This window comes from Silene latifolia, chromosome 2 (assembly GCF_048544455.1).
Source record: "Silene latifolia isolate original U9 population chromosome 2, ASM4854445v1, whole genome shotgun sequence".
Taxonomy (NCBI): domain Eukaryota; kingdom Viridiplantae; phylum Streptophyta; class Magnoliopsida; order Caryophyllales; family Caryophyllaceae; genus Silene; species Silene latifolia.
Genome location: NC_133527.1, coordinates 100,884,646 through 100,956,734, shown reverse-complemented (window position 1 = coordinate 100,956,734; position 72,089 = coordinate 100,884,646). Strand labels below are relative to the sequence as shown.

Genomic DNA, 72,089 nt, shown 5'->3' with positions numbered 1-72,089 from the left:
GACTGAAATATTATAGTTGTTACGTTGGGGTGTCGCTTGCTAACAATGGTTTATAATCTCAGCATCAACAAGTCTTATTTGAGGTGGCTTTCAAATAACGGCATATGTTATTAGAGTTAGAGGCAACGAATCCGTTGTTAGGGTCAATAAGTTAGGTCTTGTATTATACCTTGGTGACAGGACACCCGCTTATATTATACTTTGCGGACATAGTTGAGCCCCAATAGTTTAGTGAGGCCTTTTTGTAGTTGACGATATATGTGAGGTTGTTGGAACATGGATTGAGTTACTATGCATTATGTGCTGCCCACGGATTGGCTCTGGGGATTTGCAGGCGTTGCATTTGGGTGTATCTGAATGCTAATAGTTGATAGTATCCGCATTTATGCTAGATACTTCAGTTGTGTTTAGAGTACTGTATGTTAACGTGGTGAGCCAATCAATCTCCAAAAAAAATAACCCCCCTTACCTCCTAAATTGTTCTATGAAATCCGGCTTTCCTCTTGCCTAAGTGTTGCAATAGTTGAGCGATGCAGGTCAAATGCTTATTCACTGTGGTGTTTCTTGGTGTTCTTATTAAAAGTGACTTTGGCATGCCACGGTGTGTGTAATGGACAAAGGCAAGGGGTTGCCATTGGTGAGGGTGATAATCAGGTGGTCGTATAACGTGTGCCAATTTCCTTATCTCTGTTACTTTTTTGTACCTTTAAAAACATTTGCTTGCCTGTGTTATATTGGGTTTCTTGCGTTTCCAGGTATTTGCCCTTTCCAATATTTGGTGTTATTTGTGTGCGGCAGTACCGGTATTCTGTGTGTGTGGCCTGAAGACTGCCAGTTACTCGCAGGTTCAGGTAATTGCATTAATGGTATACCGTTAATTGTGACCTTTATGATGGGTGTGCATTGGCTTTTGGAGTGGTTAGATTTGTTTCATGCTCTTTGTGTGATTTTTTTTTATTCTTAATAACTGGGTTGTTACTATTTTAATGCTTTGTTTATATTTTGACATCAGTTCGGCGCTATAGCACGGTTCCTGATTTGAGCTGATAATCCAAATTTTCCTTGTTGGGTTGTGGTGAGTGCTCTGATTTATCCTTTCCTCCTTTTTTTCCCTTGTGACTATTCAAGTACCCTGTTGAATTTTGTTCTTTTGATGGTGGTCATTTCATGTTTTGTTTGTTCTTTAGCTTATTTTTATTGCGTTTTTTAGTGACTTTCGATTTATTTTGTTGAGCTGCGTTGTCCTGTGCAAATCATATTGTATACAGTTTTATAAAGTAGAGTATTGCTCTTGATTACCTTGTAGATGTTTGTTTACAATATCTATAAAAAACGGTTATCATTACATTTTTTTCCTTTGGGCACTTATTATCATGGGTCCGACTATTTTCCTGCAATGTGTACTGTGTTTATTGGGTATTACTGCTATTGTTATTGTTGCAAGATTATGGAAGCGTCATTATATGTGAGTTGTACTATTGGTTTCTCAGTCTTTTGTTCACTACACTATCGTCTTTTCATTGAGTTGGTGTATTTCTTTTAACTGAGTTAGTGTGCGTTTAGTTGACGGTACATGTGAGGCTGTTGGAACCTGGACTGAGTGACTATGAATTATGTGATGGTTATAGATTGGGTCTGGAAACTTTTGCGTGTTTATTGGTGATAACAGATTATATTACCAGCATCTACGGGGCTTATTAGAGGTGGTTGTCAAACATCGACGGGTGTTATTAGAGATAGAGGCAGTTGATCCGTCGTTGGGATTATTAAGGTCGGTCTCTAGATCATACAACCTAAACCTCTCGCCTATATTATACTCTGGTGACACAATTTAGCACTCGCGGCTTAGTGTGCCCTATGCTTAGCTGGCAGTACATGTAAGGTTACTGGAACGTGGATTGACTGACCATGAATTGTGTGATTGTTATGGATTGGGTTTGAAAGCTGTAGGTGTTGCGGTTGGGTATCTCTTGATGATAATGGTTTATAATATGAACATCAACGAGTCTTATTAGAGGTGGCTTTCAAATATCGGCGAGTGTTATTTAGAGCTACAGACAACTAACCCATTCTTAGGATAAATAAGGTAGGTCTTGAGATCATACAACCGAATCCTCTCGCTTATATTATACCTTGGTGGCAGGACTCTCACTTATATTATACTTTGGCCACATAATTTAGCCCCGATCGTTTAGTTAAGCCTTTGTTTAGTTGACGATAATACATGTGAGGTTTTTGGAACATGGATTGAATGACTATGAATTATGTGATGGCCATGGATTGGCTCTGGAAATTTGCAAGTGTTGCATTTGGGTGTATCTGAATGCTAATAATTTATAATCTCGGCATTTATGATAGGTATTGAAATTGTGTTTAGAGTATTGCACGTTTATGTGGTGTGCCAATCAATTTCCAAAAATTAACACCCCCCCCCCCCTTTTCCTCCCAAATTGTTCTATATAATTTGGCTTGTTAGTTACTTAATTTTTGACTCGAGTGCTAAATTAACCCCCATTTCCTACAATCAATTTCTAGAAAATTAACCCCCCTTGTTAGTTACGTACCTCGCAATCCTTTGTGCTTGTTTATGAATTGCATTCAGCGGGGTCCAGCTCACATTGTTTTTGACTTGTCAATCGTCATGCTCTTGGTAATTAATTACTTAATTTTTAAGGAGTGTTCACACCTCTTTTCCGAATGATGAACATGAAAAATGATGTGGATGCGAGTCTCAATCGAAGTTAGCCAATATGACCGTTTTCAGGTGGGTTCTTCAAAAAGAAATTGTAGCAAACACATGAGAATATAATATGGCTGACATCTCTCATTTTGTAAGTTTTGCAATTTACTGACCTCTCTGTGAGAGGTTGGTGGCTTATAGATTGCAAATGTTCATAAGCGAGAAATTTTCCCATTTACTCAGTTTTACACTCATTTTATTCCCTCATCTTGATGCGTAAATTTTGTACTAATTTGAGTTGCTTTCGCCTTGGGCACTGTGAAAATATCTTGTTGGTTAGTACTTTAGCAAATTTTGTGTTTCAGGTCAAACAAACTTGAGATAATTGCATGTCACTGTTTGGCCAGTATAGTGCTTAGAAATGCAGATGGTCTAACCAAAAAAGCTAAGTGCGCATGACCAAATATTAAACAGGTAATGCTAAGTCTTATTAATTACCATTATTAAATGTGTTTATTAAGCAATACTTACTTATTACTAAGTAATGAGCATACTTCACTTGTACAAAATTAGGCTATCTGTTTATTACCAAGATTCACGTCCTGGTCTAAAAGTTGTAGCAAATGTTGGTAAGCCTATTTTTAAACCAGTGTCTGAATCACAATAATATAGTTAAATTATTAAAATTTTCAATGGAAGATTGTATTTTTAGCTTCACCCGGGGTTGCGTAAAGCATGTTGTTTAAGGACCCCGAATTTTTTTTACAAATAGATTGGAATTACATTGTTTTAGATTAGAGAGAACTTGTCCTCTCATGCTCGCATAATTTTGATGGAACTTTATTTTATAGAAAAAGTATTAGCCCATAATTGGAGTTTGCTAGAGGTATTTTTCTTACAAAACACTATTTTATTGATTGATATAGGATTCTACTAGAATTTTCATGATTGGGAGACTTGAAAAAGGAATAATTAGAAATCACCTTGTATAGGTTGATAATATCTCATAGAAATCATACATATATTCCTATAGGTCATTTTCTCGTGAATTCTAGAACGAAAAAATTTCATTAGGGAGTAATTGGTTCTCAATGTTAGTCTTGATATTAGTAAAAGTCTTTTGTGAATTCTAAAACGAAAAAATTTTCCTAGGGATTAACGAGTGGTTATAGTTTTCCTTGTTTTGGCCTTATTGTTATATCATCAAATTTAGATACGCACTAGCTAATATGAATAGGCTTACAACTTTCCACTGCGTCATTCATGAATGGGTCGGAATGAGCAACGACCGGTAACTTTCTGGCTTCAAAGATGCAAACAAGTGTGGCGGTCCTTGCAAATGAAGGTTGGTGATTGCTATCCGGAAGTCGTTGCCTTTTTTTTTTGGTAGAAAGTAAGAATTTCATTAACATTGAAAGCCCACATACACTGTTTTGTCAACCATACAACATATTATCGAATTGGAGAATCCAATTCTGATCAACTACTTATGACTCATACAAAGATCACTAGACAGTAAGCCAACTTAAGGCTCTCCTCACCCTATCTTTATATTTGTAATTAACACGAACCATTACATCATTCTTTAATCGCCTAAAAATAAGTTCAGGAGACCAAACCATCTGAGTGACTCGACATTGGTTCCGAGCCCACCAAATGTGATATATCAGTGACAAAATAACTGCAGCCAAGACATCTTTGTGCTCAACCTGACTAAGCCCAATCCACCAGTCCATCAACTGATGAGCAGGAATGGAACTATGACACCACCCATTCACCAGCTGCAAATACCTCTGACTGTACTCACAACCAAAAAATAAATGGTCATGGCTCTCAGCAACAACACCACATAACTCGCATTGTGTGTCTGAACTAATACCCATGGAACACAGTCTGTCCTTAGTGAGCAAACAACCTTGAATCCAAAGCCATCCAATGAATTGATGTTTAGAGACATGAATGTTGTTCCAGATGCAGTTATACCATGCTACAGCAGGAGCTGCAATACCCAGCCATTGGTATCCTTTAGCTATGGTATACTCACCATCCTCTGTAATCCACCCCTGATTCACATACCCTGCAAGAAGTCTATCTTTTATCCTGCAAATACGTTTCCAGGCCCAGCTACTCCCCTGAGATGGTTTGTAGTCATGTCAAGCAACATCTTTTATATAAATACTGTGAACCCATTTAACCCACAGGTGGTCTTTCTTAGTATTAGATATATGATACGCTCAAGACCTCACAACCCACATGTACTACGTATCTTGTAACTTTCAACGATTTAAGCAAAGTGACTATTGAATCCTTCACTTGTGCTTCTTATATTATACTGTATTAAGTTTATCGGTTGTCGGTGTAAGGTCTTGTATTGTTGTTTAAGTAATACTAATTTCAACTGAAAAAATAGGGTTACGAGTGATTTGTATTCCGTGTTTATGAATAGTAAGCAAAAATGCAACCAATGTAAATGGTTCACTTTTCATTCTCCTCCTCAAAACAGCCTTGGGTTATAAGCTTCTTGACATTTTCTTGATCATTTAATATAAATGGAGCATATTTCACATGCACGAATAACTCAGCTCTTCAAGGTTTTCAATAATTGAGCTTGGATCCGTGATCCGGATCTTAAATGATTTAGAAGTTTTAAGCCCATTGTTACATAATTATTTTGCACCTAACATCGTGTTTTTAGGCATTTTCGCAAGTTAGGTGATCACTACATGTGGGGTCCACAATTTCTAAATACCTGAAGGACCACTTCCCTTTCTTTTTCCATACTTCCAACTTATTTTCTCTTAGCATTTCACCAATTTGGGACGTCGCACCCAGTCATTTTACTCAACTTAATAAGCATATCACGTTATAGTCCGACTTTTGCATTGTTACCTTGCCTTATATTTCCATTTGTACCACGTGCTTTTCTTTATAGAGAAACTTATTGGCCGCGGCATTTTGATTTATATTATACTCAAGCTGTACTTTAAGTATTTTACATAGATATCTTCTTTTGCGCTACTCCGTTCTACAAACGTTTTTTGCGGCATTTTGATTTATATTATACTCAAGTTGTACTTTAAGTATTTTACATAGATTTCTTCAATTACGCTACTCCGTTCTACAAACGTTTTTTGACCAGGTGAAAGGCAGTTTGCGTTTTTATTTCGATGTCTACTAATGAGGTTCACTAGACGATTAGCCAAATTGGGGCACCGCGCCCGGTAGGGCGCGGAGCAACAACTAGTTGGTTTAAGTGGGCATTTGTAGCTAGCCCTGAGTTATCTTTTCCGTTCCATTAGTTTGCATTTAGTTTACTCGAGGACGAGTAAAGGTTTGGTTTGGGGAGATTTGATACGTGCATTTTATATAATCCTTTTTAGCCTTTTTATGCACGTATTTCTATGCTATTATCGTAGTTTTATGCTACAAAATGCCCCGAATATGCTACTTTGGTTTGTTTTGTTCTATTTGCAGGAATGAACCAGAAAATAGTGAAATCGAGCCTGTTACCTTCCGTTTAGCATGCATTTGGAGGAAGAGTGAATTTGGAGCGGGAATGTAGCTATTTTGAGATGCGCAAAGAAGAAAGTTAGCTAGGCGAGCAAAGGAAGAACTTCAAATTGTTAGTGCCTACTTTGAAGAGCCATATCTTGCGTTCTACAACATATTTTCAGGTGATTCTAATTGGAGATGAAAGCTTGTCCTCTTAGCTTTCCAACGCCACTGGAATCGCCCTGTTTTCCCAAGTAACGAAGAAATGGCAGCCGTTTGAAGTTCAGTGCGCGAAGCAGGAATTGTGCGCTGGAAAGTACTCGATCGAGTACAATTATGCTCGATCGACTCCTTTTTCTACTCGATCGAGTAGTTGAATTTTAGGGTTTACTCGATCGAGTATTTATTTCACTCGTTCGAGTGGTTTGAGCTTAATTTTACTCGACCGAGTGGTTTAAAATCACTCGATCGAGTGGTTTGCTATTGGGCTTGGGCTTTTTATTCTATTTTCGTTATTAGGTCAAATAAAATTCCTATTTCTTATAAATAGGAAGGGGGGACGTCATTTGTAACTCTCTTCTGACTTCTTGGACTGCGTTCCTTGATACTTTTACTTTACTCTTTCTCTTCATTTCCCGGATTCACTGTAACTTTCTTTCCTTCCCTTTTCTCCTTTATTTATTTAATGTTTATTTTTTTTTTCTTTTGTTTTTGTTCTTCCCTTTATTATGTCTAGCTAATTCTCTCTGCTAGGATTAGGGGATTTGATGAATGTTTGTTAATTGCTAATTAGGTTTACAGATCGTTTATTGTGGTTATGTCTATGTTGTTAATCGCTACAATTAATTGTTTCTGTCTAATTGAGTCGACGCAATTAGTCATTTTTGTTGGGAAATGTGTCCTCAACAATAGTGCGATCACATGATTTAAATATCATTATTAAATCTCATTTTAAGAATACATGTGGGATGTAATATTTTACAGTCAACTGGTCCACACATATCGGTAATGATTGGTCGACTAGAGTTTGACATTCTTTGTCGTGCGGACGGTGGTGATCAGTTGATCCCCTTAGGTCATACCTATAGGGAAATACTCTTAATTGATTATTTAATTAATCGTATACCGATACGAGTTAATTAAATTGCTTAAAATTGACGGATGATTTTGTGAGTATAATTTACGTATCTTATTGTAAATATGATTAAATAAGACACGGTTTAAGTAATCGAATTATTTTATTACTTGGATGAAATTATTGTTTACAGAAACAATTGAAACGGATGGAATAAATTATTATAAATACAGAATGTTGTAGTTTATAATTTGGAAACATTTTGGTACGAGTAATTACGAATTACTAGTCAATTTTGTAAATGACATATTTTATGAGTATGTTGATTTTTAATATGATAAAAATACATTACATTGTAACATGTCATGCAACATGTTACATGTGACAAATTTGACAAATGACAAAAATAAAGTGGATTCTCCATTTTATACATAAAACCGAAAATATGGGTGGGTGTATAGTTTATATTGTGTTATTTATTTTTAAATAGAAACACAATCATAACACTTGGTAGTAGGCTTGCATGCCTAGTCTCTTGTGAAGAGCAAAAATAAAAGCTATTGGGCAACCTACCCAAAGCCATTATTCTCGGCCAAAATGAAAAGAAAAGGGTGAGTTTTCTTTTTTCCAATTAATTCATTCATACAACAATATAATTTTCTAGTGTGAGAAAATTAATATACTCTCTACATATTGTGAAATCTAGAGAAATAAAATCTTACAAAACTCCATCTCTTGACCGAAATTTTCAAGAGAACAAAAATTATTTTTGTGTCATATTTTAATGCAAAACTAATATTATTGCTAGATCTATATAATATTGGTTATTAAGATGTATTCCTTAGGTATATGCCTTTGGGAGGGATTCTACATTTGAGTCCTTGTTCTTCCATTTGGAGAGCTCAAGAACAAGAGAGAAAGGTGATCTCTCTTGTGCCCATTAAACCGAAATCATCAATGTAAGGATATGATTTCTCCTCTATTTTTATATTGTTTGCATGCATAAAATCCACATTTAATTTTATGACAAATTAATTTCGACATATATGAGTATGTTAGTATGTATATGAATCTACTTTTCTTTCAATCGGTATCAAGAGCCACGGTTGTTTGCATGCAAATCGGTTAAAAGTTTTTCCGAGTTATAAGAATAACAAATAAAACTTGTAAAATTTGTGTTATTATGAGATATCACGAAATTAATCCATGCATGTTAATATTTCTGGTCCTAAAATGTTTTAGGATATTTTGGTTATTTTTTTCGGATTTTTATTGTTCATAATTTACAATAATGGCATTTAAATGTGATTTTATGAGTAAAAATGTCATTTTTGGTCTAAAATTAGCTATACTTCGAATTTTCACTTGGTTTTTGGATATGTTGTCAAATATATTATTTTGAGATAACCTGTAAATTTTCATAATTTTTGGACTTGTTATGCTCGAAAAATGAATTTTTCATTATTAAATTCGGATTTAGGTGAAAAATAGGTTAATATGAGTTAAATTTTGAATCTGGTCATAGAAAATTAATATGTTGTCACATGCAATTTTACAAGATGTGTGTAAAATAATTGGCTATAAAGAAGTCTTTTTGCATGATTTATGGATTTTTGAAGAAAAATAGCATAAATAGTGACATTATTAGTGGAAAATTAATAAAACATAATCTATGACTTAGGAAAAACGTCTAATGTTGCATTTTATTATATTTTTCAGATCTAAAATTGAAAAGTTAATGAAAATAATTTTTCCGTGTTTTTATGATTATTTTATTAAAAATCGATAAACCGCAACATTGTTTTTCCGGGAAAATTTCGAAATTTTTAACCTAAGATTTTGAACATTATGAGTGTCATGGTAATTTTCCAGAATGTTCATGAGTTTAAATTTCAAATTTTGAATTTATTTGAAATTTTGTGATTTATTTGAAGTTTATAGCTTATTTTTGTAATTTTTGGTCCATTTATGAACAATTTTATAAAATATGGGTTAATTATGGTCAAATTATTAGTGAAGACTATATTTTGAGTCCTAAGAGGTTAGGGTAATTAACTTATGCATAAATATGAGTTTATGTATTTTTGTGATTGTAAAATGTTGAAATCACGCAAATCCGTAAAAACCGAGTAATATACGATATTGGCAATTTAAAGGCGATTTAGCATAAATTTGAGCATGTTCATACATATTATAATGCTGCATTTTATTTATGATTGTCATAATTTTAATTTATGTAATTTTGAATTATGTATTTTTACTTAGTATGGCCTTAGATTTTAATTGGTATTTCCCGAAATGTATGGGAATATCGATTCGGTTGTAATTTTTATTGTGATCTCGTATCACCGTTTTTTAATTTAATAGATTTATTTTATTTTAGTTACAAATGTATAATAGGAAATTATGTAATTTATTATGTAATTTTATTTATTCTCGGAGTTCCCAAAGACGGATTTCTTCAAGAATGGCGATACATAAAGACGGTGTTACCTCGAGATGCGTGTCACAACCGAAGTTCAAGGGACCAATGGAGTTGGTTTCCGAAATGTAATAGTTAAATAGTTTTTCTATTTTAGGAAGGCCATACTAGGATTTATTTATTTATTTTTATGCTTGCATTTTATTTTATGTCACATGCATCGCTAAATCGCCATAACTAAACATGCATTGTCTTATCGAGTTTATCGACCGTGTCAATTAGAATTATCGTAGTTCACCGCTTTAGTTCACTTAAAACGTGATAGATAATAAATTGACATGACCTCTCGCTAAAACAATCAATTGAGACATAGCCTTACCAAATAGTAGAAACCATGAAAACCTATTTCGTGAGGGAGTGCACTCGGCCACACCGGGGTACAAACCTTGTTACGTAGGGGAAGTGGGTGATGAATGTTAATCCACCGAATTCATGTTGATGAGGGATGTATCGGCCACACCGTGCCCAAGTTAATGTGGGTTTGGATCATGGACACATTTATTCGAAATTTGGATTGAACTCAACAAAAGTATTTGATAAGGGATGTATCGGCCCCACCGTGCCCTTGTCGATGTGTTTTGGGCTAAAGATAAATGTTAATGTAATTTTATCGACCAAGAGTTCTAAAAGTAGAATCGATTAAAGAGTTAATCCACCGAGTTATATTGATAAGGGATGTATCGGCCCCACCGTGCCCAAGTTAATATGAATTTGGATCTTGGAATCATTTATCAAAGTTGGGTAGAGGTCACTATGTAAATGCTATACTTGTTTACAAGTATTAATAAAACGATAAATGTTAAGTTTTCCTCTATTCCGTTGTTATATTGTTCTATTTCTTTACCACAATTCATATACGATATCATTTCGTTTTTTGATTCAAATCTCCATTAAAACATCGTAACTAAAGACAAAATTTGAATTTTCTTCTAAAACCTCAAATGAACCATTGCTAAGGATCTCTTGTAAAGAGTATAGATTAAAGTTATTCATTATCAAACAGGTTTTTGATTCTTGACTAACACATCTACTTACAATGGATTGTTTTTCCATATACTTAAATGAAATTAAGTACCTTGAAGCGATAAATTGTTTTGGTGATTAGATTTTCAGAATTCGTAATTGACCAAAATAACGCGACCACCTCAATGAAAGTTTTTAAGACTAAAACGAACAAATGAAGAGTGTTCTTCATAAATTCAAATTTGCTTCTCAAAGCAAAGACTCATTGAAATGAGTGGGAGCATTCTCTTAAACCGTTAAGATAAGGACGAGGTTCAAGAAGTAAAGATTATAATGGAATTGATACAAGGTAATGTTAAAAGTAAAGTTGTTGAGAATGACGATACTAAACCTATCAATCCCGATCGATAAAGTTTCCATTGTCCTAAATGTTGGACACAAGAAAGGAAACTACCCCAAATTATTGAAGAATCAACAAGTTAGTTGTGGGACATCTAATGGGACCTTCTTCGTTAAATGTTTATTTGATTAAACATAATTTTGCTAGTATTACTTCGTCAATATTAGAAACCGGTGGTGGTTTTCATCATTATGTTTGACACATAGGATGATTAGAATATGACGACTAGCAACAATAATGTCGAGAGATAGAGTAATTGTGTACTCAATCTAGTTTTGGGATTTGGAGTTGTACTTAATTGTGACTATTAAGTACATAAACTCTAAATAAGAATACATACTTGTAAAGATACAAAAGAAGTTCATTTTTATGACCCTTTACACCATGATTTGATGTATGGCTAGCCCATTATCAAGGTGATTATATTCTAAACCAAACTAGAATGATATATCATGTAGATGATGTAAAGATTCAAATTGGTAACCCAAGATTAAACCTTAAATTTTGGAATGATAAACGCAAGGAGTTATCGAGTACTCTTGAAACCATTAGATTGTTAATGGTATATGCGTATCTTGTATTCAAAGCAAGATGTCTCGTGCCTTTTGGTTGAAAAGGAGATCGAGGTTGTATATCATCGATCCAAGATAGGTTGATCATTTTCTTTTACCAACGATATAAGTTGACGCTAATATGTTCATTTAATAAGGTAAAAGGAGAAATCTTTGAAGAATTTCAAAGAGTTCAAGGAATCACGATTTAGTCGTGATGGGATTATCAAAGTGAAGACTTTGATATAAGCCAAAGGAAATGTGATATAGTATCACAAGTTAATCTCTCTTAACACGCATTATGGAATAATGTGTGATTGGATAAGAAATCAAACGCTATTTGATATGGTTTGGATTTCAATCAAGTTACTTTGAGTTACTTGATCCTTTTGGGGATTTTTATCATTTTTGTCTAAATTATTTTTCCACTAAATCGAATCATATGAGATATGAAATGGTAAGGGTACCATGTTTGTAAGTTTTCACAAGAAACAAATACTCAATTTTTCCCTTTCAATTATCACGAGTACGACGGGTTTGTGGCTCGTGAAGCTGTCTTTCTAAAATACAAGTTTATTTTTGAAGACAGAGTGGGTGAAATTATTCAAGAGCCACAAAGAATGTTATGTAGCAAGAAACTGGTCTTTCTTGGCTACATGAGACGTTTTGTGTAAGACGTTGTTTCTTCAAAACCTAGGAGGTTAAATTCGTCACTTGTTAAAAATGATGAATTCATGCTACTTTTAAGAAAGTAAAGAGCTTATAACTTACAAAAGAAATTGTTTGAATCAAGTTGATTACTTCTAGAAAGTAATGAACATATGACTTACATAAGAGTGTTTAAGTCACAACTCAATATAAGGCTTAGAGCCATGGAAATCCGAAATAAAAGGGCTTGATTAGTTGCAAAGGGTTTTGCACTAATAAAGAGAGATTTCAAGGTTTGATTGGTTTCAAAGGGTTTTTGTGCCAATTGAAATGCTTAAGCCTATTTGGATCTTCTTAGGGATTGTGTTTCATTATTATGAAATACATAGCGAGTGAATCTAAAACCCACTTCTTCAATTAGAAGGAATGTATTCAATACATATCTTGAGTTTTGAAGATTCTTGCAATCCTAAGATAATGTGAAACTTAAGAGAGGGTCTTAAGTAGGACATCAATGAGTTGAAATCAACATTTTGGATCATGTGATAAAACATTTCTCGATAAGTCAAGAAGTTGTGTTTATACATGGAGTTTAGTGGGAGTTACGGAAATTTTAATTAGTCCGATATGTGGATGACATATTGATCATTGAGAATGATTTAAGACTTTTGGAGTATTATAATACATCTTGAATATCCGGATTTATGAAGATAAATCCACATGATATTAGCGTCATTAAGAAGTCTTATGTTGATAAGATTCATGACTAGTTCAATTAAATTGAACGTACTTGATTGATTCCATTTGCTTCCGCTGCCGGATCAATTAAATGATTAATGATGTATAACACTTCATATACTTTGAGTATGATGAATTGTTTTCAAAATCGAATTTAAGTAATCTTTACCTAGTATGTAAAGATTACCCTTAAGTGCTTGCAGAAGCATTAAGGAAGTAAAGCAAGTGTTTATGATGCAATATTGTGTAAGGGTGTTACACAAGTGACAATTGACAATTGAGATTGCGCATGGTTTCCGACAAAACCATAATCAAAACACATTAGGATGGTTAAGATACCATTGTGGAAATGTTAATAAAGAAGTAGATTTTCTAGAATCGTTCTAGGCAATAAAGAACAATGAGAGATATTTATAACGGAAATTGAGTACACTTGCGATCATGAGATGTGCAAGAAAGATGAGTCCCGCACACTCGTGAAAAAAAGTGGGAGCTATTCTTAGGCTAGAGGGCCTATGTCTTGATTGGATCTCGACACGTACTCAGAAAGTTTTGTAATGCAAATGTATACATTACAAAGGAAAACGAGTATGTAGTAAGGTTGAGTAAGGTACAAGAAGTTGATAAAACCTACTAACCAAAGCCTTCTCAAAGGCTAAACATGATGAGTCATGTCATTTCAATTGAATTGAAATGAACAACTACGTACAAGATCAAATTAGATTATAGAACATGAAATAGTAATCAGGCATTGACTATTCATGTGTGATAATCGCATTTGTCGTTCGAGTTTTATTTTAAAACTCTTTTATTATACTTTGTTACATCCAAACGGGTTGTAGAGACAATTGAACCCCGTTAAAGTGAACACGGATTAACATAGTATTCGCCCATAGTCACTTGTATGAGGTGACGTCTCGAAGTGACTAGAGTGTGATGCGATTGATGGCAAGTTCAAGTGCCATAGAGTCATGTGAGATGACTAGTCGATCACATAGGCAGACTGTTAGGAACACTTTGTCGGGCCTCAATGACCGCTTATAGAGTTCTGGCAATTTATAAAGCCTGGTCGTGGCGAGAGCTGCTATAGTATTCAAATGAGTCGATTCTTTTGACTAAAGACTATTCACCTAAGATGGCTCAGTTACAGATTAACTTTGATTTGTGTTACTACGACCTTCGTAAATGGGGTCAAATGGGCATATTTTGGGTTATGATGGCTGTGCCTAGTCGAAGGGAATGAGTGCGATAGGAATTGTTCATCCCCTTGTCAGGGTTAAAACAATATCTCAGGGCCACTCGAGGAGTAATGAACTGGAAATGCGTGGCCACGCTCGGAAGGTATCCAGAGTGGATAAATCCGGTCAAACAGTTATTCTCCAGATCGAGGAAACCACTCTCGATATGATCACTTGCAAGTACGACCTGAAAGACACCTTGCATTGAGTGGGAGATAGTAATAGGACATGAGAATTGGTGACGCACACTTGTCGAGGACAAGTGGGAGATTGTTGGGAAATGTGTCCTCAACAATAGTGCGATCACATGATTTAAATATCATTATTAAATCTCATTTTAAGAATACATGTGGGATGTAATATTTTACAGTCAACTGGTCCACACATATCGGTAATGATTGGCTGACTAGAGTTTGACATTACTGTCGTGCGACGGTGGTGATCAGTTGATCCCCTTAGGTCATACCTATAGGGTAATACTCTTAATTGATTATTTAATTAATCGTATACCGATACGAGTTAATTAAATTGCTTAAAATTGACGGATGATTTTGTGAGTATAATTTACGTATCTTATTGTAAATATGATTAAATAAGACACGGTCTAAGTAATCGAATTATTTTATTACTTGGATGAAATTATTGTTTACAGAAACAATTGAAACGGATGGAATAAATTATTATAAATACAGAATGTTGTAGTTTATAATTTGGAAACATTTTGGTACGAGTAATTACGAATTACTAGTCAATTTTGTAAATGACATATTTTATGAGTATGTTGATTTTTAATATGATAAAAATACATTACATTGTAACATGTCATGCAACATGTTACATGTGACAAATTTGACAAATGACAAAAATAAAGTGGATTCTCCATTTTATACATAAAACCGAAAATATGGGTGGGTGTATAGTTTATATTGTGTTATTTATTTTTAAATAGAAACACAATCATAACACTTGGTAGTAGGCTTGCATGCCTAGTCTCTTGTGAAGAGCAAAAATAAAAGCTATTGGGCAACCTACCCAAAGCCATTATTTTCGGCCAAAATGAAAAGAAAAGGGTGAGTTTTCTTTTTTCCAATTAATTCATTCATACAACAATATAATTTTCTAGTGTGAGAAAATTAATATACTCTCTACATATTGTGAAATCTAGAGAAATAAAATCTTACAAAACTCCATCTCTTGACCGAAATTTTCAAGAGAACAAAAATTATTTTTGTGTCATATTTTAATGCAAAACTAATATTATTGCTAGATCTATATAATATTGGTTATTAAGATGTATTCCTTGGGTATATGCCTTTGGGAGGGATTCTACATTTGAGTCCTTGTTCTTCCATTTGGAGAGCTCAAGAACAAGAGAGAAAGGTGATCTCTCTTGTGCCCATTAAACAGAAATCATCAATGTAAGGATATGATTTCTCCTCTATTTTTATATTGTTTGCATGCATAAAATCCACATTTAATTTTATGACAAATTAATTTCGACATATATGAGTATGTTAGTATGTATATGAATCTACTTTTCTTTCAATTTTATCGTAGTAAACCTTGACCTGGACCGGAAGGTTGGAAAGGGTGAGACTCGTAGCGAACATTAGGGCACCGTAGTGAGGGCGGAAGCTAAGCTATTTGTGCTTTAGGGCAAATTGAGACCGGAAGGCCTTAGACCGACACATCGACTAATCTGTGACCTTAACTGCGATTAATTGACGTTCATTGATGACCCGAAATCCTAGTTCCCTCTCTCTTCCTTGTTAATTTCTCTTATTCCCTTTTCTCTTGCTTTATCTTATTAGTGTAGTCAAAACATTTCAAACCCCCCATCTTGTGACCTTAGACAGACCGAATAGACAAGTAGATAGTGACCGCCTCCCTGTGGAGATCGACTCTACTTACCGCTGACTTCCGTTAGTAGTAGCTAGATATTTATTTTTGGTACTGAAACGACGGTATCATGGGTCAAGTAATATGGCGGGTTTGTTTTCGCCTAAGTTGAAATTCTTTTAAATTTTCTATGGAACACGGTGGTTCCAAGGAGAGGGGGCCATGATAAATTGTTGAGTTATGTGATGGTGTTGGTCTTTAAGTGACTTGAAGGTGTTAAGTTTAGACTTCCCCTACTCGTTTTTCATCGTATTATAAAAACGAGTATTTCCGTAATCGAGGACAAATTCTATACTATTTTGGATTTGCCCTTCGGTATGTGGATTTCTCTTTTATTGGAACACAAGGGTGTTGTTATTCCTACTAGCTACGGGGCAATGGTTAAAGACGAGATGTGTGATATACATCTTAAATTAATGAAAGTAGCCGTGATTGGACCCGAGTTAATTTTTTTGTCAAAGGGAAGTGTGGTGAAAAAGTCGTCGGATGTGTTGATGGCAGTGGAACAAAAGTTGGACTCGTTTATGACGAGTATTTGTGAAAAAATGGATGTTCAAAATGAGTTGATTGCGGAGTTGGTAGCGGGTATGGCAAAGGAGAAGATTGTGGCTCCGGTTTCTAATGATACAGGGAATGCCGAGGTCCTAGCCTACTTGCATTGGTTAGAAGGACGTGTTGAGACAATCGCTCGTGATGCGGATAGAGCGGCTCGAGAGTGTATCCGTCAATCTCACTTATTGGCAAACTTAGCTAGTCAAGGAGGGGCTATTTGGCGAGAAGGGAAAGCTATGCATGCAGAGATGGGGCTCATTTTAGAGGCCACAAAAGCCTTGTCGTTGAAAGTGCTTAATTTTGAGACATGTCTCACGGCATAAGCAAATCATGTGCGGTTTTGCTTTGATCGTCTTGATTCTCTTGAGTTTAGGACTCGTCCCGGTTATGTGAACCCCAATGTTGTGAAACACGACGTTCCTTAAACCCGTCCTAACCCAACTCCTTGCTCCATTTCATTTTGCTTTTGTTAGACTTATATTTCGCTATTTGTCTAATTCGGCCCATTGGCATATTTTTTTTTATTCGGCCCATAGGCTTTCACACTTTCGGTTTGTATTAGACATATTCTATTATGCTTGCTTATCATCGATTTGCTTTTCATTCTATAATGTGTGTTTGCCTGTTTATTTCTTTTCTCGGTTTATATTATTCTAGTTGTTTTATGTCTTGTTCTCGTCTTTTCGATGATGTCAAGAGGGGGAAGAAATGACCGTGACTTAAGTATTTGCCTAAGCTTACTCCTTATCAGAACCTTTAATCTCTTAAGGTCCTTAGATGCTATCTGAAACATTCCGTCTTGATGCTTGATCTTGTCCGGAGGATTGTCTTGGTATTGAGTCACTAGTGAGTGTTATGGAAGTGAGACATGTTGGGGTTGGTGTCCTTAACAGTTAGTGCAAGGACTTATAAACCTCTAAAAGGATCAAAGGGCATACTTTTGGTATTATTATCAGTTGATCCACGTTTATCAATAACGGTTGGCTTGCTAGATAAGTTTGACGTTATTGTCATACAGATGGCGGTGATCAACTGGTCCCTAAAAGTCACACCTATAGGATACGTTCGAGAGATGTGACAAAGATGAAAATACTGATCATGTAGATGCCAAATTTGACTAACCGATTAGTCCGAGTTATTTGACTAGTAATTAGTCAAAAATGTGATGTTGAGATATTATATTTAATACGGATTAGATATCATGGGCTAAGGCGAATTAACCAGTTAATTCGTAAAATTAAATATAAGCGTTTTATATTTAATTAATGTATATTGAATTAATTATACAATATCGTTTTTGTCGGACATGTATTAATACTTCAACTAACCCGTGTTATTAGTTGATGTTTTAATAGCCGATAACCGATGACGATTTATAATAAACCGCGTCATATACATTTAGCAATTTATGAGCCGGTCCACGAGGTAAAATTAAGAGGAAGTGGAAGCCCACTTCCCCATGCAAACCCTCGGTCCGGCCGAACTGAACAAAAGGAGAGACTCCCTCTCCTTTTGACCTAGACATTTTCATTTTACAGAAAACTAGGGTTTTGGAGACAGTTTCTCTCTGAAACCTAGATCTCACATCTCGAAAACCTCACAACCAGTTCTCCCAATATTGCAAGGCAATCGGAGAACACCATCTAGCCAAGGGCATATCTCGGACAAGTCTTGGGTGCAACAATTAGGAGGGAATCTCGTTTGATTTCTGTTCTTTACGCCGCACTATAAAGGACCCGAGGTTAATTCTTTACCTTTATCGTTTCTCTATTGTATTTATGTTTTATGACGATAATCGCATGTTAAATTTACGTTATAGTCCTAAATTTAGAGGGTCTTATACGGATATTACCCTACAAGTGGTATCAGAGCGAGGCCACGTGAATTTTTCCATGTGTTTTTCATAAAACTATCTTGAAACGATTTTTGTTTTGTCTAAAAATCCGTGCGGCAGCAGTAATTAACACGGCAGAAATTTTTTTTCCTGTTATTGCTGCGTTTTTGGTTGCATTGGGAACCGTGTCCTGTTTACACGGTTGCTCTTGTCGTTGTTTTGTCTCGAAAACCGTACCGTGACATGTTTTACACGGGTTATTTTCGTTTTGATATTATGCATATTGTTATTTTACCCGATCATTATAACAATATGTTAATGTCTAGCATTTTGTAGTTTTGTTTTCAATCAGTTTTGATCAAAATTGCGTTTGTTTTGTTTCACCAAAACTGTTTCTCGAGGGTTTTAAGTTTCCAGAGACTTTTGCACTCGATCGACCAAGGTTTTAAATCGATCGAGTGGTTTTTCTGTTTAGATTTTACTCGATCGAGTCCTTGTTGTACTCGATCGACCTGCTTTTAAAACCCCACTGCTCGATCGAGGAGTCCTCGTACTCGATCGAGCAGTATTGCTGATATAAGTCCTCGATCGACCACCAGTTCTGTCGATCGAGTACCTCCTGATTAGCATACCTCTCGATCGACTTTGCGATTGATCGATCGAGCCCTCCTGTCCCTCGATCGAGCACTTATGTCCCTGGATCGAGGGATTTCGTCTTTGACAGCTTTGAAAATTTGTTTCTTTTGATTTAAATTTTCTTTTGGCTTCAATATGTACTTTATACGGATATAGTACACTCGCTATGATTGTGAAACGGTTCACACACGTACCATTAAGTTATTTTAAAGCGTTTTTAAAGTAACGGATTGTAATGGATTAAAATTAAATGATAGAAGCGGTTTTATCACATGAATTTTGATCATTAAAAGGTGGTTTGGATAAATTTAACATAATTACGGAATTATGTCACGAATGAATTTGTTTTTAGTTGATGCATTTTATTTATCGTTAATTTTTGTATGCCGTGAATGCCCTTTTATTACGTATTTAATTTTACAAACGGTTGTAACTTAGTGTGGCCTTAGTAGAACGTGTTACCGTAATGATGGAACACGGTCTTGGTTGTATTTTGAGATCTTGTATCTCCGTTTTGGTTTTTTTTTCACTTGTAATTACAGTTTTAATTAGAATGTAAATAGGTTTATATTTTGTAATTTTAATTGTAATTTTTGAGAAGACCAAAGATGGAGACCGGATGCTCACTCCCGCTACTTGGATCAAGATGGAACATCAAGACAAGCTTTTCGGGTCCATCGGTGGATTCCAAAGTTGTATTATGTTCTTATACTAGGATAGGCCACACTAGGAAATTTTTATTTACGTATTGCATTCCTTTATTTATTTTTCGCAACGATTATATGCATCATATTCCGCCTAAAAACCAAACCACCTATTTATTGCATGAAAACTGACACATATAGAGGTCACGAGTTAGTTTTCATTGACATTCTCATGTCACACGTTAAAAGCCATCATCTAAATTAATTCGTTCACGACAGACACTAGTTATTCGTTCACTTAAAATGAATTAAAACTTAGTTGATGGGATCTTTCTCGTATAAACTAAAATTGAGAACGGTCTTTATAGGTCAAACTCCAATGAGTCCCTTCTTCGTCGGTAGGCATAATATGACCCCTTCTACGTCGGGTAAGTTGGAACCGATTGACCTATTTTATCTCAACACTATGGTCACTCGTACGATCCTGTGATTATGGTGGACTATAGATAGGATTTACGGAAATCTATCGACCAAGAGTTCTTCCGGAAGAATTAGCTAAACAGTTGGCTTATCAATTTACAGAAATTGAGTCTTGGGATCACTTGTATCATTCTTGAGGGAGGTCAATTATGCAAGTGCGAGAGTCTACATGTTTAAAATGAATTTTAAAATAGACTTAAATCACCTCGATGAGTTGCTTATTTCGTTTTGTTTTTCTTCCTTTTTCAGTGTAGAACACGAACATTTAAACTGCTAATAACATAATGGCTGGCCGTGAGGACGACCCAATGCCAAGTGTCACATTGGACCGTGAGTCCTGGCTTCGGATCTTCATGGATCGGATGAATCGTCTACTCGATCGAAGAATGATGGATCAAACTTCACGGATCGGGAGGCGGCATTACGGAATGTCGCCATTGCGATGGGAAGCTCAAATATCCGATTGAGCCCATCCCACCAAACCCAGGCCCCACGGCTGAAATTAACGAAATCGACAAGTATAACGATTTCGCCATGGAAGCGGGTGCGGTAAAGAACGTACTTATTTTTGCAATGGAATCCAATTTGCATAAACGCTTCATAGCTCAAAGTGCAAACAAGATTTTCACTACACTCACTAGGGAATTCTCAAAAGCACCGAGAATCGTGACCTATGAGCTTACCACTCGCTTCTTTGATGCGAGACTCGAAAGGGCCAACCAGTTAGCCCACACATTCTCAAAGCATGATTGAGAATGTCGAGAAACCGGAGACCTTTGATTGTAAGATCGGCGAGAATATTGTTATTGACCGCATACTTCACTCACTCCACGATGGTTATTCGCAATTTAGAGCGAATTACTATATGAATGATTTGAAGAAAACTCCCCATGAATCGCACTCCTCCTCGTACGGACCGAGAAGGACATGAAGTTCGGTGGGAGCATGAAACAGGATGTTCTCGTTGTGTCAAACAAGGGCAAGGGTAAGGGCAAAGTTCAGCCAGGCCTAGCGAAGAGGCAAACCGAAGTTTAAGAAGTCGGGATCGGGTAAGAGTGGGCCTGGTGAGGCAAGTAACTCATCAGGCGCGACAAAGAGCAAGACCGAAAACATGGAATGCCATCATTGCCACAAGACGGGGCATTGGAGGCGTACATGTCCTGTTTATCATGAGGACATAAAAGCAGGTCGCGTTAAACCGGTTGGTATGTCTTCTCCTTCTACTTTTATTCATATGATTGAGATTAACCACGCAAGTTACGGAACTTGGGTACTTGATCTCGGTTGTGGTTCTCATCCGTGTAATCATGTGCGGGGCCTCCGAAATCTCAAGCCTCTCGTAAAGGGTGAGGTTGACATGCGTGTCGGGAATGGAGCAAGAGTGGCTGCCGTCTCGAGGGGAACATATGTGATCCAGCTTCCTAGCGGATTTGAGTTATCATTATATGATTGCTATTATGTACCCAGTCTTTCGAAAAACATTATTTGGTTTCGCACTTGACAAACTTGGTTTTTCATTTGTAATTGAGAATAATACTTGCATTTTCTCTTTACACAATATGATTTATGGCAAGGCAGTCTCCATGAATGGAATTTATGTTTTAGATCAGACCACCGAAATATTACACGTAATGAATAAAAAGTTAAAGGTTGGTGACAAAGATCAAACGTATCTATGGCACTCCCGTATGGGACACATTAATGAGAAACGCGTAAAAAAGCTCATCAAAAATGGAGCTATCTCGGCCTTTGATTTTCAATCATTTGGCACGTGTGAATCATGTCTCATCGGTAAGATGACTCGGATTTCCTTCAAAGGTGTTGGAATGCGCGCTGCTGACCTATTAGGGCTCATACACACGGATGTATGTGGTCCTATGTCAATCACCGCACGAGAAGGCTATAGGTATTTCATCACTTTCACGGACGATTTAAGTAGATATGGCTATGTCTACTTAATGAAGCACAAAAGTGAATCCTTTGAGAAATTCAAGGAATACCAAAATAGGGTGCAGAACCTATTGGGTAGAAAGATAAAAACACTGCGTTCGGATCGTGGTGGCGAGTATCTTTCTCACGAGTTTGATCAACACCTAAAGGATTGTGGGATTGCCCTACGAGTTAACTCCACTGGAACACCTCGGTTGAATGGTGTGTCCGAACGGAGAAATCGAACACTACTTGATATGGTTCGATCCATGATGAGTCACACGGTTTTACCGGATTCATTATGGGGTTATGCTCTTATGTCAGCCGCTCTAATACTTAACCAAGTCCGTCTAAAGTGTTGACAAGACTCCATATGAACTATGGAAGGGAACGGTCCCTAACTTGTCCTTTATACGAGTTTGGGGCTGCGAGGCTTATGTCAAGTGGAGACACGAGGATAAGCTCGGCCCGCGATCGGTCAAGACATACTTTATAGGTTATCCTAAAGGAACACTTGGTCATTACTTCTATTCGCCAACCGAACAACGCGTTTTTGTTGCGGCTAGTGCGACATTCTTAGAGAAGGAATTTCTCGAGAATGCAAAGAGTGATAGAACCTTCGACCGGTCGGAGATTCCAGAACCAAACACCGAGCAACCATTGGAGGAACCTGTTCCTTCAATCCCGCCTGCGGTGAATATTCCTGAGGAACCTAGGAGGTCGGGAAGAGTCTCTATTCCTCCGAACAGATACATTGGTATGGTCGAGGAACATGACATAGATGACGTTCTACTCTTAACGAGTAGTGAACCCGCAACCTATAAAGGTGCCATGACTAGTTTCGACTCAAAGCTATGGCTTGAGGCCATGCAATCCGAGATGGACTCCATGTATGAGAACAACGTGTGGGATCTTGTTGACTTACCCGCTAAGGTTCGTCCCCTTCAATGCAAATGGCTTTACAAGATAAAGCATTCTGTGGAAGGTCAACAAGATATCTACAAAGCACGACTAGTTGCTAAAGGTTTCACCCAAGTGCCAGGTTTGCACTACGATGAGATTTTTGCACCCGTAGTCATGCTGCGTTCCATTCGGATTATCTTAGCGATTGCCGCTTTTCATGACTATGAAATTTGGCAAATGGATGTGAAAACCGCCTTCTTAAACGGCTTTTTGGAGGAAGAGTTGTACATGGTACAACCCGAAGGTTTCATTGATCCAGTACATCCTAAGAAAGTGTGCAAGCTTAAGCGTTCCATTTATGGACTTAAGCAAGCATCAAGGAGTTGGAATCATCGCTTCGACCAAGTGATAAAAGAAAATGGATTTACTCGATCCGTCGAGGAACCATGTCTATATATCAAGTCGAGTGGGAGCAAGATTGTCTTCCTAATATTGTATGTTGACGACATACTCCCGATTGGGAATGACATACCTCTCTTAACTTCGGTGAAAGTATGGTTGAAAAACCATTTCCGGATGAAAGATCTGGGAGAGGCACAAAGAATTCTAGGCATCCGTATCTATCGAGATAGATCACGACGGATGTTATCTCTCGATCGGGAGTCTTACATAGACAAAGTCCTAGAGAGATTCAAAGCATGACTAACTCCAAGAAGGGGTTCCTTCCTATGGCTCCAGGGGTGCATTTGAGCAAGTCTCGAGGCACCGAGACACAGGAAGAGAAAGAGCGCATGACACGGATTCCTTATGCTTCGGCAATAGGATCAATCATGTATGCCATGATATGCACACGTCCGGACGTGGCATATGCATTGAGTATGACAAGTCGATTCCAACAAAGAACCAGGTGAACCACATTGGTGGGTGTCAAGAACATTCTTAAGTACCTCCAGGAGGACTAAAGATTGAGCATTGACTTATGGAGGCTCTCAAAAGCTATGCGCAACCGGTTCTGTGAGATGCTAGCTTCCAAACGGATCGAGATGACTCGAAATCTCGGTCTGGATTCGTTTTTACTCTTAATGGCGCTGCGATCATTTGGAAGAGTTCGAAACAAATCACATTTACAGATTCTACGACCGAGTCCGAGTACTATGCCGCGTCCGAAGCAACAAAGGAAGCGATATGGATGCGTCAATTCTTACATGGGCTCTCTGTAGTGCCTAGTTCGAATGACCCGATCACCATCTATTGCGACAATAGTGGTGCCATCTTCCAAGCTAAGGAGCCAAAGTCTAGTAACAAGTCTAGACATGTACAACGGAAAGCTCATCTAATCCGAGATTACGTGGAGCAAAAGGAAGTAGTGATAGAAAAGATTGCTACTGAGGATAACATAGCAGATCCTCTCACTAAAGCATTACGACAAGATAAGCATGAAGGGCACGTAAATTCCATGGGAATCAAACGTGTTCCTGAGTTGTAGTACTCTTTTATGGATCAGATTCATTCTCTCTTGTACTCTATACGACATCATCGTTTTGATATTTTATATATATATTTTGTTTGTCATGTGGATTTGTACGACAAATTTTGAACACCACAAAGTGAACCGAACGAACATTATATCTTTTCAGTCCTTAATTGCCCACATGAGCTGATAACTCTGGCAATTATTTTGTGACGTTGGTTGATGGTGGGTTCAACGAGCCATAAGTCAACCGGTTGGTCGACCAATCACAGAGGCGATTTATACGGATATTTCGTAGGACACACTTGTGACATCGACGTGGAGTCCTAAATGTTTTATAACATTCGTTGTCTTGGTCGTGGATAGGACTTCCATGGTGATCCTAAGAGTCGATTCTTTTGACTATCGTCTGTCTCTTGAGACTACGGCAGATTTTGGGTGACTTTGGTTTCTTTCTCACGGTCATCCGTAACAGGGGGCCAAGTAGATTTTTTTCTGGGTCATTTCATGTTGTGCTTAGATCGGAAGGAGTCGAGTTGAAGGAAATATTCAGCCTTTATCGGGTACTCGATATTTCTCAGGGCCACTCGAGGAGTCAGAATCGAAATGCATGGCCATGCTCGGATACGGATTCGTTTTATCGGTTAAGTTACTCTCTAGTCGGGGAAACCACTCTAGATACGGATCGATTGTAAAATACGACCTTTGTGGATCCAGATCCGCAAATTGTTTTACATTGAGTGGGAGAAATTTTTAAATGAATATGAGAATCGGTTATCGCACATACACTTGTACGGACAAGTGGGAGTTTGTTGGAGCTTGTGTCCTCCGTTAGTGCGGATAACGTCATTGCACATACACTTGTACGGACAAGTGGGAGCTTGTTGGGGTTGGTGTCCTTAACGGATTAGTGCAAGGACTTATAAACCTCTAAAAGGATCAAAGGGCATACTTTTGGTATTATTATCGGTTGATCCACGTTTATCAATAACGGTTGGCTTGCTAGATAAGTTTGACGTTATTGTCATACGGATGGCGGTGATCAACTGGTCCCTAAAAGTCACACCTATAGGATACGTTCGAGAGATGTGACAAAGATGAAAATACGATCATGTAGATGCCAAATTTGACTAACCGGATTAGTCCGAGTTATTTGACTAGTAATTAGTCAAAAATGTGATGTTGAGATATTATATTTAATACGGATTAGATATCATGGGCTAAGGCGAATTAACCGATTAATTCAGTAAAATTAAATATAAGCGTTTTATATTTAATTAATGTATATTGAATTAATTATACAATATCGTTTTTGTCGGACATGTATTAATACTTCAACTAACCCGTGTTATTAGTTGATGTTTTAATAGCCGATAACCGATGACGATTTATAATAAACAGCGTCATATACATTTAGCAATTTATGAGCCGGTCCACGAGGTAAAATTAAGAGGAAGTGGAAGCCCACTTCCCCATGCAAACCCGGTCCGCCGAATCGAACAAAAGGAGAGACTCCCTCTCCTTTTGACCTAGACATTTTCATTTTGAGAAAACTAGGGTTTTGGAGACAGTTTCTCTCGAAACCTAGATCTCACATCTCGAAAACCTCACAACCAGTTCTCCCAATATTGCAAGGCAATCGGAGAACACCATCTAGCCAAGGGCATATCTCGGACAAGTCTTGGGTGCAACAATTAGGAGGGAATCTCGTTTGATTTCTGTTCTTTACGCCGCACTATAAAGGACCCGAGGTTAATTCTTTACCTTTATCGTTTCTCTATTGTATTTATGTTTTATGACGATAATCGCATGTTAAATTTACGTTATAGTCCTAAATTTAGAGGGTCTTATACGGATATTACCCTACAAGACAAGGTTGGCAACATTATATTGTGGTTATTTGGTAATATTATGGAGTTAGTATTGAGAGTATATGTTGTAGTTAGGACGATATCGTGAGTCATGTTGTGGAAGTAAGTGTGGTTGGTAGACCTAGTGTTAGGTGTCCAGGTTTCATAGGTTGGGTTAGAACTTCGGGGACGAAATTCTTTTTAAGGAGGGAAGACTGTAATACTACGGATTTTATAGGCTGGTACTCGACCGAGTATAGCCTACTCGGTCGAGTAGAGTGTGTCGTGTAGCCTGTTTGGATACTACCCAGGAACACTCGGCCGAGTATGCTGAATACTCGACCGAGTAGAGGGTACTTGGCCGAGTATACTTTATACTCGACCGAGTATCCGGTCTGTCGGGTATTATTTCCGCGGTTTTGATTAAAATGATTAGAGATTATTTATATAATCTTTTGTCAGTTTCTAAAGGCATTTTCTTCCAAAACATAAACTACGTTTCTTCCCCCTCTAATCATCTTCATCAATTCCAAGGCAAAGGTCATCGATTATGGGTTCTAACACCATATTCCGTGTCAGTCGTCATAGTAAGTGTCTTATGTTTATTGATCTATTGTTGTTCTTATAAGTTAGCAAACCCTAGTTTGGATTAATTTGGGGGTTTAGGGTTTGCTCATCAAATATGTGTTGATTGTTGATTACCATTGTTGTAGGTGACGATGTGGTATTTGTTATGCATTTGTATGATTGATTGCAGCATAGCGGATTGCGAAAAGGTAGGGTTTCTCCTACTAAATACTGTTAATTGATTAAGATTGCATATGTTTTATAATTGTTGTTATTTGCTGATCATCGGAGGATGGGTGTTGTGGTGACGGTGTTGGTGTGGTTGTGTTATGACGGTTGTGGTGTTGTGACAGCTGTGATGTTGTGTGTGTGTGTGTGTGTGTGTGTGTGTGTGTGTGTGTGTGTGTGATTGTGGTGGAGTCACTTGCGGGAGTGGCTTCACACCCTAGTTCGCCCTCCGTGGAACCCGTCACGGGAGGGGATGTGCACATTAAGGGACAGGGATTGTTAGTCGCTCGTTGATGAGCTGGACTAGGTGGGGATGGGCTGCGCTCACCAACTGGCGGCGAGGATTACCTGTTGCAATGGGTAATATGGCAGGGCTACACACTTCGGTGTGTAGTCGATTACTGTGTGAGATTGGGAGACCGGGGATGGAGGATGATCAGCAGGTTACATTGTTTGTTTGTCTTATCTTGATTGAAGCAGTCATCGACCCCGTTGTTGTTTTGTAAAACTGCGGTGATCCATTCGGGGATGGTGAGCAGATTATGACAATGTAATGCGGATGTGTAGCTTTGGGACGGTCATGGGGAGTCATCTTCGAGTCTAGCTTCCATTTATTACGAGTTTAGCTGTCTTTGATTTCAGTTGTATCGAGTTTCTTACACTTTTATTTTGAGTTGGGCTGAGATTATGTAATCGTTAAAATCTTCATACTTTAATAAAGTTGTTTGGATTGTTGCTTTTGATATACTAACCTCAGGCAACCGAGATGGTAACAACCTCTCATGCTAGGGTAGTCCTTGGTAAGGTACCTTGGTATGAGGGGGTGTTACAAAGTGGTATCAGAGCCGACGATTCCGGCACCTGAAACAAATGAACCCAATGAACTTAGGGAGTCTAAATAAAATGAAGTCGGGGAGAGTTGTTTGGAGCTACCGCAAAGACTTGGGAGACGTCCCGAAGTCGCATTAAGGCCCTTACGATCTCAAGCCGGTCATGGGGGGAACTGTGTTGTGTGTTTATTTGATTCATGCGTGTGGTGTGTCGAAATTGAATGCTTGGAACATGTGGTAGAAGGTGTAATGTGTGAAAATCTGTGAAAGACATTGTGAAAGTGGTAGAAAGGCATGATGGAATTGATGTGTGAAATCAGTTGAAACGGTTTTGGCCCGAAAAGTATTGGCATGTTACGTGTTTACTATGCGGCTTTCAGATTTATGACGTAATATGCCTAACTTTGGGTAGCGATACATAGTATATAGAATTGCATGCTTAAGTATGTTATCGTAAGTTTATGTCGTGTTTAAGTTTCATGTGAGTATGAAAAAAGTGCATCTATTTACTGGTTTCTTGAAGTATTGAGTTGTTTTTGTTGCCTTATGCATGTTCAAATTGTTTTGGTTGAGAAAAATTTGATTTGTATGAAAACCGATTATGGAAGGGTTGTCTTAAAACTGTCATAAGTTGAGTTCTAGAAATGATATTGCTGTAATTCTAATTGGAGGTGATAGCTTGTCTTCTTACGATTCTAACGATAGGTCACATGCCCAAAATGACCAAGTAACGAGTGAGATATGACTATTTTACGAAAACTGGACGGTGCTGAGAACTGCGCCGATACTCGACCGTGTAGTCCCTACTCGGCCGAGTATCTCATACTCGACCGAGTAGTCCCTACTCGGCCGAGTATCTCATACTCGACCGAGTATTCCATATTCGATCAAGTAATCTCTCTGTGATAATTTTTTTTAGCTTCTGGAGTCGTGAACTCGGCCGAGTAGTCTCATTACTCGACCGAGTATCCTTTACTCGGCCTAGTACGCCATGTACTCGACCGAGTACCTCAGTGGGCGGCCGTTTTGAGTCGGTGGCTATGTTCTCACCTTTATTTTGAGTCAGTGGCTATGTTCTTACATTGTTTTGAGTCGTAGCGTATGTACACATGTATGTTTTGGGTGTTAAAACGTTCTTTTATATACGTGACGGCCTGGATACGTAAGTTACCAAAGACTATGACAAGGAGAATTCCGGCTTGTGAAGGACATGTGTTGGGTAAGGAAGACATGTGTTAATATGGTTGTGAGGTATAGTGGAAAAAGGAAAGGGAGGAATGATGAGCTAATCAAGGTAAGGAACATGTTGGTGAGATATGGTGAGTGGTATAGTAGTGTGTTGAGTAATATAAAAGTCAGTGTTTATGGGCAAGAGTGATATAAGGGTAAATAAATGTGAGGATGAAAGATCGAGATGAGGGATGCGAATAGTGGCAAATTGGGATGTGTAAGGATTTATGGAAGGGAGACAGTTAGGATTGTGTTGCTTAAGGATATATGTAATGAAAGGTTGCTTTAGAGGGATGAAGTAGAGGGGTATATAGTGAAAGTAGATGGAGTTATGTCGCGACGTGGATTTGATGGTGACAAGGGGAGTGAGAAGCAAGATGAGAGAGGATAAATGATAAAAAGAATGATAAGATATTGATATGAATTAAGGGAATTAGAGTTGTGGAGCTATGGAAAAATAAACAAATTTCTAAAGAGTTAGGTAGAAAGAGAAAGGAGATGAATTATTAATTGGTATTATTGAGTAAAAAGGGGGAAATAAGGATGGAAGTAAGTTGAGAGAATGTTGACCGGAGTTAGGGAGCATGAAGGTAGGAAATTATGGAAATGTACGATAGCCTCACTAGAGGGTGTGAGTTAGTGGTTATATGGGGGAGTAGGACGACATGTTAGCCGTGAGTTTTGAGGTATTTAATGGAATGAGAAGCTTGTAGAGTGTTTGCACGATCTGAGATTTTGATGGAGAGTTAAGTAACGATATGATAAAGGATAGAATTGGGATTAATGTTGAGGTAGATTTTGTTGATGGACTGGATGTTCGTTATTGGGATGATAACCAAAGAGAGAAAACGGATTGTTATATTAAGAACCGATAGTAAGAGAGTAGTCACATGGAGGATGTTGGTGTCATAGTATTGTCACTAGTGGTTGAGGATGATGTTACTTTAGGGAAGTTAGTTGTTCTAATGAGGTTGATTTTGTGGAGGTGATTAGTATGTTTGATTGGGAGGGAGTATAAGATGTGGACATATGAGGTGTTCGCTCGAAGTTGGGTACTGATGTTATGGCTACATTTGCCGGAGGGGTGATAATTGTGTGTATGAGAGGATATGTTATGAAAGGCACCTGAGTTAAGTCCGGATGAGAGGTATTCATTGTCAAGTGGTAACTTACGTGGTCAGGATTGCTAGTTATTAGATTCGATTATGGGTCCATGAGGTGTGTACAACTTTGTGTGAGGTCTTGGCCTCACAAGTAATGGTGGGGCGTGATAGTTACGAGTCGTTATATGTGTATGTATGATATCTGTAAGTAATGGTGTGAGGTTCCAACCTCAAGAGTCATGGTATGGATAATATTCATAAGGTTGGTATTTGTGATCCCGTCTAATATGCTGTGTCGTGATCTGGTAGAGCAGTTTTAAGAAAGTCTTATGGTCAAGGAAGTTGTGCCAAGTCAGTGTAATGAGATTGTAAAAGTTGTGATGGCTATCGATGCGGTTTTGTGCACTGTGCACGGTAATTCGTGTTATGATACGAGTGTTTTCGTGTTGTCATAGTTCGCTGTTTGTTTACTGCTATTTCTTGTCAGTGTCGGTCGGGGCATATAGACCGTTTTGTTATTTCCCGATGTTTATTACCAGTGTCGGTATGGGTATGTTTCTATTGGTTTGTATAGAGTATGATATGAAAGAGAGTTGGGTATGGTTCTGTTATTGTCATGGTAAAGTAATACTCTGTTAATGGGACATCTGTAATACCCGCCCTTTTAGGGATCCCTGTGACCAGCGTTGACTGTCCTTGGGGGCGGGAGTAACCTTAGGGAAGTATGCCAAACCATCTTGGGGTGCGTTTTAAGAGTGGTACTCGATAGAGTAGAGGCTACTCGATCGAGTAGCTAGGGCACTCGATCGAGTAGGAGGTTACTCGATCGAGTATGTTGGGTACTCAATCGAGTGCCTGGTTTTCAGCGGGGGTTTTATATCGCGTTTTGTTAAATCCGCAAATCACTTTCGCCACTTTCCTCCTATCCTTCAGCCGCCTCTTTCCCTTCCCTTCACCTCAAAACCTCCATGGAAACCTTTGTGAAGATCCTTGTGCCTTAGAAGAGCGTCCCTTGAGTCGGGTAGCGGTCTTTTGCCTTGTCTCTCCCTAATAGGTATGTCATAATCATCATCCGTGCCTTTGTTTCCATAGTTAGGGTTTTGCTTGTAGTAATAGATATTTGCATGATGGTAATAGGCTTTGCTTGTGCGCTGGATGCTGTGTTTGTCGGCACGGATTGGTTGCGGATGCGTAAAGGTAGGTTCGCCTACTCAGTTGCTGTAGATCGTCTAGTGTGTCGGTCGTTGTGATAGTATTGTGGCTGCTTGACATAGTAATTGTATTGTGTTGTGGTTGTGGTTGTGGTCGTTGTGATGGTTCTCGAGATGCGTTCTCGGCTGAGTGGGGTCACTTGCGGGAGTGACTTCACGCCCTAGTTTCGCCCTTCGTGGAACCCACCACGGAAGGGGATGTGCACATTAATGAGCAGGGTTATCGCTCGTACGATGAGCGGGGCTTAGGTGGGAACGGCTGCGGTCCCCCTTTGCGCGTGGTCGGGTCCGGTGGACGATCGATGTGAGGTTTGGTTGGATTGTTGAGGTTGCGGTTGGGGATTTGGTGTCATCGTTTGTGTTGTCGTTTGTGGTTGTCTTGTCTTGTCTCGCATCGACCGTGTGTGTTGTTTGTTGTTATGTGTCCGCCGTGATCCCTTATGGTGAGCGGATCGGTCTTAGCGGTGTTGATGTCGTGGATAGGTTTGGAGTCCGGGCGGGGATGAGTCTTCACGAGATATGATGGTCATAGCGAGTGGTCTTTGAGTTGTACCTTGTATTGTATTTTGGTTTGAATCACTTGTAATATAACTTAATAGTTCTTTTATTGACGTTTGGTAATCGCTTTCCTCGGGCAACCGAGATGGTAACGCCCTTATATGCTAAGGAAGGCCTAGTTAAGGCTCCTCGGAATATGGGGCTGTTACAAAGTGGTATCAGAGCGACGATTTTGGAACTTGTAACAAATGAACATAATGAACGTAGAGAGTCTAATAAAATGAACCTGGTGTATGTGTAATGGGAGCCGGTGATGCTAGATTTTGGGTGAGTAGTCGCCCTCATTTCAAAATTTTGGCCCCATGACACTTAAGCCGATCACATGGGATGGGAATGTGGAGTCCGTGTGTCTATGTGTGCTATGTATGTTAATTGTGCCGGAGCTACCTCCGGTTAAGTTTTGTTAGAATTAATAGAGGTGTGATAGTAATGTTTGGGCCGAGTATGGTAATTAGTGACGGGATTATTGAAGCTCGTTGGATGGTTAGTGAGTTTATAGGATAGCTAGGAGTTATGTGACGAGATTATACGTCATGGAGATGCGTGAAAGTGTGCATTTGAATGTGTAGTATGAGTAGCGAACATGTAAGTGTTTGTCATAAAATTAATGATAATTATAGTATGGATGAGTAATAGTTCGAATCACGGTATATGGTAATGTGTATATGCTTTAGTAGCTAGTTGAAATTTATCCGCTGCGAAATATTTGAATTATGCAAAATAGATTGCTTAGAATAACATGTAAGGCATAATTGATTAAGTGATTGGCAAAGTATATGATTATGTGATAAGTAAATATGGGAATTAATGTGAACTATACGTTTCAAGTTGATGTAAACACGAGTTTAGTAATGGCATGAAAACTAAGTTTAAATGTAATAAAATGACACGGCTAGATTTGTACATAACTCGGTGACAGGTAGACCGAGTTGGGTAATTTGTATAACGTAACGTGATATGTCTCTTAGTTGTTGGAGAGTTGTATTTTGTGTGTGTGGCGGTTATAAAACGTGATTGAATGCGATAATTAGTGTCGAATTCCGAACTTAGTTGGAATCGACACGCGGTGTTGTTTTTGCAGGAATCTTCAAAGTTATTTCGTACCTATGATCGAGCACTTAATTATACTTGACCGAGTGCAAGTGCGTATTAGACCGAGTAGACCACACTCGATCTAGTTAGGAGACTATAACGTCGGAATGTGGGAAAATTTCCTGAGACACTCGACGATTTAGCTCCTACTCGATCGAGTAGGGTGGTACTCGATCGAGTACCCAAGGCACTCGATCGAGTAGGTTACTGTGCAGTAATTCCTACGGGTTTTCTTAAAACCCTTCATCTTTTTATTTCTCCTTCTATTTCCTCTATATCTCGACACTTTTACACCTAAACCACTCTCAATTCCTTATTTCCTCTCAAATCCTCTCTTTCTCTTGGGTTAGTAGTGATTCTTGGGGTTGATTTTTCTTGTTTAATTCGTTTCTTTATCTTACTAATCAATCAAGGTATGTGATTCTTCTTAATTTATGTGATATGTTACTTTGAATGTGTTAGAATGAGGAGATAATCTGAAATTTTCGATTCACATGATGTAATGGTTGCTTTAGATAGTTGAAATATGATTCATATGCCTCTTTTCCATGTTTGTGGGTGATTAATTCTTTGTAGATTAGATTAGAAAAGTTGCAAAGATGAAATCGAAATTTCTAGGGTTACAAATTTGAAATTGATTTTTGATTGTTCTACATTGATTAGATGATGGAATTAAGTACTATACATTGTTTATATCATGTGGAAAAGTGAATTCTGATGATTATCACCTTAGAAAGTTGCCTTAAAACTCCGTCTTAAAAGTGCCTTATGGGAAATTCGTGACTTAGAATTGGAAAATTGATGTGGTAATTGACAATATAAGTATAAGTTGAACCTCAGTATGATAGTAGGAACGATTGATGATGAAAATTATGCCAAAATTGTCTCATTTGTAAAGAAAAATCGAAAAATTTGTTTGGGTTATTAAACATAATATGGAAGTGATGATGATATGCTATGAAATTTCTTACTATTTCTCTTAATTCAGTAATATGTGATTGGAAATATGTTTGGAGTAACTTTAGAATCATGCTAGGATACTCAATTTGTCGAACATATGTGACCGCCATGATAATTTCCTTCACCACCGTGGCTTGTGAAGTAGTAGTAATTTGACCTGGTATGTTAAAATTTTAGAAACTGTTGATAAACATGAGTACTTATCTTAATATTCAAGGTTAATAGCATGAGTTATGTGCTTCACATCTTTGAGAATGGTTGGAAAATTGGTGTGTACCTAGATGAGTAACTAGGTTTGGTGACATGATTTATGTGCTTCAAATGTGGAACTGGCTGATGAATTAGTAAACTCACCAAGTATATAGAACTCAAAATTTCATGAAATATATGCTTGCATGTTTATATAAATTGTTTGAACATATGTCTAAAGCAGATGCCGAGACTAAACCTTGGAACCCGTCAGAGTAAACGGGGAAGGGTTGATCCACTTGAGAGGGGGGAGGCTAGTGGACCGGTAGTACCGCAGATTTCGAGTACCCTTACGTTGTTTTTGTTGACTTTAAGCAAAGGGAGCGTTTTGTAGCTTTACAAAAACGCAAGATGAGACCCACAAAGTGTATAGACACCGGTGTGTTAGAAGAGTTGGAAATAGAGACGGATGTCCGTCATATTTTCGAGACCTTGGGGTTTACGGGTTTGTACCGGCTGAGGAAGCACACTTACCCTTTTCTTACCCTAGAATTCATGAGTTCCTTTAACTATGACCCGGGTCGACAGTTGAGTTGATTGATGAATACGGTTTTCTATTGACCATGGATTTGTTTGCCTCTCACCTTGGGTTGGCTAAGCCTCCCAAGGACTCCATCACCGACATTCGGTGAGTGCGGCGTCGCCGCCTAATGCCTTGCTTGATCGGGAAGCAAGCTCCCACCGCGAGCAATATCTTTGATTAATGACGTTCAAAGACATCACCTTGAGAATCTTTCTCCGTTCTCTTTCAAACCTCCTCTATGACCTAAAAGATATCAGTAAGTTGAATAACCATGAGGTTTTACTTTTGATGTCGTACCTCAATCCGGAGCGGGCCAAGAAAGTGGTCTTTAATGCTCCTTCCATAGTTTGTCTTTGCTCTTGCCTTGATGGCTTCCTCTAATTCTCGGTGCATTTTGTGGTGCCATTGCCACTCGGTTAGAATGAAAAGCTAACCTCCTTTGAGGCTTCTTCGGCGTACGTGCCTCTAGTTACCCCCGTGCCTACCATGGATCGAGAGTACTATCTCGACCGAAATGGTTGAGAACCTTGGGCGACGGTAGCCTAGCGTGGAGAGTGCTTGGCATGAGTTGGATGAAGATTCCAGCTCCTGAGCACCTCCCACCCACGAGCCCTTAGAGCGGCGGTGGTGACTGTGGATGTGGACGATGAGGAGGAGGAGGAGGATGAGGATACACCCGCCACCTGCAGACCTATCTCATTGATGGCACGATCCTCCGGGAGATGCCGGAGCCGACGAAGGGCGAGAATGCGGAAGTCCGGAGGGTGGAGAGACCCAGAGTGGTGAGGGGACCCCGTCGAGTGAGGGAGAGGGCCTCGGGGACTAGGCCACGCCCGGAGGCACCGCGGCGCAGCGAGCAGCCTTTCGTACTACCCTTACCTTGACACCCGGAGACGCGATCCGGTTACCTAGCGGAGAGAGTGTCATCTACCTTGACACTCCGGAACATGCACGAGATGGCGTACGCTCGGGGATAGGTACGAGAGGGACCGCATCCGATTTGGTGGAGTGGAGTTGGGGACTACTCGGGGTATTCCATTCTACGGGGTGGAGCGATCGACGTGGGGGACACCTCAGTCCTTCCCTTACGGCGGCTTGACTCCATGGTACGCAGGCCCTGGAGCAGGAGGAGCAGGAGCAGGAGTGGATGCGGGGATTGGGACATCAGGAGCTGGTACTTCGGGTGGTGGTGATGATGAGGCGATGTTGGAGCAGCAGCAGCAGGAGGAGTGATACTCCTCGTTCTTATATTTGTTGATAGTAGTTGATGTTAGATGGTAATGTTGTTGTTAGACTTTGGTAGTTATTTCCTTTTATTTTTCAGACTTAGTCGGATTTGTATGGTTGGCCATAAGGCCGGAATTGCTACTCTAACTTTTTGCAGGATTATTGAGAGTCGGGGCATCATCCCGACTCAGTTTATGTGACAATCGTGTGTTATACGTTGGTTATGAAAAATACTTGACTGCGTGTACTCGACGTGAGTACCCCACACTCTATCGAGTAGGCTGCAGGAAAGGAGGTAAGGAAACATTCTGATCTAGGGCTACTCGATCGAGTAGCCAACACACTCGATCGAGTAGCATGTTACTCGATCGAGTAGCGATACTTACTCGATCGAGTGTCACTGTTACAGGGGGTTTTTTTGAAAATTGAAAATGTTCCATCGTTTTATAACGGTAAGTTTAATGTTTAATGTGGTTATTAGTGCGTAGTAACACCTTTGAACTGTTACATTCATATGTTGGAAGTCGTGCTTAAAGTTTATAAGCGTATTGGTCACAATTAGTAAGGCGTTAATAATTTCTTGTTACGATTAGTGAAGCGGTAGTCATTTTCTTGTTACTTTAATATCGCATACGCCTCCTTCATTCTATTTGTCAGCATTGTAACTTCACCTAGGTTTGCGCATACCATTTTAACATGTGTCGACAATAGTAACGAGTTATTTCGGTAACTTGCGTATGGTTTCTAACTTAACAAGTAAGTAATTAGCGAGTAATGTCCACAACAAGTAATATGGTCTCCTTTAACATTAAGATACATGTATTAGGTATTACGCGTTGATATTTGGGTGGTGAACTTCGGGGACGAAGTTCCTTTTTAGAAGGGAAGAGTAATGTCGCGAAATAAAAAGATTGTTTTCGAATAATGTTTTGCTTGTTTATAATTGTTTTCGAATAATGTTTTGCTGGTTTATAATATTGTTGGTAGTTGTTTATAAAGGGGTTGGTGTCATGTGTAAAAAAAAAAAAAAAAAAAATTTTGTTGTTGAAGTATAACGACTTATTTTCTTTAGTTCTTTAAAGCGAGTGTGATTGTATCTGAATCATGTTGCCAAGTAACAGGGTGGCATTAGTTGTACCACATGAAAGTTGATATGAGATATGTTCTAGGTGGATGGTTGGACAGTAATTAGTGTATGTTGGAAGTTCGTGAGCGGCGATTCGCACTGCGCGTCGGATGTTTTATGTGTATATAAAATAACGGTTGACTGTGATAAAACTTGCATGATAGTGACAAGAGTCGATAGATTTATATGTGGTCGGTGATGATGATGGCATGGGGGGGGGGATGGTATTTTCAGGAGGCAATGGTTTGGCCGGGAAGTTTAGTAAGGTCGTATTGTTTCCACGTCGCGAGCAGGAGAGGTGAGTTGAACTTCGGGGACGAAGTTCTTTTTAAGGGGAAGGCGTAATACCCGCCCTTTTAGGGATCCCCGTGACCGGCGTTGATTGTCCTTGGGGGCGGGAGTAACCTTAGGGAAGTATGCCAAACCATCTTGGGGTGCGTTTTAAGAGTGGTACTCGATAGAGTAGAGGCTACTCGATCGAGTAGCTAGGCTACTCGATCGAGTAGGGGGCTACTCGATCGAGTATGTTGGGTACTCGATCGAGTGCCTGGTTTTATTGGGGTTTTATATCGCGTTTTGTTAAATCCGCAAATCACTTTCGCCACTTTCCTCCTATCCTTCAGCCGCCTCTTTCCCTTCCCTTCACCTCAAAACCTCCATGGAAGCCTTTGTGAAGATCCTTGTGCCTTAGAAGAGCGTCCCTTGAGTCGGGTAGCGGTCTTTTGCCTTGTCTCTCCCTAATAGGTATGTCATAATCATCATCCGTGCCTTTGTTTCCATAGTTAGGGTTTTGCTTGTAGTAATAGATATTTGCATGATGGTAATAGGCTTTGCTTGTGCGGTTGGATCTTTGTGTTTGTCGGCACGGATTGGTTGCGGATGCGTAAAGGTAGGTTCGCCTACTCAGTTGCTGTAGATCGTCTAGTGTGTCGGTCGTTGTGATAGTATTGTGGCTGCTTGACATAGTAATTGTATTGTGTTGTGGTTGTGGTTGTGGTCGTTGTGATGGTTCTCGAGATGCGTTCTCGGCTGAGTGGGGTCACTTGCGGGAGTGACTTCACGCCCTAGTTTCGCCCTTCGTGGAACCCGCCACGGAAGGGGATGTGCACATTAATGAGCAGGGTTATCGCTCGTACGATGAGCGGGGCTTAGGTGGGAACGGCTGCGGTCCCCCATCGCGTGGTAGTCCAGTGGACGATCGATGTGAGTTTGGTTGGATTGTTGAGGTTGCGATTGATTTGGTGTCATCGTTTGTGTTGTCGTTTGTGGTTGTCTTGTCTTGTCTCAGTACTGACCGTGTGTGTTGTTTGTTGTTATGTGTCTGCCGTGATCCCTTATGGTGAGCAGTCGGTCTTAGCAGGTGTTGATGTCGTGGATAGCTGGAGTCCGGGCGGGGATGAGTCTTCACGAGATATGATGGTCATAGCGAGTGGTCTTTGAGTTGTACCTTGTATTGTATTTTGGTTTGAATCACTTGTAATATAACTTAATAGTTCTTTTATTGACGTTTGGTAACTGCTTTCCTCGGGCAACCGAGATGGTAACACCCTTATATGCTAAGGAAGGCCTAGTTAAGGCTCCTCTGGATATGGGGGTGTTACAACATCGTTGTGAGAGGTTGTTGGAGTACGTTTGACCTTGTTTTAGATGAGGCATTGGTGGACATAGTTGTGGCAAGAGAATTGTGGAGCATGTGTGGTATTGAACTGGAACTACGTGTGGTTTAACACCTTTTCTTGGGACAGCGAGTACGGAGTTTTGGGACTTAGCATCATGTCAAGTTAAGAGTGAGTTTTATGGTAATAAAGGAGATGGACTTGAGAAGCTAATGTGAGTATGTGTAACAATTGTGGATTGTGAGATAAGATTGTGGAGATGAGTGTATATGTATACAGAAGTATGTCGTTTTGTGGTAATGTAGAAGATATGGAGTAGTGGTTATACTGAGGATTTTATTGTATATGTTATGGGAGTACAGAATAATTGGAGGCACGAGAACTGTTAGAGAAAGAGAGCCCTGGATATAGGAATGGTTGTAGGTCTTAAGGTTGTAGTGGGTTATCGTTGACATGCGATGGTAATGAGGTTTATGGGAGGTATAGCAAAGGACCTAGTATTAGTGAGTTACGAGGACGTAACATTTATTTTAAGAGGAGTGGAAAGGGGAAAAGGGAGTTTGATAGTTGTTCATGTTATAGCACATTTGGAAGTTTGAGTGTTGGTGTAGAGTAAAGGATGGATTCGTGTTATGGTTGATTTTAATACAGGTAATGGCAGTGCTCGTAGTAGTATGATGTTTAGGAGTGTGAGTAAAATTCGATAGTATTAACGGATTGTGTGAGGATGTTTATATGTGTGAGTAAACTTCGAGGACGAAGTTCGTTCTAAGGGTGGTAGAATGTAACATTCCGTCTTCATGGTTGATCTTGTCCGGTGGATTGTCTTGGTATTGAGTTACTAGTGAGTGTTATGGAAGTGAGACAAGGTTGGCAACATTATATTGTGGTTATTTTGTAATATTATGGAGTTAGTATTGAGAGTATATGCTGTAGTTGGGACAATATCGTGAGTCATGTTGTGGAAATAAGTGTGGTTGGTAACCTAGTGTTAGGTGTCCAGGTTTCATAGGTTGGGTTGGAACTTCGGGGACGAAATTCTTTTTAAGGAGGGAAGACTGTAATACTACGGATTTTATAGGCTGGTACTCGACCGAGTTGGCCTACTTGGTCGAGTAGAGTGTGTCGTGTAGCCTGTTTGGCTACTACCCAGGAACACTCGGCCGAGTATGCTGAATACTCGACCGAGTAGAGGGTACTCGGCCGAGTATACTCTATACTCGACCGAGTATCCGGTCTGTCGGGTATTATTCCGCGGTTTTGATTAAAATGATTAGAGATTATTTATATAATCGTTTGTCAGTTTCTAAAGGCATTTTCTTCCAAAACATAAACTACGTTTCTTCCCCCTCTAATCATCTTCATCAATTCCAAGGCAAAGGTCATCGATTGCGGGTTCTAACACCATATTTCATGTCAGTCGTCATAGTAAGTGTCTTATCTTTATTGATCTATTGTTGTTCTTATAAGTTAGCAAACCCTAGTTTGGATTAATTTGGGGGTTTAGGGTTTGCTCATCAAATATGTGTTGATTGTTGATTACCATTGTTGTAGGTGACGATGTGGTATTTGTTATGCATTTGTATGATTGATTGCAGCATAGCGGATTGCGAAAAGGTAGGGTTTCTCCTACTCAGTACTGTTAATTGATTAAGATTGCATATGTTTCATAATTGTTGTTATCTGCTGATCATCGAAGGATGGGTGTTGTGGTGACGGTGTTGGTGTGGTTGTGTTGTGACGGTTGTGGTGTTGTGACAGTTGTGATGCTGTGTGTGTGTGTGTGTGATTGTGGTGGAGTCACTTGCGGGAGTGGCTTCACACCCTAGTCCGCCCTCCGTGGAACCCGTCACGGGAGGGGATGTGCACATTAAGGGACAGGGATTGTTAGTCGCTCGTTGATGAGATGGACTAGGTGGGGATGGGCTGCGCTCACCCACTGGCGGTGAGGATTACCTGTTGCGATGGGTAATCTAGAAAGGCTACACACTTTGGTGTGTAGTCGGTTACTGTGTGAGATCGGGAGACCGGGGATGGAGGATGATCACCCGGTTACATTGTTTGTTTGTCTTATCTTGATTGAACGGTACTGACCCCGTTGTTGTTTTGTAAAACTTGCGGTGATCCATTCGGGGATGGTGAGCAGATTATGACAGGTAATGCAGATGTGTAGCTTTGGGACAGTCATGGGGAGTCATCACTTCGAGTCTAGCTTCCATTTATTACGAGTTTAGCTGTCTTTGATTTCAGTTGTATTGAGTTTCTTACACTTTTATTTTGAGTTGGGCTGAGATTATGTAATCGTTAAACTCTTCATACTTTAATAAAGTTGTTTGGATTGTTGTTTTTGATATACTAACCTCGGGCAACCGAGATGGTAACAACCTCTCATGCTAGGGTAGTCCTTGTTAAGGTACCTTGGTATGAGGGGGTGTTACACTATCACTTTGAATATAAGTAGCTTGTTCTTGTGTTTGACTTACTATATTGTTTATAGTATTATGTTGAGGGGAAACTTGTACTTAGTCACAAATCATAAGAGACTTGTCATCATCAAAAAGGGGGAATTTGTTGGACCATATAGTTATATGATTTGTTTTGATAATGACAAGTGTGCTTTCTAATGTATATACTCTTTGCGCGTAATCGTTTGCTAGTCTTTGTTAGATTTGATAAAGGTTACAATAATAACAAGCAATGTTATAGCATCCATGGCTATAACTTTGAAGATTTGTGAAGCATCATTGAAGTAATGTTATAGTTGTTTGAGCTATAACATTGAAGATTCCTAAAGCATCATTGTGACTACTTCATTCACAAGTGTGATGATAACTCAAGCAAAAGACATGATCAAGTCTATAAGAAACTCAAGATGAAGAGCTTTTGATCAGGATGAAGAGATGATCCTACTACCTAGTATAGGACATCATCTAATGACGGTATCTCTGGAAGTAATATTGGGAAGGTAAAGTTATAGTTATTTCACCTATAACTTTACTTACTAAGCTTAATGTTATAGTCACTTGTTCAATAACTTTAGGTTGCATTTTAAAGGCACGATTTTAAGGTATTAAAATCAATTTTCGAAAGCTCAAATCGTTTATATATTTTCGAAAATATGTGTGTGTATGATTGAGGCGAGATACGGGTTCAATTAGGTTGAATAATTTACATGTATCCTATTGGTTAGTAAAACGACTTATGAGTCGTCATGCTACCTAGGGTTTGCTAAATTGTCCAGGCATAAACCCTAAATCCACACTCCTTATTTCGACTAGGACTTTCGAGTGAGTTGGGCTTATGAGCCGTCTCTCATATCGAGTATACTCCTTGCATAAGTAATATACTAGGTTAAATCTAGAATAAATTGTCATAAGATATTTTTATCTTAAACAATTATTTAGATTTATCCTATTTACTTAATTGAAATATTTTGTGGATTAAATTAAGGGAAGATAAGATTTGTTTCTTATGAAACAAATCATCATACCTCACGGCACTAGTAGGGTTTCGATTAAACCCTAGTTGTCTCCTCTACTATATATACACATGTACTTCATTATTTCAAATTAACTTTTCGCAATATTAAAATTCTTTTGCAAACAAATCGAGTCAAATTCTTAATCAAGTAATTTATTTGTTTTCGCAATTCGAAAATCTTTACGAAAAGTCGTGCTTCAATTTGCTTATTATTCCGTAAGATTACGTTATTAGATAATAGTACTTAAATATTGTTTCTTACTCGTCCATTCGTGTGAACACTTAGAAGAACAATCGAGTGCTTTCTTATTAACGTAAGTTAGACAAAAACCGAGTATTTAACAATACTCAATTGAATTACAACTAGAGTTAGTTGTACGAGTGGGTTAGTAATTTTGTAATCCGTAGAAAGGTACTAAAATTATTAATCGAGAATAGTGGACGTAGGTTTCGACTTGTGAAACTGAACCACTTCAAAATCACGTGTGTCACTCATTTTTTGTTGTTCGTTTCTTTACGTTTTAACTTTGTTTAGTTAATTAGTTAAAGTTTAATTAATAAACTTTATGTAATTAATTATTAAGTCACACTCATACGGACAAATCGAAAAAGTGGGCACATTTACATATACTTAATTCACCCCCCTCTTAAATATATCGGATCGATAGACTCTTCAGTGGATATATAATGATATAACAACAATACTTTTTGAAAATAAAGTTAACAAAATAATTTCGACAATCTCATTAGGAATAAAAGCTTTTTTTTTTTTCTTTTTTTTAGCTGTAAAAGTTAATGTTTACATTACTATCTCTTTCTAAAAAAATATTATTATAGGTACATTTCAAATGGAGTTATACTAGTGATGTAATTGTTAAATTCTTTAATATCTTTATTTAGAAAACCGCGTATTCGCGCGGGATTTATATTAGTGCATGTTAAGCAATTTTAACTAAATTGGTACAATAACTTAATGATGTTTCGAAAGTATAGTTAAAACATACTTTCTTTTCTAATTGTTACTCGTATTAGATTACATAGCATTCGTGAAATATTGTTGTAGAAAGTAATAACTCTTAATTAATTTTTTATTTTTATTATTATTTTAATATTAGGTGTTTCGAAATAGTTGGAGACTCTAATATCGCTCGTAAATATTGATATTGATTGATATATTTTTGTGTAGAGATTTTGGTTTGCCTTGGTGGTGGTAAAGGGGATCCCTCAAAATTTGTCCATTCTTATTTGCTATCCAAATTAGGCATTTTAAATCTCCTATTCTCCCTCTCTTTTTGTCCCTTAAAATTTCTCTATCCAAACAAACCCTAATAGGAGAACGGATCACAGAGTTCAAAGCATTGGGTTGTAAATTTTTTGGCCCAAGGGCTATAAACCGTAATAAATTTCCAACAGCTCCCTTTAATACCCACTTATTTTAATAATATCCCAAAAAATACGAGTTAACCATTAAGTTAAATTTTGTCAAGTCTATGTTCCCCCTAATAAGGGGACGTTTGGTTCAAAGGGTAGGAATGGAATGAATTGTAATGTCATATCATTATGGAATGGATTCTAAATCCCATACTTGGTTTATATTGTTTGGTTGAACCTTGGAATGGAATGAAATGTCAAATATTATGCAATGGAGTTAGAATCTTGGGATAAGAGTTGGGTATGAGATTAGAGTGGGTTGGAATGGATTTAGAATCCATCCGGATTCTAACTCCATTCCGAAATGGCTCAACCAAACATTAGAATATATTAAGGGGGTGTTTGTTTCGTGCACGAGTATGAGTTTGAAATCAGGAATCATACCTGAGTGTTATGGGTTTGAAACTTATTCCTTATACCTTATGTTTGTTTCATTTTTGAGTGATATGGATTTGAACCTCAATTAAAGTTAAAATGCGTAAATTAAATATCGTAAATAATAATTTTTAATATTATAAAATCATGAAAATGATTATTTAATCAAATAAGTATATAAAAAATTAAATTTATAATATGCTATAATTTATTTTTTCATAATTTGTTTATTTTAGTTTGATATCCATCGGTATCAATCTCATACCCACCCCCTCCTTGGGTATGAGAAACCCATACCTCATGGATTTGAGGTATGAGTATAAAACCCCCAAATTTGCCAAACAAACACTTGGTATAAGTTTGACTCATTTCAAACCCATAACTCATAATTTTTTTGGTGTGAACCAAACAACCCCTAAATCCATTCCAACTCTCCTAAGGGGTCGTTTGGTTCACTAGTTAGGAATGAAATGGATTGGAATGAAAAACCATAGGAGTATCGGGTTTTAATTCCATACCTTCCAAAACCCGTGAATCCATGAGAATAGGTATGAGATTCCAAGGGATTGAGGTGGAATGAGAATCCATCAAGATTCGAACTCCATTTCAAAATACCCAACCAAACACTAATAAAATAATTAGAATCCATTACAAATTCCCAAATCAAACATCCTCACATTCGTCATCTCCTCCTTTTTCTTGCACATTAGTTGATGCATACGGTTATGCCAAAAAATAACGCCTCCTTTAAACTAAAATCGACCCAATTTTCTCTTATTTTTTTTTTCTATACGTACCCTCTAAATTCAATCAAATCTAGGGTTCTTGCACTCCAGGTACTTTTCTCTTCTTTCCGAATTTGTACTTCGCATTTTGTTTAATTATCATTTCTATTCATCTTATTTCACTTACATTTACCCTAATTCACTTACTTCTTACTTTTTTTTTTATTTGTTAATCTTCAATTTAGGATTTTTCTGTTGTTAATTAATTGTCATGTGATTATGAATTTTATGATTGCGTTGCATGTGTTAATTTTGAGGATTAACGGGTTTTTAGTATTATGTATTTACCGCATTTAATTTATTCATTTCTTGTTGATTTTCTGTTTTCAGGCGTGTTTTGTGAACAAAGTTGGTTAGTTTTTATGAGATTTGTGAATTTGAGTGTAATCATATTGGAATTGTTGTGTTATAGCAGGGATATTAGGTTAGGAGAGTGTATATAAGGTTTTAACTAGTATTTGTTAAGAAATGAGTGCTACTCCGAAACGGGGTCCACAAGAGGAAGGCGGTCATTCGTCGTCTTCCACACTCCAGCCGCATTATGGGGGTGGTGAGAAGGAGCCTCATGCTCACCCTTGGGGTACTTATAGCCCGGTTAATGATAACCGTCGGCTTCCCAGGCCTGATTCACGGGACGGGGAGAGAAAATCGCCTTTGCATTCCATGTATAGAATACCGTCAGTGGCGGTCACTGATTCCCATTCTCCCCATGCTAGTCATCCTGTTGGTGGGCCAGAGGTTAGGACAGAGTTGAGGGATTCTAAGGAGACTAGGGAGAGTAAGGGTGTGGAGAATAGGGAAGTGAAAGCTGAGTCCAGGGATGCGAATCATCAGAGTGGTAAGATTGACAAGGAGGGGAGGGTGGAAAACAAGGTGGACGATAGTAAAGAGGTCAAGTATGAGAGAGACAGGAGTAATGATTCGAAGAGTGAAGTGAAGGCGGAAAAGGATGTTCTTGTAGGCGTTGTAGCGGGAGCACATCCAAACTGGAAAGATCCGCATCGGGTAAAAAGACATCCTGATATTCTAGGTGGAGGCGGGATTTCTGGAACTTGGAATAGTTCACAACTGCGTGCTAAATATGAAGCTTCCACCAAGGAAAATGTTACAAGTTCTGTGAATGTGATGAAGGAACGTGTTGAAGGAAATGAGGCTGTGGGAGAGAACATAGTGGATTCAAAAGCTGATGAAAAATGTAAGGACAGAAAACGGAAGGAAGGAAAGCATTATGATTGGTCGGAAAATGATAAAGACAAGAGTGATTATAGGAGTAACTTGCAATCTGGCAGTAGTAGTACTCATGAATACAAGGAAGGGGTAAGAGAAGAGAGAGATTCTGACCGTTGGGAGAGGGAGAAAAAAGATGCCGTGAAAGAGAAGGAAAGATTAAAAGAAAGAGAAAAGGATCAGGTTGACAAAGAAGGGAAGAATATTGCGGAAAGAGAGGGTTACCTTAACGAGAAAGATGTACTAGACAAGCCGTCACTGCCGGAAAATATTACTTTGGAATCTAAAAAACCGTCTGATTCCTGGAGGAATTTGGAAAGAGAAGCTAAGGAGAGGAGAAAAGAAAGAGACGGTGATGTGGAAGGCGAAAGGCCTGAGAAGCGCAGATGTTATGAGAAAGAGTCAGATGATAGAGTGGCTGATGTTGGTGAGGGCACAGACAAAGAAAGAGATGCCTTTAGCTATGGGGTTCAACAGAAAAAGAGGATGCTTCGCGCAAGAGGGAGTCCTCAGGTTGGCAATCGTGATCCACGCTTTAAGTCTCGTGGGCAAGATGCCGAGGGGTAAGCTAAATCTTTATTGCTTACTATGTTTACGTATTTATACTGTTCTTCATTCAGGTTGTTTCAATGCTTTCTCATTATTAACTCAATGGTTTATTAAGCTAAAAGCCTAAAAGGTAAAAGTCTGATTAATTAGGGCTATTTAATTTTCTAAATTTAAGAAAATGGTGTTACAAGGGTCAGGGTGCTGTGTAACTAGAGAGTAGTTCACTACCCCCTAGTTTTCTATAGCTCATTTTTCAAAACTCTTCCTTTCTATAACTTGTTTTCAAAACTTCCATCTTTTCTAACACTTCATCCAAACCTCCCGCTGAAATCTTTTTTAGCCAATATCGATCATGAATTATCATTTAGGTTTGGGCAAAAGTGAGAATGTTAAGGATTGATATTCATTGAAATTATCGTCAATTTAGCAAAAGTGGGCTTTTGGTGGGAGTTTGGAGGTAATGTTCTTAAAAAGAGGGAGTTCTGAAAAAAAATATAAAGGTGGCAATTTTGAATAAATACAGAAAGGGCAGGACTTATGAATATTCTCTAGTATCTTGTCCAAAACGTTGGAGATATAGGAGGCTCTTTTTCCATATTATTTTGTGGTGATCTTGGTGACCGGATCTGCTCTGCCTTAACGAATTGCGAATCGATTCCAGTGCATTCTAGCTTGGCGCTTGTTTAAATTTTATTTATCACACATTTAGACACTCTATATTATGTATTGCATGTGGCTTCTTTCATATTGAATCCGTCGATCATGGTAATGATGTGGGGCATGGGAGTGACTTGATAAGAAAGAACACGATATTATGGAATCATTATCTATAGGGCTCTTTTTACTTCTTGTTATGTGGTGATGCATCATGCACATCAATGAACAATAAAGTCTAAAAGCTTGGTTTTAATTAATTCGTCGTAAAATTCATTTAATTGGACTGGGTCAGGGTGATCTATGAGTGGACAAAGTTGGTGTATGTCTCATTGGGTAAAATGTCTCTGCTTTTAGAAAGCCTTAGGGGCTAACTCTCCAATTGATTTGCTGATCACTAATGTACATTTAGTTTCTATTTTGTTGCTTTTCCTTGAGCAATTAATTTTTCTCCCCTTCTCTCTATGTAATTTTGCTGATATTTTTTTTTGCCGTTTTGCTTTCTTTCAGGTCTCAAGGTATGAAATTATTGCATTTGAATATGATATAGATGTTCCCCTCACCGCCAACGTCCTTTTCCGACGTCAAACGTCTATTCTTCTGTGTTGTTTGTGGCCCCATGCTTAATGCCTACTTGATCCTCATAAAATCCTCTCTTCTCCTCTGATAAGTTTGCCCAAATGTTTTCAATACTATTATAATGCCTTGGTGCTCGTGGATCTGCGTATTTATTTTTTAAATTTTGAAGCTTATGGAAACCAAGGAACATCCTTTTCTTTTTCTTTCTTCTTTAAATTACCATGGTCTTGTGAAGGCGCTAAGTCTAGTATGCATTTTAACTAATTTGAACCCTGATATTTTTCTACGTTATGTATTCGTAGCCATTTAACCTTCTGCTGCAGGTAAACCTGAGGTGTCTACTGTTTATAAAGTGGGTGAATGCTTGCAAGAATTGACAAAATTGTGGAAAGAATATGAATCATCACAGGCGAATAAAACCAGCGATAATCTTTATAATGGCCCCACATTGGAAATTCGAATTCCAGCAGAGCATGTTACTGCAACTAATCGACAGGCAAGTATAAGTCAAGAGTGTTTTGCATTATAAATTACAACGAAAGTTGTACTACGATCCCTCGTTACCGTACTTGGTGTGAAAGCCTCTTTATGTGGAGGGATGATGATATGTCATATGATACATTTGTAAATTAGAAATATTAGTTTTTTGGCCATTGCAAGTACACGAAAGTCGAAAAATCCGCCCTCGTCTCGAGTCCTCGGACTCCTAACTCTTTAAATCTCATTCTTATCAACATAGCTACGCATTTACCGCTCCCTGTCTTATGCTATGTGGTAACCTTTTTTCTAAAAGACTGCACGGTTTCATAAAATTCTCATGTCTTTGATATAATGTATAAATAGTTTTGCATTTTCCCTAAAGTATCTGATATTTGATCCAGGGAATAATGTGTTGATAAGTAACTCATAACTTGTATTCTTGTTGTAAAAGGCAGGGGTCGGTCTGTTGCATTGTCGAAATTGTCATTTGCTGTTTTGCACATACTGTTTGTCATAGATGTGAAATGATTTGTTATTAAGTGTTTTCTGCATCTAGATTCTAGGGGTGATTTTGAAATCCAAAAACTCCATCTTAATGGTTCTGACTAATATGATATTTTCTTTCTCCGAGAAAAAAGAATATATATTATTTCATTGTTATCTTCTCAGAATATGGTGACTGATAACATCCTCTGTTCAGCATGTTTACTAATGTTATGTTTTTGTTTTTAACTTGCTTTGTAATCAGGTCAGGGGTGGACAGCTTTGGGGGACAGACATATATACCGATGATTCAGATCTTGTTGCTGGTATGTCGTGTTCAAGTAGTGATCTACTCTGTACGAATATTATCAGATGGGTTACTGATGTAGAAATACATTCGTTCCAGTTCTCATGCACACAGGCTATTGTCGGCCGACGGCATCTCCCCCGCCGGCAGCTATCCAGGAGTTACGTGCAACAATACGAATTCTACCTCGCCAGGATAGTAAGTCAACACTTGAAAATGTTAAAATATTACGTATATGAGTAGTATGAGCGTATAATTTAGAGCTAAAACTGAGCAGACATGAATGTTTTTGCACACTACCTGTATGAGCGTATGGGATCCATTTTTTGTGTTGTTCGTCATGCTCTCTTCCAAATCTGTTTGTCAGTTATCTATTGTTTACTATGCTAGCTGCTTTCCGTCAACGCATACATTCCTGAAGTGACACTTGCTCTCTTGATTTGGTTTTACTTCATTAGTGAGCAGCTTTTTGTCTGCTTCTATCTGACTACATCAGCTCTAATCTTAGTCGTAGAAGTTTCTTATATTTTACCTTCATCCTACTCACAACTTTGATCCTTTTACCTTTTGGGATTAGGGGTTGTTTCCAGGGTCTTGATCATTTTATGTTCAGAAATGATAGAACTTTATATCTTAACATTATTATTTGTTGCTGTCTCTAAGGAATTAATTTGGCATTTTTTGAAGGTTATGTGTCAACTCTGAGAAACAACGTTCGATCTCGTGCTTGGGGGGCTGCAATCGGCTGTAGCTACCGTGTTGAACGGTGCTGCATTTTGAAGGTTTGAACTGATTGAACTTTTATTCCCATGCCTGTTTCCATATGGGAAAATAATATTCCAAGAGAAAAGACAGATTTGAAGGTTGCTATGGCATTTTTTTTGCACTGTTAAGTAATATTTATTCTTTCATCATTCAGAATCGTCTTCAGATCCTTGATTGTTAGGCCTGTTTCTAACATGGCCTGTCATTTAGGTTTAGAAGAAAAAAAGTGGACGTGGGGACTCAGGTTTTAGCGTAGTGCAACAATCCCCCCCTCTTCTGTTACCTACTTCTAAGTGCAAGGAGCTACAGTTAGCAAACTGGCATACTTCAATCAAACACCTACTGTCGCGAGTGACAAGTTGGGGAAGAGGTTTTATCCTCTAAAGAAGACTCCGCTGCGCCATCTTCTTGCCCTTCATCATTATCACTTACTCCAAACATGAGACTAAAGAACAAAAAATCTGATGGAAAATTAATATAGGTCGAGGAAGGCGATTTCAGTAGATATTGGAACAGGATTTTGTTTTGTCTCTTTTTTTTTTTCCCCTTTCATATCTTGAACAACCTATAAATAGGCATCGATTTTTTCCCAGTTTTGAGGATAATCGGAGGAATATTACCATAATGTACTTCTCTCATAGAGAAATCTTTTAAACAATTTACCATAATGTACTTTTCACATATAGGAGATGAACATTCTGTGAGATCCCTTTATAGATGTCTTTTTTGGATATGAGGTATTATTGATATGATACCATTTTCAAATATATGGGTTTGATTTGAATGAATTCCAAGATTCTGTTTCACTACCTCCAAATTGATTGTAGTTCCAGATTGTATCTTTTCTGATATCAATACTACCAATTAGGACACGCATTCCAATTTGAAGAGCATTAAATCCCAGTGATATAAAATTCTAAAAGCTATAAGAATAAGGTCGTAATTTATCTGAGATTTATGCCTCGTAGTGTGTGTTTTCCTTTTGCCTAAAGTGTATGGCCATAATCTTCTTAGCCTTTTGCTTGCATCATATTTTCGTTTCATGTTTGTGACTGTTTTTTCTTTTGTTTATTTCAGAAAGGAGGAGGAACCATTGATCTTGAACCGTGCCTCACACACACATCAACAATCGAGCCTACATTGGCCCCAGTTGCAGTGGAGCGCACAATGACCACTAGAGCCGCAGCCTCGGTAAATACCAGCCACATAGTTTCTTTGTATTTGTCTGTTAAATTAGTCACTGGATATATGGTTTGGACTTCATGTTGTATCTTCTACAATAAATGACAAACTAGGAAGAAAACATTTCTATGAGATATTTTAGCCCTGTTCTTTTGGACTTAATTTCAGCTCATTTCAATTCAGTTCTATTCAGTTTAGCTTCATTAAGTTCAGTTCAGTTCAGCTCTTTTCTTCAAAAATTAACTCTTACTTCACTTCAGTTCAACTCCATTAAGTTCAGTTCAGTTCAGCTCCATTAAGTTTAGTTCAGTTCAGACACTTTTTCAGTTGAAAAAGAAAAGAGCCTAGGATGTAGCCTCATAGGAGTTTACAAGATTAATGGTGCAGTGAGATGTAGCCACGATGGAATTTACAAGATTAAGTTAAAAGTTAAAACAATGAGTTTCAAATAAAAAGAGCGTGGAGTCAGGCTTGATAACTAGCATAATATATTGCAAGGCGAAGCCTTTCACCTTCTAGTTCAATTTTTCTCTCTTAAAATCACCCTTTCTTAATCCTAGTCACAGCTTTGACCACAACCTTATGGTAAGGCCTTATACAAGTTTAGTTAACTATACGTATTATTGAGGGCTGAGCAGTGAATACGTTCCCTAAAATTTTAAGGAAGGAAAAAAGTAGTGAAGGGGATACAAACTGAGAGTTCCCTGAGCAGTGTATACATTCCCTAAAATTCTAAGGAACGTAAACAAGTAGTTAAGTGGCAACATACTGAGAGTTCCCTGTGCTTCTATTAAAATCCTGCATGAATGGATTGAAGTGAAGTACTTTCCCATTTTGTGCTCTTTACTCATCTTAAACTTTTCCAATGGCAACCGTTCCAAACAGATATCCACTTTCCTTCTCATTTCTTCAAATAAGATTTTTCAGATACAAAGTAAGGGGGTGTGCTAAATATTTATTTGAATATTTGATCTTATGCTGTATGCAAATGAAGGTTATAAATAACCTGAACAAGTACTACAGTGGTCAGGCTTGGGAGGATTTGAACATTTAGTTTATACTTTACACAGAGTTATGCAGTATCTGTTTACTCTGTGTGTGGTCTTGTGTTTTGAATTGTGGATGCACAATCCTCAGGGTATTTTAGATTCAATTCAAAGAGCAAAAATGGACTCATGTGAGACTGAGACACATCTACTGTTTTTATGATTTTATCACAGTATTTATGGAGTTTTCAGAACATTGTCATTTTGAGAGGACTTTTATTTTCTGTAATGCAGAAATATGTGAAGCACTCATATTAATGTTCAAGTTCAGCGCAGCTGTTTCTTTTATGGTTGTCTTGCAAAAAATCTAAAAATTTTCCTAGATGATTTGTGCCACAGTGCCTGAGAAGCCTTGGTTTGACTGATCTTTATTCTGAAGAATACTTTCCCTTCTGTTCTTTTTCTTTTTCCAGAATGCATTGCGGCAGCAAAGATTTGTACGTGAAGTGACCATACAATATAATCTCTGTAATGAACCCTGGTATGTACAAATATATATTAGTGGATTACTCGATCCTCTAGCCTTATGTATGGTTATCCAGTTGATTTGAGTTCGCGTTGCCAAAGCCTTGACTTATCGAGTCTGTCACTTTGTCACTGTAGACTACTACCTTTTTTATTTGCGATCCAATTAATTTTTGTAGAACTTCCAAATATAATTTCAAGGCGAATAAGTTATGATGAAATCATTGAGTATCAAGTAAAATCAGTTTATATGTGTTCTTTTGTTTCATGGCTTTCTGAAGAAGGTTGACAAACTGATACTCCGTATCTAATATGGTGATGTTTTTATTATTATCTACGCTATAATCAGATTATTATCGGAGTTTTGGATATGATGTTTGCAGTTGCCTTTTGATGCTTATAATTTCCTTCTAACATCCTTTTTCACCTTCATCTTTCCAAAATTGAAGTAATGCACTAATGCCTGTTACTGTGCTCCATTATGTAATTTGTACCTCTCTATTAGCCATTACCTTCTACGGCCTGATTACTTTTTTTTTTTTTTTGAATTATTATTAATATTGTTTGTGACTCCATACTAATTATTTTCTTTTTTCAGGATTAAGTATAGCATTAGCATTGTAGCTGACAAGGGCTTAAAAAAGCCCATGTATACATCTGCCCGTTTGAAGAAGGGTGAAGTTCTCTATCTAGAGACTCATTCATGCAGGTACTGTGTTGGAATTGGCAATTCATAGTTAGCTACTTGCGATTTGTATGATTGAAAACCTTTTGAATTGATGAGCAAATGAGATAGTAATTCCTCAATTATGTGTGTTGTTGAATGCAGGTATGAACTTTGCTTTGCTACCGAGAAGGTAGTGAAAAATTTGCACGTGTCAGAGACACATGAAGCAGAGACAGGAAATCCTCAGAACCATGTAGCTTCTATGAACGGAGACCGAATCATGGCAGATGGTGATAACATGGTTGTAGATATGTTCCGGTGGTCAAAGTGCAAGAAACCGCTGCCTCAGAAGGTTATGCGATCAATTGGGATCCCATTGCCTTCAGATCATGTTGAGGTAACCTCTTCTCACTCCTCATCAGACCTTAGAGGGTCCCTTTTCAGTCTATGCGCTAATTGTAGTTCTTGTTTACACTAAATACAAAAAAATTGTTAAAAACTATTGAGTACCTTTTATACAAGATTAAAGTTTTATTATCTTATGAAAATTCTTTAAATATTTAATTCCCTTATAATATTTCCAATCAGAAATTGGTAAAAAACTTATTTTACCCTTACCTTATCAACCCCCCTCATCAAACAAACACAAAAATATTGACTCTTACCTCTCAAAACCAACACGTTTCCTGGAAGCCCTTTGCTAACTTTTCCCATTCTCTCTATATTTCCTAACAAACCCTAGCTATAAGCAATTATTTGATCTTTAGACAAAATAAGGACATCAGATTTCAATATCACGCATCCCTTTTTCCTCCTTGTAAGGAACTTGTCATCTTCATTCAAAGTTGATCCTTCACTTCTCAGTAGCTTCTTTTCATTGATTAATTGATTGATAACATCCTTTCGCCACTCACTTTGAAAATTACAATCACAAAAACTTACAACCACAAAAATTAGTGTTGGGAATTTGTAGAATGTGCAAGCTTTGAACCTTCTTTCCGGTTGGTCGTGAGAACAAGACTTGAGAAGACGAACGGGGATGCCACCAAAGTACTTTCGTGGCCCTTCACATGAAGAATGAGAGTACTCTGACATCATCATCAACTTTTTTCTGCAAACAATTTACGCCTAATTTTATAAACCCTAACTACAATTATTAAATTGAATGGTTGTCATAGAAGTATAAAACAAGTGAATATTTTATAATTGCGGTCTTTGAAATATTTTAATTTGGCTTCTAAGAGACTAAGTGTCTCCCTGCTTTTCGCACCCTTCAATTACTTTTAAACTCAACTTACTATCTAAACAGGGACAATTGTCTAGTCTCCCTATCCTTTCATCCAAACAAGGAATAAGATCTTTTGTGTATGGCGGTTAGAGCCTTTTTTTTTAAATAATTATTATCAAGGAAAGAGACCTATGCTAACATGTACTATACAGCTAGCGTATCTCATCATTTTGGATTAGTGAGGAAAGTGAAAGACCATGGCGGTTAAAGCTTATAATTATCCTTGATTGTCACTACTTTTGAGTGCATATTTAAGGGCAGTCCGTTGTCTTATTGACCGTATATAGTGTAATGTAATTGCTACAAGCCTATAATGTTGTGCTTTCAAACAGGTGTTGGAGGAGAATCTTGATTGGGAGGATGTGCAGTGGTCACAAACTGGTGTTTGGATTGCTGGAAAAGAGTACCAGCTCGCAAGGGTCCATTTCTTGTCCCCAAATTAGTTATAATTTTTTTTATTACTTTCATTGATATCCGTAAATAGTCTCTCTTTGTATTAAATATGGGTGAGGCTGTGTACACTTGACCCCTTTGTCCTCTCTTCGACGACAGAGGTATTGGGCTTAATATTGTCGTTTCTTTGACAAGTAATTCTATATGGATAGTAATTTCGTATCAAAAAATAATGCAAGAAACTTGGAATATTTAATGTACTGTTAGATCATTTAGGAAGACATCATTATCGTTTAGTCTCATCTCATAACCCCTTTTGAATTTAAACTAGTTTTTGCACCCGTGCACTATTTCAAAGGGGGAGTTGTTGCTACATAGCAAGAATACAGATGATGGTCAAGTCGAGAAAGAGTGGTACAACTTGGATCAGATTTTCATTTTTTTTTTTGGGGTTATTGTTTGAAATTTTGAATGGTTAGTTGATGTACATTATGTGAATACCCAAAATAAATAATTGTTGTCTTATTTCTCTTTTCTCAATCAAAATAACTATTTTCTCACAATTTTTTTTTTTTTTAACTCCTGCTTCAATTACCATTAATCTTAGAACTAAGAAGTTGTTTGTAATGTCATAAATAGTGTTACGTCCTATGAATTTCATTGCATTAAAAATAGAGAATCTCAATTTTATAGATTATTCAGTTTTGGGGAGAATAGTCAAGGTTGGAAAAGAAAAGCGTGCTTAATTATAAGGTGAATATATGAAGAATTTTGTTTGCAATTATCTCAATATTTAATACCAAACTACCAACCGCGGTTTCAAAAATACTAATATTTCATGAGACCCTTATAGTATAAAAATTGGTTTAATAGTGTTATTTAATTTGCTCCAAATTTTAAATTGTAATAAACAAAGAGAAATATAGTAAAATACGCAATTGTAACTCATATAATTTGGTAACCAAACTAACTCTTTTTTCTTGTATATTCATGAGAATTTTTTTTTCTATTTACAACTAACATCGCGGATTTTAGTTCATTATGGGTAGGGACACTATTGCTGATATAATAAGTTGATACGAAATGTTGACACGAATAGAAAAGGAACATTATTGCTGATATAATAACGTCGATACGAAATGCGGACATGAATAGAAAAGGAACAGTTCAAATAGCACCAACTAACATAACCGAAAACATTGTTAAAATATTTTTACGAGAAGGCTTTATTGAAAACGTGAGAAAACATTAAGATAAAATATTTTTAAGCTTTGACAACTAATTATGCTATCTTAATCAACTTTCAAGACAAATGTGTGAATTAATTAATTAAAACACATTAAAAAATAGATAAATTCATATTGGAACCCACAGTTCACCAACATATTTGTTAGCAATTATCATTGCAGAGTTTTGGAGTACTTATATTGTGTTTAACAAATCGTATGACAAATTCCCGACCTCTCGATTTGAAGGACCAATAACAGACTTAAAGAAATGCGTCTTCAATTAGTGTTCGAGTTGCCTTTAGCACGAGCATGTTGTCACGTCGTTATTTCTTCGGGTAGGAAATAGGGCGTGTGCCACTCTTGTCAAGGCGAGAATCTTAACGTAAGTCAGGCAAAACCAACACACGAGTATCACTCGGAAGAATATGGCTCGTAATGACAATGCGAAACAATAGATGTGCGGAAACATCGCAAAGTATTACAATAGAATAAGTAATGTTTTACAAGAGAATGACTACAAGATTGTTACAAGATTGTAGGGATACAATACTTGTAAATATATGAGTATTTGGATAATAAAAGTGAATGATTGAATAAAAACTCAATGAATAAACTAAGGCCTAATGCCTTCCTATTTATAGGCCTAGAAATATGGTGGTTATAGGCGAAGGGGTGCCTCCTTCGTGCCTCTTGGGAAATGGTGTGAATAAGGGGAGATGGATCTCCTTGTTCCTCTTCATGGGTAGTGTCCAAATGGGATGTATGGGACGAAGGGTTGTGACCTTCGTTCCCCTTGGGTTTGGCGGTAAAGGTTGGAGGGGTGAACCATTGTGTCCCTTCAATTGTGGCGCCAAAAGGAGTGTATAAGGGGGATGTTTTTGGATAGACACAAACAAGGGGAATGCATCTATCAAGGGGGATGTATATCCTTCTCTCTCTTATGGGAATATTCCATCAAAGGGGGATGTACTTGGTGTGTGAGAGAGGGAATGGATAAGGATGAATAAGGGGGATGTATGGTAGTTATTTAGAGAGGATGTATGTGGACAAGGGAATTAATACACGACCCTTGGTCGCATCTCTTGGCATACTCGCATCTCTTCGGCATATATGGACTTGTGGACTTCATAGTAGCTGACCCAGCTAACCTCAACTGAGAATGAGCTGCCCTGACTAGGAGTGAGCTGAGTACACTTGAGAGAGCTTGTCGTGAGCTGGAGTGAACTGTTGTTGAGCTGCCCGGAGCTAGTATAGACTTCGAATATGCTTGTATGCTTTGTGTGAGCTACCATAAGCATCCTTGGAGGGTCACGGGAGCTTGAAATAAGTGAACCGTGACATTCTCCCCCACTTGAACGGTTGACGTCCCTGTCAATCCTTAGTATGGCATGACCATGTCCGTAAATGTTGTTTCTTTGGACTTCTTATGATCACGCCTTGGCGAAATGCTATTGTTTGCTTGAGGTTGGCCTTTGGACACCTTCTTTGATTTTCTTCTTAATTGGCCAAAGGTTTACCGCTGTCTCCATCTTTTTGGGTCTTCTTCCATGTTTAACTTGTGTTCTACCCAGCATTCCTTCAAATGGGCGGGTCTCTCGTCTTGACAGGTCGGCGAGAGATCCACACTTAATTCTTTCTTTAAAAATCTTGATGTCGAATTTGTCTTCTCCGACAAAAATAGTGGGTCGGTCGTCTGTGGCCGTTTTTGGAATTGGTGCTTCATTATGGATCTGTCCTTGCGTTGAATCTAGGATGTTTGTTGGTTGGGCATCGCCTTCATCGACTTGTATCTCATCGACTCTGACTTTGCCTTTCCCAACCCCTTTTGTACCCGGGTCTCCAAATTTCGAATTCTTGGTAATTGTTGTCTTTTCCATCTTTTGATTAATTATCTTGAGGATTGTTTTCTTCCCGTGTGTTTGTGGACATGGACACCTACACGCCAAGCCAATATGTGGACGTATAGTGGTCTTTTGAAAGCCACGCTCGGCGGCGTAAAAATGCTTTCGACCGGATCGTTTTAAATCGGTCGGTTTCGTCTCGGCAAGGGTTTCGAAACGATTAGAGATGTTCGGAGTCGCCACCAAGCATTTGTGGGATGCTTGGAACCCGTTCGAATCCACTTTATACCTCGGTCAAATGAAGCACAAAGCAGTGTTTGACATAGGTACTAAAGATAAGGAGTCGTCCCTCTTTAGCATCCTATCTCTAGAATGACTCTCGTACGCCCTGGACAAGGTCGTCCACTATCCAAAGTTTCTGAGTAAGAGGTGAAGGTACGTATTGGGAAGCCCTTTAATAAGACACCCAATCCCGCCCGCGGTAGCGGCCTTTACTGATCGATCTTGGTTGGTTGAATGCAAAAGTTGATAAAACGGTTTAAATGCATGAATGCGCATTCATTGGTTTAAACCTAACATGTGAGAGTTCTATGTCGGTTGATTTAATCCAAGTAACAAGTATAAGATGTCAAGTTGGATTTAATGTTGATTTGCATGCAAGACGGAAATTAAACATCCATTTACCAAATTAGGTTCATGATGCATAACGTGATCCATTTGTTTTAGTAGGGCATTTTGCAAATACGGTGTTTGAATGAGCAAGTTAGTCATCTGATCCGTCCTGTATTCGGGTTAACCGAAGTCGGGATCGTCCTAGACTAGTGCTGGAAAGGGAATAGACCCTCCATCAGGCAGCCAGAAGAGGCGCGAGCCTGTTGGCGATGCAATAGGGTCTCCCCTGGTTTGAAAAATAGAAAAAGGAGTGGCCTGTTTAGGCGCGGATCAGTCAACGATGGAAGACGTGTTCTGACCATTGAAAAACGTTTATAAAACGTGTTGAAAAATGGGTATTTGAACCCGTTTTGTTTTGAAAAGGCCGTTTAGACCGCTTTTGTATTTATTTGAGGAACGAGACTTGAATAATCATCATTGTTTTGACAATATTCGATGTCGGTTTCGACTTTGCAAGCTTGACATGAATAGTTTTGAAAATGATTATGAACTTATTATTTTAAGTTCATTTGTATATAATTAGTCAACATTCATTATCGTACTCGGATTAAAATCCGACATGGTATGTGGAACCATGGATGACTTTGTGTTGGTGACTAATACATTTGTTTTGAAAATGCAAAGAAATGATGAAAGGCTTTAAAATACCTTCCAAAATGTGAAGAAATGAAATAAAAGGCTTTAAAATACCTTTTAAATGTAATTAACTAAATATTATCACCGAAACACGGATTAAACCATCATGGTATGAGGAACCAAGGGTGAAAAATGTTTTATGGTTAAAACTTGTAAAAAAATGGTTTGAAAATATTTGAAATGGTAAAACCGATTACAAATATGAAAATAAAGGAGATGAAGAGACCAAACACGGTTTGGATTTAAGGCTGGGCAGGGTCCTTTAGGCGCGAGCCTATCTGCTATGTAAGTAGCCTCTGCCTCAACCAAAAGTCCGGTTGTGGCTCATTCTTCCCATGTTTTGGACCATGTTATGCATGTTTTAGCATGTTATAGTCATAAAACAAATGAAAGCATGATAAAAGAAGATTTTACACCCTCATACTTACATGCTAGGCTTATGGCGAGAAATCGACGTAAGTGTATCAACTCGTTTGGTCGGAAAAACTCAGTTTAAAACCGTTTTGGTAAGTAAAAAGAGTGTTTGTTAAGTTTAGTGATGGTGTAGTGGTCGAGATGGTCGGTCAAGTGATTTAATGCATGATGACGGTACCAAACAATGTGTAAGGCTTGTGTTTACGATCGGTAGGTCGTAAATACGTGTCGGATTGTGACTTAGGAAGTCGAGTCTAGAATTTTAAGGGAGAAAAGAGGGGGTGGATGCTCGCGTAACCTTCAAATGGTGGCATTTGAGGGGTATTTATAGGAAAATGAGTGGTTGTGTGAGTTTTGAGCGACGTGGCCACCTGGGCTGCTCAAAGAGGCGCGAGCCATGTAGCACGTCTTCGAGGTGTCTTGTCGCTTTCACACAAGTGCAATCATGATTTGTTCTATCCTAGGATTTGGATGAACATGTTTGGTACTTGACTATGTAAGATTCCGGGAAATCTTAACATAGAAGCATTTGAATGGTTTTGTTTTGTGTGTTTGACTCGGTTTGACTCGTTGTTGGAGTTGCGATTTGAATTTTGAGTCGGTTTTTGGTCCGATGTCGGTTTTGACTCTAGTTAGTGTCATTATGACCCCGTCGTCATGCATTAAACACTCCAGGTACTTTTGAAAAGTTTTGAAATGTTTTATTTTCGAAATCGTTTTAAGTTTTCCGACGTAAAGTTGTACACAAACAGTCGATCAAACGCTGCGATTCCTAAGAATGTTGTAGTCCAATAATCATCGGGTGTTTATTGGAGTCTCAGCAGATACTGGGTATCCAAAGAGCCCCCACTTTGACCGAGGCTTGGACAAGGCGAAAGTCAAAGTAGAGCCCCCAGGTCAATAGAAGATTACAACCTGGAGACCCAAGCGATGTCGAGGCGGCTCGAAAGGATTCGGGCCAAGGACCTGCCGTCGGGAAGGGCGACTCGAGGGTACGAGCCAAGGACATGTCGTCGGGAACTGTTTAGAGTCTGTCGACTGTCCGTGCGGGTCGTTTAAAGTCCGTTAGACTACGTATAAAGGCTCGCCAGTCATAAGAAGGAATCATACCTGAGGCATCTTCGGGATATGTCCTTGAGTTGTGTCTTGTTTGCGGAGAAAGGCTCGCCAGCTGTGTGGAGGTGTCATACCCGAGGAATCTTCGGGATACGTCCTCTATCTTTATATTGTTTGCGGACAAAGGCTCGCCAGCTGTTGTGCGTTGTAAGGCTCGCCAGCCATTGTGCGTATATGAAGGGGCTCGCCAGCCGCTGCGCGTTGTAAGGCTCGCCAGCCATTGTGCGTATATGAGGGGGCTGTTGGAGCTGGTGTCCTCCAGTTAGTGCGGATAACGTTATTGCACGTACACTTGTACGGACAAGTGGGAGCTTGTTGGGGCTGGTGTCCTCCACAGTTAGTGCAAATGACATATAAATCTCTAAAAGGATCAAAGGGTATATTTTTGTATTATTATCAGTTGGTCCACGTTTATCAATAACGGTTGGCTTGCTAGATAAGTTTGACGTTATTGTCATACAGATGGCGGTGATCAACTGGTCCCTAAAAGTCACACCTATAGGATACGTTTGAGAGATGTGACGGTATGAAAATACAGTCATGTTGATGCCTAATATGACTAAGCGGTTAGTCGGAGTTATTGACTAATAATTAGTCATACGCGATGTTGAGATAATTATTTAATACGGATTAAATAATACTGGCTAAGGTGAATTAAGCGGTTAATTCGGAAATTGAATATAAACGGTTATATTTAATTAATGTATATTGAATTAATTAATTATACAATATTGTCATTGTCGGACAAGTATTAATATGTCGACTGGTTCATGTTACTAGTCGATATTTTAAATATCCGATAACGGATGACGATTTATAATAAAAACCCGTCATATACATTTAGCAAAACGAGTCGGACCACGAGTTAAATAAGGAGAAAGTGGAAAGCCCACTCCCTCCCTGAGGAACCGGTCGGTCGACCGAATAGAACAAAAGGAGAGTCCTTCTCTCCTTTTGACCTAATCATTCTCATTTGAAGAAAAATTAGGGTTTTGGAGCCTTTTTTCTCTGAAATTCTAGATCTCACATCAGAAAACTCACAAAAGCTCTCTCAATATTGCAAGGCAATCAGAGAGCAATTTCTAGCACAAGGGGCATAGTCTCAGACGATCTTGGGTGCAACGATTAGGAGGAAATCTGCGTTGATTTCTGTTCTTAGGCCGATTTTACACAGGACCCGAGGTTGATTCTTATTCTTTTATCGTTTCTCTTGTTTTTCGTTTATGACCATTAATCACATGATAAATTACGTTATAGTCCTTAGTTTTAAGGGGTTTTATACGGATATTACCCTACAAGTGGTATCAGAGCGAGGCCACGTAAATTTTTCATCGTGATTTTCATAAAACGATTTGAATCAATCATTTTGCCTTGAAAGCCGTGATATGTTGTTCACGTCGATTTTCTCTGTGCTGTTGTAATGATCGGCCGAACGATCGATCGATCGAGGTCGATCTTCTGTCTTTGTTGTAAAGTGATCGGCCGACCGATCGATCGATCGAGGACTGTAGTGTCTCGATCGATTGGTTTTGTTTTCGATTTGTTTTTGCATATTGTTTTATAAATGGTCTTTATAGCAATATGTTAAGGTTTTGTCAATTGTAGACTTAATTTAATACGAATTAGGTCAAAATTGCAATTGGTTTTGTGTTGTCAAATCGATTTCACGAGGGTTTTATTTTTCAATCGAGAGGTAAAGTATTTTGGCAGCGCTGAAAAATTATTTTTCCATGTTTTATTTTTCCTTTTGGCCATAAAATGTACATTATACGGATTTTGTACACTCGCTTGATTGTGAAACGGTTCACACACGTACCATTTAGTTATTTTAAAGCGGTTTAAAGTAACGGATTGTAATGGTTTAAAATTAAGTTGATAAAAGCGGTTTAATAAATTTTGTTTTAGTTGATGCATTTTTATTTATCGTTACTTTTGAATGCCATGAATGTTTTTTTATTACGTATTTAATTTTACAAACGGTTGTAACTTAGTGTGGCCTTAGTAGAACGTGTTACCGTAATGATGGAACACGGTCTTGGTTGTATTTTGAGATCTCGCATCTCCGTTTTGGTTTTTTCCTTGTAATTACAGTTTTAATTTAGAATGTAAATAGGTTTATATTTTGTAATTTTTGAATTGTAATTTTGACGAGACCAAAGATGGAGATCGGATGCTCACTCCCGCTGCATGAACAAAGATGAAATATCAAGACAAGCTTCTCGGGTCCAACGGTAGATTCCAAAGTTGTATTATGTTAATTCTGCTAGGATAGGCCACACTAGGACTTTTATTTACGTTTTGCATTTTTTTTATGTTTTTCATCGTAACGATAGTTTGCATCATATTCCGCCTAAAACCAAACCACCTAATATTTGCATGAAAACTGACTCATATAGAGGTTACGCGTTAGTTTTCTATGACATACAGATGTCACACGGTTTTAATAAGCCATCACCTAAGTTAATTCATTCACGTAATGCTAGATTTTCGTTCACTTAAAATGAATTAAAACTAAGTTGATGGGATCTTCCTCGTATAACCAAAAATTGAGAATAGTCTTTATAGGTCAAACTCCAATGAATCCCTTCTTCGTCGGTAGGCATAATATGACCCCTTCTACGTCGGGTAAGTTGGAACTGATTGACCTATTTTATCTAAACACTATGGTCACTCGTACGATCCTGTGATTATGGTGGACTAAAGATAGGATTTACGAAAATCTATCGACCAAGAGTTCTAACGGTAGAACTAGCCAAACAGTTGGCTTATCAATTTATGGAAATTGAGTCTTGGGATCATTTGTATAATTCTTGAGGTAGATCGATTATTCAAGTGCAATGAGTCTACACGTTAAAATGAATTTTAAATAGACTTAAATCACCTCGATGAGTTGCTTATTTCATTTTTTTTTCTTTTTTTCAAAGTGTAGATCACGATCATTTAAACGCTAATAACAAAATGATGGCGTACGGACGACCCAATGCCAAGTGCCACATTGGACCGTGAGTCCGGCCGGATCTTCATGAATCGGATGAATCGTCTACTCGGATCGAAGAATGATGGATCAAACTTCGCGGACCGGGAGGCGACATTACGGAATCTTTGCCATTGCCGACGGGAAGCTCAAATATCCGATAGAGCCCATCCCGCCAAACCCAGGCCCCCCGACGGCTGGAGCTAACGAGATCGCCACGTATAGCGATTTCGTCATGGAAGGGAAAGTGCGATAAAGAACGTACTCATTTTTGCAATGGAATCCAATTTGCAGAAACGCTTCATAGCCCAAGGTGCAAACAAGATTTTCACCACGCTCACTAAGGAATTCTCGAAAGCACCGAGAATCATGACCTATGAGCATACCTGTCGCTTCTTTGAGGCGAAACTCCAGAAGGGCCAACCGGTTAGCCCACACATTCTCAGCATGATTGAGAATGTCGAGAAACTGGAGGCACTTGATTGTAAGATCAGCGAGAACATCGTGATTGACCGCATGCTTCATTCACTCCACGATGGTTTTGCGCTCTTTAGAGCCAATTACTATATGAATGATTTGAAGAAAAGTCCCCATGCACTACACTCCCTTCTCGTACAGACCGAGAAGGACATGAAGTTTAGTGGGAGCCTGAAACAGGATGTTCTCATTGTGTCAAACAAGGGTAAGGGTAAGGGCAAAGCTCGAGCGGACCTAGCGCAGAGGTGTCGAAGTTTAAGAAGTCGGGATCGGGAAAGAGTGGGCCTGGTGAGTCGAGCACCTCACTAGGCTCGACAAAGAGCAAGGACGGTAACATGGAATGCCATCATTGCCACAAGACTGGGCATTGGAGGCGTACATGTCTTGTATACCGTGAGGACATCAAAGCGGTCGCGTTACTCCCGTTGGTATGTCTACTTCTTCTTCTTTTATTCATATGATTGAGATTAACCACGCAAGTTATGGAACTTGGGTACTAGATACTGGTTGTGGTTCTCATCTATGCAATCATGTGCGGGGGCTCGAAACATCGAACCCCTCGTAAAGGGTGAGGTGGACTCGCGTGTCGGGAATGGAGCACGAGTGGCTGCCGTCTCGAGGGGAACATATGTGATTGACTTCCCGGATTTGAGTTATTTTTATATAATGCTATTATGTACCAGTCTATCTAAAAACATTATTTAGTTTCGCACTTGACAAACTTGGTTTTTCATTTGTAATAGAGAATAATAGCTGCATTTTCTCGTTACACGATATGATTTATGGCAAGGCAGTCTCCATGAATGGAATTTATATTTTAGATCAGACCACTGAAATATTGCACGTAATGAATAAAAAGTTAAAGGTTGGTGACAAAGATCAAACTTATCTATGGCACTGCCGTATGGGACACATTAATGAGAAACGCGTTAAACAGCTCATATAGAATGGAGCTATCTCGGCCTTTGCTTTTGAATCATTTGGCACGTGTGAATCATGTCTCATTGGTAAGATGACTCGAATTTCCTTCAAAGGTGTTGGAATGCGCGCTGCTGACCTATTAGGACTCATACATACGGATGTGTGTGGACCTATGTCAATCACCGCACGAGAAGGCTATAGGTATTTCATCACTTTCACGGACGATTTAAGTAGATATGGCTATGTCTACTTGATGAAGCATAAAAGTGAGTCCTTTGAGAAATTCAAAGAATACCGAGAATCGGGTCTGAGAACCAATGGGTAGAAAGATTAAAACACTACGATCGCACCGTGGTGGCGAGTATCTTTCACACGAGTTTGATCAACACCTTAAGGATTGTGGGATTGTCTTACGATTAACTCCACCTGGAACACCTCGGTTGAATGGTGTGTCCGAACGGAGAAATCGAACACTACTTGATATGGTTCGATCCATGATGAGTCACACCGTATTGCATGATTCATTGTGGGGTTATGCTCTTCGTCATTTGCTCTAATACTTAACCGAAGTCCGTCTAAAGCTGTTGACAAGACTCCATATGAACTATGGAAGGGAACGGTCCCCAACTTGTCCTTTATACGGGTTTGAGGCTGCGAGGCTTATGTCAAGTGGAGACACGAGGATAAGCTCGGCCCGCGATCGGTCAAGACTGTAACACCCCCATATCCAGAGGAGCCTTAACTAGGCCTTCCTTAGCATATAAGGGCGTTACCATCTCGGTTGCCCGAGGAAAGCAGTTACCAAACGTCAATAAAAGAACTATTAAGTTATATTACAAGTGATTCAAACCAAAATACAATACAAGGTACAACTCAAAGACTACTCGCTATGACCATCATATCTCGTGAAGACTCATCCCCCCTTGGGACTCCCTATCCACGACATCAACACCTGCTAAGACCGACTGCTCACCATAAGGGATCACGGCAGACACATAACAAACAAACAACCACACAAGGTCAGTACTGAGATAAGACAAGACAACTACAAACAACAATACAAACAGTGACACTAGTCCCAACGCAACCACAACAATCCAACCAAACATCATCGATCGTCCACTGGACCACCCGCCGCTGGGGGACCGCAGCCGTTCCCACCTAAGCCCCGCTCATCGTACGAGCGATAACCCTGCTCATTAATGTGCACATCCCCTTCCGTGGCGGGTTCCACGAAGGGCGAAACTAGGGCGTGAGATCACTCCCGCAAGTGACCCCACTCAGCCGAGAACGCATCTCGAGAACCATCACAACGATCACAACCACAACCACAACACAATACAATTACTACGTCAAGCAACACAATACTATCACAACGACCGACACACTAGACGATCTCTACAAGAATCGAGTAGGCGAACCTACCTTTACGCATCCGCAACCAATCCATGCCGACAAACACAGCATCCAGCGCACAAGCAAAGCCTATTACCATCATGCAAATATCTATTACTACAAGCAAAACCCTAACTATGGAAACAAAGGCACGGATGATGATTATGACATACCTACTAGGGAGAAACAAGGCAAAAGACCGCTACCCTACTCAAAGGACGCTCTTCTAAGGCACAAGGATCTTCAAAAAGGCTTCCATGGAGGTTTTGAGGTGAAGGGAAGGGAAGGAGGCGGCTGAAGGATAGGAGGAAAGTGGCGAAAGTGATTTGCGGATTTAACAAAACGCGATATAAAACCTCCGCTGAAAACCAGGCACTCGATCGAGTACCCAACATACTCGATCGAGTAACCCCCTACTCGATCGAGTGCCCTAGCTACTCGATCGAGTAGCCTCTACTCTATCGAGTACCACTCTTAAAACGCACCCCAAGATGGTTTGGCACACTTCCCTAAGGTTACTCCCGCCCCCAGGGATAGTCAACGCTGGTCAAAGGGATCCCTAAAAGGGCGGGTATTACAGTCTTCCCCCCTTAAAAAGAACTTCGTCCCCGAAGTTCAACTCACCTCTCCCGCTCACGACACGGAACCAACACAACCTTACCAAACTTCCCGGTCAAAACATTACCCCTTGAAAATACCATTCCCCCTCATGTCATCATCATCATCGACCACATATGAATCTATCGACCCTTGTCACTATCATGCAAGTTTTATCACAGTCAACCGTTATTTTATATACACATAAAACATCCGACGCGCAGTGCGAATCGCCGCTCACGAACTTCCAACATACACTAATTACTGTCCAACCATCCACCTAGAACATATCTCATATCAACTTTCATGTGGTACAACTAATGCCACACTGTTACTTGGCAACATGATTCAGATACAATCACACTCGCTTTAACGAACTAAAGAAAATAAGTCGTTATACTTCAACAAAAAAAAAAAAAAATTTTTTTTTTTTCACATGACACCAACCCCTTTATACACAACTACCAACAATAAAACACTATTCGAAAACAATTATAAACAAGCAAAGCACTATTCGAAAACAATCTTTTTATTTCGCGACATTACTCTTCCCCTCTAAAAAGGAACTTCGTCCCCGAGTTCACCACCCAAATATCAACGCGTAACACCTAATACATGTATCTTAATGTTAAAGGAGACCATATTACTTGTTGTGGACATTACTCGCTAATTACTTACTTGTTAAGTTAGAAACCATACGCAAGTTACCGAAATAACTCGTTACTATTGTCGACACATGTTAAAATGGTATGCGCAAACCTAGGTGAAGTTACAATGCTGACAAATAGAATGAAGGAGGCGTATGCGATATTAAAGTAACAAGAAAATGACTACCGCTTCACTAATCGTAACAAGAATTTATTAACGCCTTACTAATTGTGACCAATACGCTTATAAACTTTAAGCACGACTTCCAACATATGAATGTAACGGTTCAAAGGTGTTACTACACACTAATAACCACATTAAACATTAAACTTGCCGTTATAAAACGATTGAACATTTTCAATTTTCAAAAACCCCCTGTAACAGTGACACTCGATCGAGTAAGTATCGCTACTCGATCGAGTAACATGCTACTCGATCGAGTGTGTTGGCTGCTCGATCGAGTAGCCCTAGATCAGAATGTTTCCTTTCCTCCTTTCCTGCAGCTACTCGATAGAGTGTGGGGTACTCTGTCGAGTACCTGCAGGTAAAGTATTTTTCATACCCGTCGTAAGCCCACATATAACACGCGATTGTCACATAAATTGAGTCGGGGTGATGCCCCGACTCTCAATAATCCTGCAAAAAGTTAGAGTAGCAATTCCGGCCTTATGGCCAATCATACAAATCCGACTAAGTCTGAAAAAACAAAAGGAAATAACTACCAAAGTCTAACAACAACATTACCATCTAACATCGACGACTATCAACAAATATAAGAACGAGGAGTATCACTCCTCCTGCTGCTGCTGCTCCAACATCACCTCATCATCACCACCACCCGAAGTACCAGCTCCTGATGTCCCAATCCCCGCGTCCACTCCTGCTCCTGCTCCTCCTGCTCCAGGGCCTGCGTGCCATGGTGTCAAGCCGCCGTAAGGGAAGGACCGAGGTGTCCCCCACGTCGACTGCTCCACCCCGTAGGAATGGAATACCCCCGAGTAGTCCCCAACCCCACTCCACCAAACTGGATGCGGTCCCTCTGTACCTATCCCCTGAGCGTACGCCATCTCGTGCATGTTCCGGAGTGTCAAGGTAGATGACACTCTCTCCGCTGTAATCGGATCGCGTCTCCGGGGTGTCAAGGTAAGGGTAGTACGGGAAAGGCTGCTGCTGCTGCTGCGGTGCCTCCGGCTGTGGCCTAGTCCCCGAGGCCCTCTCCCTCACTCGACGGGGTCCCCTCACCACTCTGGGTCTCTCCACCCTCTGGACTTCCGCATTTTCGCCCTTCGTCGGCTCCGGCATCTCCTGGAGGATCGTGCCATCAATGAGATAGGTCTGCAGCTGGCGGGGTGTATCCTCATCCTCCTCCTCCTCCTCCTCATCGTCCCCATCCACAGTCACCACTGCCGGCTCCAAGGGCTCGTGGCGGGAGGTGCTCAGAGCGGAATCTTCATCCAACTCATGCCAAGCACTCTCCACGCTAGGCTACCGTCAGCCAAGGTTCTCAACCATTTCAGGTCGAGGTAGTACTCACGATCCATGGTAGGCACAGGGGTAGCTAGAGGCACGTACGCTGAAGAAGCCTCAAAGGAGGTTAGCTTTTCAGCCTAACCGAGTGACAATGGCACCACACTCATGTACCGAGAAGTAGAGGAAGCCATCAAGGCAAGAGCAAAGACAAACTATGGAAGGAGCATTAAAGACCACTTTCTTGCCTCGCTCCGGATTGAGGTACGACATCAAAAGTAAAACCTCATGGTTATTCAACTTATCGATATCTTTTCGGTCATAGAGGAGGTTTGAAAGAGAACGGAGAAAGATTCTCAAGGTGATGTCTTTGAACGTCATTAATCAAAGCATATTGCTCGCGGTGGGAGCTTGCCCGAGTCAAGCAAGGCATTAGGCGGCGACGCCGCACTCTGCTGGAATGTCGGTGATGGAGTCCTTGGGAGGCTTAGCCAACCCAAGGTGAGAGGCAAACAAATCCATGGTCAACAACTTGGTATTCATCAATCTAAACTCGACAGTCTGAGCCGCTGGGTCATAGTTAAAGGAACTCATGAATTCTAGGGTAAGAAAAGGGTAAGTGTGCTTCCTCAGCCGGTACAAACCCGTAAACCCCAAGGTCTCGAATATATGACGGACATCCGTCTCTATTTCCAACTCTTCCAACACAGCGGTGTCAATACACTTTGTGGGTCTCATCTTGCGTTTTTGTAAAGCTACAAAACGCTCTCTTTGTTTAAAGTCAACAAAAACAATGAAGGGTACTTAAAGCTCGGGTACTACCGGTCCACTAGCCTCCCCCTTTCAAGTGGATCAACCCTTCCCCGTTTACTCGACGGGTTCCAAGGTTTAGTCTCGGCATCCGCTTTTAGACATAAGTTCAAACAATTTATATAAACATGCAAGCATATACTTCATGTAATTTGGGTTCTATATACTTAGTAAGTCTACTAATTCATCAACCAGTTCCACATTTGAAGCACATAAATCATGTCACCAAACTGGGTTGCTCAGCTAGATACACACCAATTTTCCAATCATTCTCAGCATGTGAAGCACATATTTCACGTTGTTACTTTGGGTATGAAAGTGAGTATACATGTTCATTAGCAGTTTCTACGATTTCATCACACAAGTTCATACTATTACTACTCATAGGGCATAGTGGTGAAAGTAATTATCATGATGGCCGCATATGTTCAGCGAATTTGAATACCCTATCATGCTTCTAAGGGTCGTTCTAGTACATTGCTAATTACATGTTACTAATTCAAGAGAATGAACAATTTATGACAAATTTATATCACCCTTCACTACTATGTAAAACAACTCAATCAAACTTTTCAGACGGTCTTTACAGCTGTGAAAATCGTGGCATGTATTCATCAATCATTGTTTCCATTATCATATTGAAGTTCAATTCATGCTTATATTGTCAATTACACATCAACTTTCTAATTCTAAGTCACGAATTTCCCATAAGGCACTTTTAAGACGGAGTTTTAAGGCGACTTTCTAAGGTGATAATCATCAAAATTCATTCTTCCACATGATGTAAACAATGTTTAGTACTTAATTCCATCATCTAATCAATGTAAAACAATCAAAAATCGTTTTCAATTTTGGAAACCCTAGAAATTTCGGGTTCAACCTATGCAATCCCTACTCTAATTTACAGCATACAATCACCAACAACCATGAAAAAGGAGGCATATGAATCATATTTCAACAATTAAAAGCATCAAATTGACCATTATAATCGAAAATTTCAGATTATTACTCTATTTTAACACAATTAAAAATAACAAATCACATAAATTAAGAAGAACCACATACCTTGATTGATTAGCAAGATAAAGAAACGAATTAACAAGAAAATCAACCCCAAGAATCACTATTAACCCAAGAGAAAGAGAGGATTTGAGAGGAAATAAGGAATTGAGAGTGGTTTAGGTGTAAAAGTGTCGAGATATAGAGGAAATAGAAGAAGAAATAGAAAGATGAAGGGTTTTAAGAAAACCCGTAGGAATTACTGCACAGTAACCTACTCGATCGAGTGCCTTGGGTACTCGATCGAGTACCACCCTACTCGATCGAGTAGGAGCTAAATCGTCGAGTGTCTGCAGGAATTTTCCCACATTCCGACGTTATAGTCTCCTAACTAGATCGAGTGAGGTCTACTCGGTCTAATACGCACTCGCACTCGGTCAAGTATAGTTAAGTGCCCGATCATAAGTACGAAGTAAGTCGAGAATACCTGCAAAACAACACCACGTGTCGAGTCCAACTAAGTTCGGAATTCGACACTAATTATCGCATTCAATCACGTTTTATAACCATTGTCACACAAAATACAACTCTCCAACAACTAAAAGACATATCACGTTACGTTATACAAATTACCCAACTCGGTCTACCTGTCACCGAGTTATGTATAAATCTAGCCGTGTCATTTTATTACATTTAAACTTACTTTTCATGCCATTACTAAACTCGTGTTTACATCAACTTGAAACGTATAG

At 38.8% G+C, this 72,089-nt stretch overlaps 1 protein-coding gene across 1 annotated transcript; it reads left to right on the top strand.

Annotated features, from left to right (window-relative positions):
* Positions 1 to 44,911: 44,911 nt before the first annotated feature.
* On the top strand, positions 44,912 to 55,414 carry LOC141642868 (uncharacterized). The gene is made up of 12 exons (XM_074451835.1): positions 44,912 to 45,107; positions 45,387 to 46,846; positions 47,997 to 48,004; positions 48,389 to 48,561; positions 49,294 to 49,354; positions 49,435 to 49,533; positions 50,023 to 50,117; positions 51,178 to 51,291; positions 52,742 to 52,809; positions 53,392 to 53,502; positions 53,623 to 53,857; positions 55,081 to 55,414. The coding sequence occupies exons 2-12, from the start codon at positions 45,525 to 45,527 to the stop codon at positions 55,189 to 55,191; spliced, it is 2,397 nt and encodes a 798-aa protein (XP_074307936.1). The 5' UTR covers positions 44,912 to 45,107; positions 45,387 to 45,524; the 3' UTR covers positions 55,192 to 55,414.
* Positions 55,415 to 72,089: the final 16,675 nt, after the last annotated feature.

Coding starts and splice junctions, on each gene's coding strand:
- LOC141642868 (XM_074451835.1), top strand. CDS start 45,525: ATGAGTGCTACTCCGAAACGGGGTCCACAAGAGGAAGGCGGTCATTCG. Junction 49,534..50,022: donor AATTCTACCTCGCCAGGATA/GTAAGTCAACAC, acceptor CATTTTTTGAAG/GTTATGTGTCAACTCTGAGA. Junction 53,858..55,080: donor TGCCTTCAGATCATGTTGAG/GTAACCTCTTCT, acceptor GCTTTCAAACAG/GTGTTGGAGGAGAATCTTGA.